General features: G+C 31.8%; 3 protein-coding genes and 1 long non-coding RNA gene across 6 annotated transcripts; 1 reads left to right on the top strand and 3 right to left on the bottom strand.

The window, feature by feature from the left end:
- Nucleotides 1–723: 723 nt before the first annotated feature.
- LOC140053952 (adhesion G-protein coupled receptor G7-like) lies at nt 724–12,935 on the bottom strand. Its single transcript, XM_072098719.1, has 15 exons — nt 12,670–12,935; nt 12,285–12,395; nt 10,104–10,355; nt 9,133–9,375; nt 8,350–8,598; nt 8,017–8,118; nt 7,589–7,716; nt 6,705–6,851; nt 5,902–6,211; nt 5,488–5,657; nt 4,997–5,149; nt 4,316–4,437; nt 3,947–4,209; nt 3,668–3,734; nt 724–3,560 (listed from the first exon to the last, which is right to left on the bottom strand). Exons 1-15 carry the CDS (start codon nt 12,878–12,880, stop codon nt 3,029–3,031), a joined length of 3,060 nt encoding a protein of 1,019 aa, XP_071954820.1. The 5' UTR covers nt 12,881–12,935; the 3' UTR covers nt 724–3,028.
- An 11,488-nt stretch (nt 12,936–24,423) lies between these two features.
- Nucleotides 24,424–26,257, bottom strand: LOC140051374 (tripartite motif-containing protein 2-like). Its single transcript, XM_072096570.1, has 3 exons — nt 25,321–26,257; nt 24,626–24,864; nt 24,424–24,486 (listed from the first exon to the last, which is right to left on the bottom strand). The coding sequence occupies exons 1-3, from the start codon at nt 26,255–26,257 to the stop codon at nt 24,424–24,426; spliced, it is 1,239 nt and encodes a 412-aa protein (XP_071952671.1).
- A 5,285-nt stretch (nt 26,258–31,542) lies between these two features.
- Nucleotides 31,543–49,785, top strand: LOC140045913 (enoyl-CoA delta isomerase 1, mitochondrial-like). Of its 3 annotated transcripts, none has more exons than XR_011844725.1 (4): nt 31,543–31,704; nt 32,014–32,265; nt 32,509–32,587; nt 40,016–40,334. XR_011844725.1 is itself a non-coding variant. In XM_072090569.1 (4 exons), exons 2-4 carry the CDS (start codon nt 32,263–32,265, stop codon nt 49,600–49,602), a joined length of 237 nt encoding a protein of 78 aa, XP_071946670.1. In that variant the 5' UTR covers nt 31,543–31,704; nt 32,014–32,262; the 3' UTR covers nt 49,603–49,785. The 3 variants fall into 3 exon arrangements, 1 of the variants encoding a protein (XP_071946670.1); XR_011844726.1 differs by lacking the exon at nt 40,016–40,334 and adding an exon at nt 36,176–36,295; XM_072090569.1 differs by lacking the exon at nt 40,016–40,334 and adding an exon at nt 49,448–49,785.
- LOC140053946 (uncharacterized) lies at nt 43,861–46,429 on the bottom strand. Its single transcript, XR_011846472.1, has 3 exons — nt 46,243–46,429; nt 44,780–45,433; nt 43,861–43,970 (listed from the first exon to the last, which is right to left on the bottom strand). It is a non-coding gene; the product is annotated as an uncharacterized lncRNA (long non-coding RNA).
- Nucleotides 49,786–61,055: the final 11,270 nt, after the last annotated feature.

Here is a 61,055-nt window from a genome sequence, read left to right as displayed (position 1 = left end):
CTGAATAAATACGCCGCTTGACTTTTTGACGTAACAGTTCTAATTATTGTTCTTTATTCATTAAAAGATGCCTTTTTTTTTATTGATATTCTATTTAATAATTTAGAAAGAAATACTTATTCATTATCAATTTTTGATTTGTAACGTAATTGTAGTCTGAAATGCTCTATTTAATTATAAAGCAGGGCCTATCGGCGGGTATTAAATACAACTGTTTAGGATGTATAGACATACTATTATTTGTTTCAGTTTTCCTTCCGAGTTATTTCAGAGCAAAGTCCGTGCCCAGAACAAAAATATAATCCTCAACTAAACTAAGTACTCTGTGCATATTCCGGGTAGTGGCGTTACTCACTTATAAGGTCGTGTAGTTACCGACATACCCCTACAATCCAGTAAACAACATTAAGTTCTCAGAAACTGCGTCGTAGAGCCGCCGACAAACGTCAATCAAACAATTCTTCATCTAGGCCTATACACACCATTCGCCAAATATTTACCATACTGTAGAGTATACAGTAGCTAGTAAATTTATTTTGGTTTGGAATATTATACAATTCTAAAGCTCCCTTCGATGACATGTGGTATCAAATTAAACGCCATAAAATATGCTATAAAGCTCTATCCAATGTTGTGACTAATATTTGAAAAACCTGCATATTTCAGTAACGTTTGACAAAATTAATATTTGATTATTATAAATATAAATACAACAAATAAATGTACACTACCTAGAAATTGATAAAGTTTCTATGACCTTTCAATTTCTTTCTTTCTTTCATTTATTTCAATAAACATGGCCTCCGGTCCATTTCACATAATAAAATCTATATAACTGGCCGGACATACAGGTTTTCTTTTTTCATAAGTTTTACATAAGTAAATTACAAAAAAAAAACTTAATTGTATTGTATAAATATATTTTTAACGTGTATACTTTAAATTAGTCTTACAATACAACCCACATATTTATATTCTTTTACTATTTCTATATCTACACCATGTATGCACCATTTATCGTCCCCGGTAGTTCCACCATTTATATCTACACCATGTATGCACCATTTATCGTCCCCGGTAGTTCCGCCATTTATATCTACACCATGTATGCACCATTTATCGTCCCCGGTAGTTCCGCCATTTATCTACACCATGTATGCACCATTTATCGTCCCCGGTAGTTCCGCCATTTATATCTACACCATGCACCATTTATCGTCCACGGTAGTTCCGCCATTTATATCTACACCATGTATGCACCATTTATCGTCCCCGGTAGTTCCGCCATTTATATCTACACCATGTATGCACCATTTATCGTCCCCGGTAGTTCCGCCATTTATATCTACACCATGCACCATTTATCGTCCACGGTAGTTCCGCCATTTCTGAACACAATGGCTTTAGTTTATAACTTATTTATTTAGAACTTATTTACATTGCAATATTTCATAATAATGTATTTGCTTTTGTAGACCAAATCGTCTGCAAATAATAAGTGTGAAATAAATTGTTATCAAATTGAACAATAATGATTATTTTCTTTCAATAAAATGTCTTTAAAATCATATAAAAAAAGAGTAAAAAGAAGTGGAGAGAGGATCATTGCTTTAATCAATGTGACATTCTATATCATCCATGCGGTGTTTTAATTGTTTTATTCAGTGTCCGTGTACATAGATTTCAATAGTTCAGCCAAGGTTTAAATTATATAATTTACAAAATAAAATTAATCTATCTACACGGTCAACAAAAGCCTGCATAAAATCTACAAATAGACTATAGTTTTCCAGTTTACTTTTACTACGTAGCTTTTCTTGAATTCCATTAGAAGTTAAATAGTAAAGATAAATTAATTTTTTTTCTTTCCAACCTCTTGTTATTTTACTTGCTTCTATTTATCTTTACTATTAAACTTCTATTGGAATTCTAGAAAAGTCACGTAGGAAAAGTAACCTAGCTCAGTGGGATATGCTCCAAAAGATTGCATAATATAATAATCATATTAAAAATAAGATACTTGTAAATATTAAATATGAGTGTATTCTCCTGACACATACACTAAAGAGCATACACTATCTTTAGTAACGACAATTTACTCCTTCTCATATTTTAGGCAAAATTTCTTTTAACACTTAAATTAAAAATTGTGATGTCATGTTTGTAAAAACAATTGATCAGATATAATGATCTACTGTATGTATGTATGTAGGTTGATAGTTGCTTTTGCCTTTTTATGTTTCTGTTAATTGTTATATTTTATATTGTTATTGTGAAGGATGCACCTTTGTGCTAAGTGTGCCACCGATCTAAATGTGTAATTTCAACAAATAAATAAATAAATAAATATAATTAACAAAATTATTTACAAAATATTTAATAAAAAAAACTATATAAGTGGAATGTGTAAGAGAATAATGAATATAACATAATATGGTGCAAAACATGTGTTTTGAAATTATAATGAATAGCACTTTATGCAAAATATACATTTTAAAGATGATTTGTCCCCGAGGCATGAACAATATTAAAATTTGAATAGGCCATTTTAGATTCAAGATTTATCAAGTATCAAGTATCAAGTATAAAAAATAAATTAATAAAATAGTATACACGTATGTACCAAAGTATTTATCTTTTTACTACTATTAAGTACAAACTCCGTCTGGAACCCTGACTGGTGTGTTTGTTATCCAAATATTTCCTACTTTTGGGATACCCGCTCTGAATATGAGGATAACAATGTGCTAACACGATGTAGAATTAACAAATACCGGTAACATTAATCTGTAATGATCATGATATTAAAGAATAATTAATTAAATTAATGGTTCACGTAAAAATAGAGGGGAATGTTTTATTTGTTGGTACTATATAATAAATTGAATTTAATCATAAATGGACCTCTTTCTACCTGTAACATAGAATCAATTTTATTTATAGAATGTTTTATTAGCCCGCTTTTAAAACTCTCTACAGATGTATAAATTTGAAAATAGCATATAAAGCTTTATTAGAAATTGTCTTTCTAGTGTTTAATGCTTTCGTTTACTCTATCTAACTCTACAATTGAAGAGCATCTGGCGGTGGATGTGGTCATGCTCGTTTGATTAACTGTGCTATATTTTCTACTCATCATTTCTTTCTGAGAGTTGAGAAATGAAGAGTTTATATATCGATCTGAACCGTAAAGACACTTCGCCTTCCATGTTTTACGAACTTCTTGATTTCTCAAACAAAAAAATATAAATATAATTAAGCCCTGGAAAGAATTAAAAATGCAGAATAAAACTTCAAAAACAACAGAAGCAGTGGAATTCATTGATATAAAGCCGAAGAGCCAAGTTAAACCCAAGAGTACGGAGACTGCAAATGCATTTTGAAGCCGTTTAATTGTTCTGTTAGTCTTTGAATGTTCAGTCTTCTGTACAGCTGGCTGAATGCGGGAAAATAATAATTCCTTCATTACCAGAGCATAAACGATAAGATTAAAAAGCAAAATAATTCCAATTATCAAAAGTAATCCGAAGTATAGTCCAGGACCAGACACCATGAAGCAACTAAATTTTAAAAAAAAGAACAATTGTTTCAAATAATCTTTTTACACCATAGGCATAATGTATCTGATGTGATTTTGTGATAAATATTAATAAACTTTTTCACTTACTAGACATCATTCATATATTGCTCTTTGTCTATGGCCACTGTTACTGCAATGACAAATACTGGTAAGCCTGTAATAAAATTGAATTTCATAATAGTAATATTAATACTGTGCCAATGTATATGATGTAAACATTCAATATGGTGGATGTCATTTTCATCATCGATGTAATTTTCATCTCTGAGATGTTGGTATACTTTCCTTACATTTATAGGCCTATATAATAGTGAAGATAAAATTAAATAAAAATATTAATGGATGTTTTTAACTGTCGGTACTCACCCCAACATAACATACTCGCTTTGAGAATAAACCTTGAAACGTGTGAGTTAAAAACTTTGATCAAGTTATAATACATCCCTACAGCTTCGGCTGCCATCCAAAGAAGACTGGACAGCACAAAGTAATGAAGTAGAGCCGCAATTAAAGTGCATACCCACTTATAATTGGTAACATACAAACTTACAATAAAGGTCAGATAAAGTAAAATTAGCGAAATGCTTAGGTTGATCAAAATCTGATGATGTCGCTTTGCTCTCAAACGTCTGTTGAAAAAAAGAAATCACAATCACAAATACTATAATATATGTATGTTTATTTTTTAAATGACTGAATGATAATAGAATAGTATTATTTCAGATTTGTACTTACTTGAAATATAACAGCGTTATTAAAGTTAAGCTTAGACAAACTATCGACACGATACATCCAATAATACTGATTATTTCTAATGCAGTATCTAGTTGTGTGTTGACACTCTGAACGTGGACATCCTACAAAATTAAATTATAACAAAATCTTTTCAGAAAAACGAGTACAATAATGCGCTGAAATTATTTGTACAATCAGGAAACAAAACGATTTATTTTAAATAAACAAACCTACTGCATTTTTCCTCAAAAAATATAGAAACCACATGTTTCATATAATTACTTTATTTAAGTTAATGAAACTTCCACCCATTTCGTTTAATAATTTGTAATAAACTAGAAGATTTTTAAACTATTAATTAGTAATCTAGTAGAACATATTTAATTAGGTACCGTAAATACTAATACTACTTCTATAAAATAATATTATTTTAAACTGCAAAATGATTTATAAATAGTCGAACAAACCATATACTTTAATAAATAAATAAGTATATTACAAAAAAAAGTTAATTTAATTGAAAGGTAACTTGAATTCAAAAACACAAATACAGTTTATCCCATCCTGGATTGTTTCCACTATCTAAGATAATATTTAGACTTTGTTCTTTATGAGATGGAGATGATAACAAATATGGCAACTAATTATTATTTGGTTCTTTTTAAGTAACAACAATCTTACCATTAGAACAGCAAAATTTGTCAAGTGATTACAGTGGCATTCAACACTACCATCTTCAAACACATTTACAAGTTCGCAGCCATCATCGGCCCAATCTCCAATTCCAAAATTCCAGTATACACAGTTTGTAATATTAGAAGTATCCCAGAAAAACTATTTAAAAATGAACAAGTATCTTTATAAGAAAATTAATGTACTGTACGTAGTAACAAACAAAAACAGTAGTACAAATAATTTATTATATTCTACTATATAAGATAGGAAAAATCGGATTTATGTTCTAATCAGGAAGGGGTGCCGATGGGTACTCTCTTTATCAAATGTCATTGTATGTGGAAGTATGTCCTCGCCCCTATCAAGACCACCGGGTAATCATACATAATATTATACAAGCGGGTAAATTTAGATTTTTTGTTGTATCGCTTTACAGTAGTAAAAAACGGAAAAGACGGGCCTTAAACTTTACATTTATTGCTAGACTTTGTACTTACCTTTGGTTGTTTAAAGGTAATTACCACCGGTTCATTGAGACCATTCACATCAACTCCAACAACTGATAGAGATGCAACAGTGCTATGTAGACTTCTTTGAGGATACTCATAGTTTGAAGCAAATAGTTTGTTATTCTGGTACACTATGTGATTCAAATATACATCATCACCTATTTAATGAAAAAAAAACACCAATGATTAAACTTATATAGAAACATTCTTTATTATTATTTTATATAAAGGAAAATGATGATACATTTGATCTTGATGTAAATAAAAGTTGGATAATGTCACAAACGACAAAAAAAAATAAAGATTATACAATAACAATTTTAAGCTCACCTAAAACAATTTACAACAAAATACAAGCATATACTGTGAACTCAAACATTTTCTTATGTAGCTATTACTCACCTAATAATGATCCAACTTCAGCAGGCATCCTGATAGTGACATCATCAGCAGATTGAGTTTTGTTTTCTCCGAACAATCCTCGACTTTCTCCTTGAACAGTTAACCCATTTATGAATTCTTCTTTTTCAACAATAAATGAATATACATCAATTTCTTCACTAGTATAAGTAAACTCGTCACCCGTAGATGATAATTGTGATTCTAACGATTGCACAATCCTTGAAGATGATGTTGGACGATTAGACGTCGAATCAAATTTTACTTTATCTCTTAGAATATTACGAACAGAACCCGATACAGACGAAGTTACCTTAAAATAAAAATATCAAAACTTCATTACTTTGTTAACTTGCCTCTTTCTGGTAAAAGTAAATTACTTATGATTGTCTTGGATAATCTACATTAGGAATTCGAAATGGCTTTCACGCTAAAGTACGTTTATTTTCTTTGAACAATCATGAAGAAATAACTTTGGATTTACATTAAACCACGACAGCAGTTATTGCAAAGTGCGACAGGTATTACAAAGTATGACAGTTTTGTTACAAAAAAAATTATTAATGTTACAAATTCAGTAAATTAATGCAATCAAATAATGCTGGAATAGCCGTTAATAATTAGGAAAATGGAATTCGATATCATTTCCAATGCTTTATAAAGTAAGCCTAGTCAAAGCAACAGGATGCTGAGCTCTGACCTGATCGTATCGCAACCACAGATGCACCTTTTGATCTACCGGAGGTCAGTGTCATGTTAGATTGCCTTGGCCTAATGTATTTTATTGCTAGAAATAACACAATTACCTCGAACGATGCTGAAGCAACAAGAACTACATTCTCCAATACATCAGCAATCGAATCCATAGCATTACCAGAAATAGTATTTAGACCTGATGTTAAGTCTTCAAGCAAATTGGATATTTCGTGAACGTTAGACTCAGTTACTACAATCTATATTAAACAAAAATGGTTTGTATATAAAAGTTACTGTAGTATTTTCAATATTTACTTAAAATGTTTTTAATGCAGTAGGGTATTGTTCTGTTTCAGACACTGACAATATTGTTTCACTCTAATATAGGCAAATCAGTAAGTAAATTATATATATATTATTTCATACACAATATATAACAACACGCTATTAAATGTGATAGAATATACATAAATATAGTAATAGTATAAATACATGATAGGCCTACGGGTGTTTCGAAACGATATACCCACAAGAGACGCGATACAATAGGAATATGGAGATCTTACACTATAGAAAAACAGACACCTTGCGTATATAGGAGACCCTACAATATGAAAAGAGGTATCTACTAAAAGGAAAACCCTAGTATTAAAAAAGAGAGACTCTAATATACAAAAAGTGTGACGTAAATATACGAAATAATTCTTTATTTCGGTATGTTGTCTTTCCCAAGATGTTTATAATGTTTACATTTTTTAAGTTTTCATTAATTGAATAAATGTGAAATGAAATGAAAATTAACAACCCCAAGTTATGGCAACCCAAATATAGTACTGTTGCATCATGTAGGTCTACAGTGTACTTTCTTTATTTTGTCTTCCATTTCGTATATTAAGGTCTCCATTTTAATAAATCTGACAACCAAAGCAATACATTTTAGAAATATATTGTTATCTTACTATTTCACCAAAATGTTATTTATTTCATTCATTACCTGACTAAGTCGATTTAGTTGATCATCAACATTTTCATTACCAAAACAATCTGTTGCAATGACTTTATTTGACCAATGCGCAATTTCATCATTTCCAATGCAAACTTTAGTAGCCATAGCAGTACCACCTAAAATAAATTTACACTTTTTTACAGTAGATATATAGCATATTGTGCTTCTATCATTTAAATTATTAATATTAACACAAATATTAGACCAATTCAATTCAACTTTTGTATCAGACAATTGTCCATATGGTATAATACATTACAAAAAAAGATGAAGGAGAGATGACCAAACATTTTATTTATTGGTATATAATGCCTCTCCCCATTTGTAGTACATGTTTAAATTCATCAACAAATATTTAAATCCTCAAATATTCATAAAAAGATGGAACACGAAGATTACTTGAATACTATACTTACTGTGTTTTGCGTATACCGGACATGTTTGCTTTGAATTTGCAGATTTTCCACTTCTTGTATTGGGAAACTGATAAAAGCCATCGTCTACGGCGGGGCAACCAACTGAAAAAAATCGCCCATTTATTTCGTATATTTATACTTAACATTAGGCTATAACATAATCTTACCAACTGAATTTTGCAGACTCTTAGCTTCATTGTTAATCAACTAGATTATTAACGTTATATCGTTTCAATTCTTAATACTTACATAAATTAATTGCTTTCTTATACATAAATATTCATATAAAACAGGTTACTATGTAGGTGTAAAATTACACACAATTCTTCTTACCGTATATTTCAACCATGAATGAGCAGACTGCCTTATTGCCAGAGTAATCTTCAACAGTGTACGAAACTTGTTCTATCCAAACAAAAAAATCCTCACCAGAAATGTGGGTTGAGTTAATAGTTTTTACTGCTATTCCATCATTATCAGTAACTTTTGGTTCTTCCCATGTCACTGGATGAACATCTTCTGAACTAGGAGTGGGGATATAGATGTCATTTGGGCAGGACGTAAATACAGGTGGCGTAAGGTCTGAAAACAAAAACTTCAATAATTCTAGATATATCTAACAAAAATGTGCTACTCCATTTTCTTCATTTTAATCATTATAGTAGGTCTAAAATATAATTTTTTAGAAAATTATTTTTTTGGAAAGCATTTTAAAAGCACAATTGAATTATATCGTTTAAAGATGTATAATTTTCCCAATGAAAAAAAATCTTATTTTTGTTGCTGATTATTCTATTTTAATGATACATAATAGTTATACACTTTGACCAAAAATTGGATCGAAAAATAAATTATTTACCTGAAAAAACTGTAATTTAAAGCAAAAATAGTCAAATTGGCTGCCTGCCAATGGTTTTTTTAATTTTATTTAACTGTTCACTGTCTTTTATAAGTGAAAACATTATTTTTAGGGGATTTTTTTTCTATGGAAGTGATTAACTTGATTAAAACTATTAATGGCCTATTCAAAGATTTTATTAATTTCATTTTTCATGTTTTTGGGGGACAATACATCTTTAATTGTTACAAAACGAATAGCATAATACGTGTTATTACCTTTCACTTCAATATTAATAATACACGTAGTAGTATGTCCATGATTATCAGTAGCATTGTAGAATACATAGTGTAAGCCAATCTTGAATACACTACCAGGAGTTGCTGTATGTTGCACGTTCACACTTCCTGAGTTATCGGAAAATGTTGGAGTCGGCCAGTAAACACGTGCTTTGTCTCTATTATTCTTGACATTTACAGTTTGAGAGTTGTTGCAATTGGTTGCTTTTGGTGGCTCAACATCTATTTTTTCCATCACATATAATCGTTGAAGTGAACATTTAGAAAAAAAACAGAGTAAGATAAATACAAAATAAAAAAAACCTGTTTTTGTTAGAGGATGCAGTTGATTCTGGAATAATGTAATGAAGCTTTGAGGAACACTCCATAGCCTCGGTCGATCACACATGTGTTTGTGATGTAAAGAATATTCTTATGTTTCTACCGAAATATTATTATTATTTCTCATTCCTACTATTAGGCTTATATAGGCCTATTCATATCAGACCTCGTTTACCGAAACTCATAAAGAACAAATCCCCATGTCAGACACCTCCTCACAAACATTACCACCACAAAATGGTTGAATATAATTCAGTAATTTATTTAAATCTACTGCGGCAGACTATCGCATCCCACCCATCATCTAGTTCCGTTTATAACACTTATAGACGACTATGATAATAATATATGAATGATAAGGTCACCGGCAATGATGTAGCATATTAGAGTGGAACAGCAGTCGGGATAATGGAATTGTTGTTTAGGGCGGAAATATAAGATTGTTAAACGTGAAGAATTTCCTGGTAACATTAACCTTTGATTAGTTTGTTGTGACCCACATTATGGGTAAAACAGCCTTTTCCTTAACATAAAAGTGTAGTAAAATCAGATAAGAGTTCAATTATTTTTTGGTTAACACAACTTCGAATATTCAATATTAAATTCAATTACCAAAAAGATAGACATACCGTCAATAAAAACATCAAATGTACATGATCCAATATTTCCTGACTGGTCAATTGCGTCATAACGTACTTGAGTTGTTCCCAGATAGAATATATTACCACGTTGATGGGTAGAAGTAATTGAAATATGTTCATCTCCATTATTATCAGAGAACAAGGGTGGTTTCCAATTTACCATCGTGCTGTAATTCAACCCTGGTTCATTTTTGCTTATAATTGTTGTCGGACAATACATAGCTATAGGCCCCTGTACATCTGTAAAAAATTGAATATTGTAAGAAATTTACGTATACACAACAATCTATATATAAATTTACGTAAGGGCAAAATTCGGTAAATCGCGCCTTACTTCTAGAATTTTTACTCGATGGTATATAAAGTTGGTTCGTACTTTCGGTACTGATTTTAACCACCTGATGTAACCCTGTTTACTAATTAAATTAAGTTAGATAATTAGTTATTGACGATTAAAACGAATTTAGGTTCAACGATTTGCCCCAAATAGGGGTGTTTTCCGATCGTGGTATACACTGTCTAATGGATGTCCATCTTGAAAAATACCCGCCACAAAAAGGAGGCTTCGCATTTTCCTATCTCTTCCTACGATAATTGTGTTTAATAGCTGAAAACCGGTTGAACAGCTATAGTACACCATCATAATGTTGAAGACAGGCCGATTTTCTTTAAAAAAAATACTATTTTGATAGATTTAATATACGATTATACAAATGTATTGATTTGCGATGAATGGAACATCCCAATCTCTCAGTCTGCCAGAGTTTGGTTTAACACAAGTAGGTAAATTTATGAGCCCTTGGTTTAACACATACGGTAGGTAAATATATGGGCCCTTTGAGAATAAACTTGCAATACTTTGACAATACTGTAAATACCTAATAACTATTTTTGGTCCTCATTTGAATCGAACATTTCTTACTGTGAATGTTCGTACTGTTAGATGTAATATAAAAATATATACAAATAAACTTTATTACTGAGATTGTGGATAGGCTCTACTGTTAGATATATAAACACATTATTATATACAAATAAACTTTATACTGACAGTTTTTTCTCAACGTTTGTATTAATAATTACCAAAAATAAACGTCGTAGTGGTGTATCGTGACATGTACTTTAATATTTCAATCGATTATGACAGTGACAGTTTTAACTAAACTAAATAAAGAATGTTCTCTAATATAATTAGGAATCTCTTGCCATACACGGGGAAAATTAGTGTACAATGAATATTTAAAAGAAATAAATAAATAAATAAAATAAACAAAGTATTAAATCGCAAATGTTTTACTGTATTTAGAGGTATATTATTTATAGGCCTATAAAACATGAAAAAAATATTTCGTTACTGAGTGGATAAAGAATATATTTGAAAATTGTTCCTCTTTGTACCTATCCGCTTTCCCATCCCTCAACCCTAATGTTACATACAAAACACAAATTGGGTTTCTTTAAATGAGTCCAAATCAAAAATTTGGACTCATTTTGTGATAAGTTTCTCCTTCGGAAGTAATTCCCAGGGTGCTAATTTTAGTTGACTACATAAATCATCGTTTCTGTAAACGACAATGTATTATAGTCCTGCGGTACGTACATTTGAAATCGCCAGTTTTATTACGCTGAAATTACTGTGTATTCGAGAACCATCTGTGGGCACGACCTAGATGGTACGCGAGCGAAGCGAGCGTACCATCTAGTACCTTAAATTTGTAATCTACAGAGTTCAAATGCATAAAAAATAGTTACAACGCTACGACGGTTTTAAAGCTTGGCTCCCACGTCGAATGACGTGGGCGCAACGCAAGTGAGTTAACTAATCATAACAGTTCAGATTGTGTAGATGAATACCCTACATATAATATTACTAGATTATAGTTTTAGTATAATCCGTAATATTAAATAATTAATATACTTAAATGAAATGTGAGTGTACATAGACCGATGCAGCACGCTGTACCGCGAGTTTCGACTATTAACAGATAGAGTAATAAAATAGTTACGTATTGTTACGTAATGGACCCCTCTCGGAATATTGACACATGAACAATACGCGTGCAAGGGTATATTGTTCTGGATGGTATTGTACTAACATTTAAAAAACATTCTATCTCTATCCTATGACTTTTTCGTTTTAGTATAGTTGTAATTGTGTACACGTCATACCTTCATTGCAGTATTGACCATCCCATCCAGGAGTACAAGCACATGTGAAGGTGTTCTCACCATTTACGCATGATACATTATGATGGCAAGTTACATCTATACAATAATCCACTGAAATAAAACAAAAATAATAAAATGTATTCATCACACTGCACTTATATATCATTAATAATGATTCTGGACCTACAATTACCTGAACAATAATGCAGAATGCGTTTTATCAGCTCATGTATCAAAATGCTGGGTTTTGTGTGGTAGTCTTAGGAGTTTGTAACCTCCAACATATTTAGCACACAATACTCACAAATAGCTTTATGAATATCATAATATTAACATTTTCATATGAATAATGAATATATGAATGTTAACATAGAAAACAGTCTACCTTCAATCGTTACAGTGAACGAACAGTTCACGCTCCTATCGCCAACATCAGTAGCTGTATATTGAACAACTGTTGACCCGATCGGAAAATGTTCACCTGGACTGTGTGTACATACTATTGCGATTTGACTGGAAGCTGTTTTTAGCCAGGGAATAGAGTCTTCCGTTTCTATCTGATACTTCGCTATAGCTTTCTCCCAACCAACCTCCATGGTATTTATATCAGCTGTAACTGTTATTCTTACATCATCCGGACAGGATAGGCTAATATCTTTAATAATAACATAATATTATTATATTTATATATATATATATTTAATTATAATATAATATTATACATAACTGACAGAAATAGGCCGATCCTCTTTCACACTTTTTAAAATACAATTGAACTAAAACAAAATCTAAATATAATGCACATTGCAATGTACAGTAAAGTTACATGCTTAGAGCCAGAAAAGACTAAATAAAGCAATTATTGTGATCTTCCTTTAAAAAAAAGTCTCATTGGAATGAAAATGGTTAAATATTTATAGGCAATGCATGCATATTATTTTGCGCATGATCAGAAGATTTTAAATAACATTTTACTAAAAGTAATCACTTCAAGATGTAATATAAAATTAGTTTGTGATTATTATAATATTAACAAATGAATATCCTTATTAGTCAGGTGGCTTAGCGACTTAATCGTTACACGGTGGACAAAAGCACCAAATTTGGCTCAGTCGTGAATATTAACAATATACAAAAAAATAATTCAAAAACAACTAACATAGTATTTCACATTAGTACACACACATTTACAGTAGGTAACTATCTACAAAATATTCAGTATAATATAAATAATGAAAGGTTAAAAAAAACTTAATATTTTGGATTGAATTTTTAAAAGTTGAAAGTGTCATAAAATGTATTACATATATCGAATTTTCAGTTTGAAGTTGAAATTTAATTTATTGCAACGTGTTGAACTCACCTAGACACAGTAGAGTATAGTCGGAGCAACAGTCTTGAACATTTGCTGATCCGCATAGATTATCACATTGACATATTTTTCCGGGATTATACTTCCCGCATCTATTTAAACAACTCTCACTTACTCCTGTAGTAACAAAACAATATACGTACTTAATTTATTATCACAAGGTTTGTTTTATAAAGCTTTAGTACTATTCTTTGGATCTATAAAAGAAATATCTATAAATATATATATTTTTAAAGACGTAGCATATACAACTTCGGACTATTCATCTTAACCAATATGCTTACAGCCTAAACGTTACGAAATAGGTTTCATTTTTATATTTTTTTTTGTGTTGTAAAATCTGTATATATGTGTTTTATGTCCGTTTTTCTGTTTCTAGCATGATTGTATGTGTGATTGCTACGAACATCTTTGTCTTCTATCAAGGAAAATGTTATAAGCAGACAGCCTTTTTGGAAACGAACTATAAACTCTATAATTATTATATGTTCCCTCCAGTAAGTGGTGAATCATGAGTTCACTGTTGGTTGGGAAATGAAATAAATACAAATAAAATAAATATTAAGAAAAGGATACTTAAAATAGTAGTAGTGGTGAAATTAGGTAGTCTACAATACAGCAAATACAAAGTAGCGTAAAAAATATCACCATGAAACACAATATTTTAGTTGCATCTTAAGCTTTGATCAGTATTTTTTTTTTAGAGATGTTGTCTCGATAAAAATAAATAGTGGTGTTTGTGAGATGGGCTTCTTTTCTAAATGAGGCACATGGGAATTTTTTCCGAGGTAAAATTGGCAGGTAATGTCAACAGTTACATTTTCTTGTTATTATTATTTTGTTATTTTAAAAGTAAAGTTAAAAAGTATCTACGAACGTTCACTAGCTCTAGAAACTATTTAATAAGCGCTTCTTCTTTTTTCGATTGTCCTTTTTTGCTGTTTTTTGTAATTTTTATATGTTGCATTGTTTGTCTTTTTTGCTGTTCTTTCAAAGGACCTCATTGGAAACAAGTCCGTAGAGGACTTTTATGAGTTATCCTTGGCATCCTTGTTTTATTTTGGTATTTTTATATTTGCCAATTTTAATTGTTTGTCTGTAATATTTTATGTACTGATGCCGAAATAAATCAAATCAAATCAATCTTTATAGGCCTCTTTTTAAGAATTAGAGTCCCATAGAGAAACACTATAAAATGAACAAAATAATAATATAGCGTGTCGATTTAATACTAAAAGTTAAAACCTATTGTTAAGACCATCGTTTTGTTTAAATACGTATAACATACATTGTATTTCAAGTTCTTTTTTTGGTCTTGCTTTAGATTTGAAGTATCTAACATGACGGATATTATAATCCGAGGATCAAAATAACACCACTTGTTGGAATCTTCATATTTTAGTCATTGTCACTTTACCTGTGATTGTGATTGTCGGATCTTTTGATTGCTATGTGAATGCCTGGTGATAATGAAGTTTGGCGTGAAAATTAATTAATTTTTATAATAGTACGTAATTATCATATTGAATAAAAAATATATATAATGCTACATACATTCCATGTTCTAAACTAATAATCATTGGGTCTATAAATAAATTATCTCTCTTATTTTGTACAGTTAATAATAGTTGTGTAATTTTATAATCTGAAAAATCCAGTATTTCTTTGATCTGAAAACACAAACATAAAGATACCAAATAATAAATATAGTAGGTAGGTAAGCCGACCAATTATTATAAACATTAATTTAATTTGATCAGACGGTGTACACACGTCTGTTTTTGTACAGTTTATGTAATTTAAGCTTAACATCGGAAAATAAATGTATGTGAACATATGTGTGTACTGAACTAAGTAACAACATTGTCGCACTTTGTAATAACTGATGTTACACGTACAGTTAAGGTACGCATTTAATGTTGTCAACAATCAAAACTTGGTAATCAACAACAAAAATCTGTTAAAAATCATCAACACAAAATATTTTTTTACGAAATATATTTAAAAACGTGTGGAGCCAAAAAACGTAAAAACCATCCACGATTATTGCTATACGGAATGACAAAGAATGTCACCAAAACTACATAACTATCATAAGACAGTTCTGTCTCTATGAAAAACAGATTAAGCGAGAAGTATGATGGTCCGCATCATCACAGATGGTAAATCTGAGAAAGATGTACTAAGAAGGACCGAAATTTTGAGCTTTCGTTAGCATAGCAATTATAATTGAAAAGATGTAGGTCAGGTCTATATTGTCTGAATTTAAATATTTTATTTATACTAGGCGACCTCTTCAGTCAAAGACTGACTATGTATTTTATCTGTATTTTAAATGATGTATTTTATTTGTATTTTACAAAATGTTAACCTCTGTAACTTATTTTTGTATTTTTATGTGAATTTTTAACTTTGAACAAACAAAAATAATTTCAAACGATGTATATATTTTACTGTGTTTGACCATGAATAATAAATGAAATGAAAGACTGATCTCCCATATCACAAATGGATGTGATGTAATAGTATACCGAGGTAACCCCCTACTCGTATCTAAAAATTTAGAATGCAGCTAGATGTGTACACTGGGCCTACGGTGTATAGTTCTAATCCGACAAGACTATTTACTATTTTTTATTTTGATGACAGTTTTTTAAACTTTTGCTTTACCTCGACAGCCCCGTTTTTTGTTTCTGATTGTCGAAAGATTGGGGAAAAAACTATAATATGGTGCAGAAACATATCCACTCTAAACAAAGTTATGATCAACAGGATATACATGATTTGAAATGTGGATAATAGACGAATAATGATTTTAAGAAGAGTAGAGTACAGGTATACTCAATTAAGAAAAGGAAGAAAAACTGTTGATGATATTGTTACGTACTAATAATGGACAAATATGAATCAAATGAAAATTAATGTTAACAAACTAAACTAATGTATATCACCAGAAAGCGAAATTTTGTTAAACCATTATACTTGCTTAAAAGCGAGAAAGAGGTCAAAAACATTTAAGAAGTTTACATAGATTATAAACTTAGAATGTTAATGGTAATGTTATTGCAATGTTAATATTATATATTCATGCCGTCGTGGGTCATAAAGCGGGCAGTTCTAGCCTGATACTGTGATCCCAACATCAGACAAACTCAACTATTATTCACGCACCAACGTCAACGTAAAGCAAGTCAGCAACCAAAAAATCACATTAAATGCGTCTATACCAACTTAGACGGCGGTGTCTCAAGTAAATCCGACCTTTTACAAACTTTAATTTTGGAGGAAAACCACATACATACATTTTTGCTGTAGAAAGAAAGCTTAAAGAGAATGATTCAAGTGACATATATTTTGATACTATAATTGTTAAAGGGATCGTGTATGAGTGGGAGGAGTTTATAACAAACAGGTCCCAATAGAGGAAATTATTAACCGCAATGACGTCACTAAAAATAGGCGAGTTGGGTACGAATTGTAAACGAAAAAAATATGTACAAAATGTGAAAAACCGTGTACACAATAGCACTAATTGTCACAACGCCTCCTTATTGTTGTATAGGTAAATCTGAACAAATGAATTAATTTGTTATTATTTGAAAAACCTACGACCACAACTTATAGCCTGCGTGTACAAGTAATACAGTAGGCCTAGTCTGAGCATAAGGTCAAAATATAACATCACCAAGGATAACAAGTAGGCCTACTGTGAATAGACTCTACACCAATTACATCCTCTCAAATTATAATCTGTCAATGTAATATATTTTGAAATATTAACAACCATTTTTAGAAGTTTTAAATGTATTATATTAGAAGGCCCTGTAGAGGGAAGTTAGAACCCAAGCAGTTTGTTCATACCCATTTAAATTGTATAGGCCTACTGAAATCCAGAGATCGTAGCAAAACGTGATTTGTAGCTGTTGTTGCTTTCACCCGATAGCCAGCAACTGAGTTTACCAGATATTAATCCATGAAATGACAATTAGTTTAATATGGTTTCATGTTGAGTGGAGTTTCAAATAGTTTTAGTAATGTGTTGACGGTAGGTTTGTTGTATGATAGGCCTACTTGGACTTCTACTATAGAAACTTACATATAGACACACTATTTAAGTGTATGGACCAATACATTGTTATTTTACCAGAGTGTAATAACACGACAAATAGGCAAAACAATTACTTTACTGTTTACTTTATTTACTACATAATAACTGAACTTACCTTGTTTAAAAGTCAACAGAAAAAATATCATTGCCAATAGCTTTTTTGATTGTATCATTTTGCCACCATGAACATGTAATTGAACAAATGCCATTAATCCTTAAAACGTAGAGTATGAGAAACGGATATACAGCTCCTTGTACTGAAATATTTCAAATGAGTGGTGGTGTGTGTTTAGTGAATAGAAACGTTCCACTCGAGCAGTGGCCATGTAAGTATTGTTCCGATGTTAAATCCAATATGCACAATTCGTCCAAACACAAATCAAATCACTTCTATTGTAAAACACATAATAGCGATTGTAATAGTAGGAAAAAGTAGATTATTGTTACTCAAAATTTTTACTTGGCAAAATACCAAGTATTTTACTTATTGTGTGTGTTTGTTACTTAACAGGACAAGTCTCTTGCGTTGTACGTTTATTTGCATGATAAAGTCAACGCTTTGTATTACCGCTACTTATTAAGGCCAATTTACACAGACGAGCGGTAACAGTAGGCCTAATACAAATATATAGTCTATGTTATTCCTTATGACCATTTACACACAACGCGGAGCGGACGGGCGGTTTAGATACAGATTCTACGTGCGACAAGCTACGCGGTTTTCCCGCTTACCGTTACAACTCGTCTGTGTAAATTACAGCTTATGGTTTCACCCAATCTGTACTCAGAAGGTTTGACTCTTTACCGGGGTTATTAGTACCACCTACAATATTCCGGAAATGTCAAGTCTACTGTCCAGACTCTCTAAAACAACCTATCAACTTATAGTACGATCGTTGTTTTTTTTTATTGATAGCGCGCACGCTATAGGGGGGGGGGGGCCTTATACGAATTTAGTTTCCTATGTAAAAAAAATTTGAAAATCAGTGTAAACATTGTATTTATAAATATTTGAAGCATGCCGGTTATAAAAACCCATGTTCTAAAATTCATCTTTTACCTCTGACCTCAATTTAAATATTTGACCCATTGAAAACGAAATGGTCATATCTTTGCAGCGTTAGATTAAATGAATTAATTTTAGGGTTAAATTATTTAGGAGATGCATAGTAATATTCGTTCTAATGGAAAACTAACAGTTGGACAAACTTTAAATCGGGCTCAAATTAATTTACTAATAAGAACTTGTCCAAGTTAAGAAAATGATTCAAAATCTTTTTATTGACCTGTATTGGAGTACACATTCCTATGTCTAAAAAACTATTGAAAAAGGGTTTTATGTGAAATTGTTCGAAAAATATATATTGATATGTTGTATAATAACAACATTTTACTTAATATACAACAAATTTAATTATCTATCAAAAATTAATTTTAAGTTTGTTCTGGTGAAAATAACATTGGATACAGTGAAAACAGTGTATTTTTACTTATGTGAACAGCGCCCTCAATCTTAATTCATCATTACGTCATAAATATCATATAAACCTTGATAAAACCACACACTTGGGAAACAATCACCATTGTAAGGCTGGTCCTGAAGACTTATATATTTCGTTTCATAATTTCCGGGGACTAAGCTTTCATTCTTAGCTCTGCCCCAACCATGGTGAGCTTAACTGGAGACTTAAAATATTTAATTTCATATTTCAATAAATATTTTTTCAAAATTGTCTTTGCTCAGCCCCAATCATGGTGGGGTAGTGAAGAATCTTATATATCATGTTTCAAAATACTATAGGTGTCATTTGTGGGGACCTTGCAGCTATTTTAAACAGTTTAGTAAGCCCTGCGTTGTTATGCAAATGAGTTTGTGCAGGTGTAATGAGGAAGATGGTATTTTTAGTCCTACTGCGGTGAACACGCCACAAAATTAAATTTAAAAGTTAAATTTTGATTTTGTTAATCTCTATTAGAAATTCAAATCATGTAAAGATACAATTTTCCTGGCGGGAATCTAGAAACTCCCCTCCTTTAGTTTACAAAAGTAATCTCGAAAAGAACCCCATGTGGAAAAGAGGCTTATCCGTTGAAAAGAAGCCACCGTACTCAAGAGTACTAAAAAATAAGGAACACATGGCCTCTTTTCGGAGTTTTATGGTGTCTATTTAATGGAAAAATGAATGCCATACACTTTTGTTTATGATTTGAGGTCCACTTGCCTAGGCCTGACATTTTCAACCCTCCAAATATCTTTCTTCCAAAAAAAACAAAACAATTCATTAAAAAAATATCCGTAGAGGTTCGAACCCCATCTGATAGCACTCAAAACTGGGCATTACCCGTTAAGCCACACAGTACATGACGAAACAGCTGATAATAGTATATTTATACGTGTATTATGTAATTCATCATCACGTCATTAATGTCCTATTAACCTTGCTATAACCAAAATGATCAGTTAGCTCAGTCGTCTGAGCGTCGTGTTAACACACGTATGTCGTGGGTTCGATTCCCACGCTGGTCGGTGGAATAGAGTTAAGGCTATGTGAGCCACTGTGTTTGGGGTTCACAGATCATACGTCCCCCTTTCCACTACACATCATGAGGCGACAACATCAATGCATCTGGTGATGTGGTGGAAACGACCCCAAAAGGCTGTGGCAGGGCCTTAGTGCTGAGGCAGGGAGAGCACATTTACCATCTTTTTTAATTTCTTTTTTCAACCTGTATTCAATCTCGTAAATTTTCTGTTTGGCGCCCTCAATTTTAAATGACATTGAATGTTTATTTCATCGCAGGTGTACGAAACATTAACCCAGCTTACTAGCTAACTACACTCCCCGCCCACTAGCTAGGTATGCACTGTGCTGCCACTAGACCTAGCCTATTTCGGGTCTCATGTCTTGCAGCATCTGGAATAACATACTAAAATACTGTACATTATTATTATTTTTTATTCGCACTGGAAGTATCTAGGCTTTCATGTTATGTTAAAATTAAATATATTATTTATTATCCTCAGCAGTGAAAAAAATTATATTTTGTTGTTGAATATGCCGTGATTTTAATTGTCAACAACATGATCGTCAGTCGATGATGGCCGGCCGGCGATTTTTTTTTCGTACATAAGTTGGGGACCCCTCATGAAACGTCACAAAATAAACATGAATAATTCATCAGTTAAATTTGTTGTTCCGTGTGCACCCAAGCGTATAGCAACAAGAAGTGATTACACAACTGCGATACGATACTTTCTACAGTAGGCCTAGTAGGATTCTAAGTCAATTCACGTGATTGCCTTCGCGCACTCTTCTTCACACAAAATGTGTCGAGTCGAGGCTAATCGACAGCTAGGCAAGACATTAAACTAAGTAGTAATTCATTGGACATAGACCAAAGAAAGCTTAGACCCACAAGAATAAAGAATGTGTATAATTTGTGTACTGTATTTTTTTAATTCTGCTATTTTATTATCAAACAATATGCATGTACTCAAAGGAACTTGCGCGTATATGAACACATGAGATGGGAAGATTTGACCCACGAGAATAAAAAATGTATTTTTGTGTAATGTTTATTGTTTAATTTTGCTGACTTATTACTCGGATTGTGTCATACCAAAGATAGTGTAACTATCTTTGGTCATACCTAACACACACACGTCACACACACCCACATGTGCTACTACTAGAATAGACATGGGTTTAGAGACTAATAATTAGGCGTTATAGTATTAATAGAAACTATAATTTTAACACGTAATTCTTTAGTAATAAATTATATTAAAAACACCATAAACTAAAGGCTGATTATTTCGACAAGAAAATTTAACTGATGAATTATTCATGTTTATTTTGTGACGTTTCATGAGGGGGTCCCCAACTTATGTACGAAAACAAAAATCGCTGGCCGGCCGGCTCGGTTTCGATAAATCTCGCGTCGCGTGTGTGGTGGTGGAAAACACTCTCGGCAAGTTTGCTTCATTAATAATTATGAGACTCTGTGACGACCCGCTTTAACGTGACGTCATTTCACTTTAGCTGCATGCGAAGAAGTAGTCACCGTTGATTTTTTCGCTACAAAAATAAAACGCGACCGATTTCAAGCGCGACCGATTTCATCTGTCCTGTCACCGGTTCATCTGTTACCGGTGGGGTGCATATACAATGGCTCAAATACCAGATTTAGATTAACTAAAGTATTAGTACTGAGGAAAATTTCCTCAAATACCAGGTTACTTGAAACTAAATTATTGTGGGAATGTTTTGCTTTATTTTCACTCGTTTGTTTCCAGCTTCTGTAATTATAAATATGCAAACCTAGAACAGTGTGAACACAAACACATTCTTCTACATTTTTGTTGGTTTATTTATTCCACCAAAAAGAACAGCATACAAAAGAAACATTACAGCTACAAATAAATCTATGTTAAAATATCTTATACTTTTAACAGGAAATAAAATAGCTGGCCAGTTCATTCTGCTTACTTTGAAGTTATAATTTAATTTATAAATTCTAAAACTATGCATTAATTAAAAAACATGTATTAATAGTTAAACTTAAGTAAATCGATTGAATCTTACAAAGTAAGTAATGAATTATTTTACTGTAATAGAGATATTATAATGACTATTCACTATCATCTCTAGGAATGTACAATGATATTAAAATGTACTGTAATGTTGAGAGAGAAAAAACATTTGATATTACTGTATGATAATGATTTTAGTTATTGACGTATTTATGAATCTATATATAAATTTACGTAAGGGCAAAATTTGGTAAATCGCGCGTCACTTCTAGAATGTTTACTCGATGGTATATAAAGTTGGCTCGTACTTTCGGTACTGATTTTAACCACCTGATGTAACCCTGTTTACTAATTAAATTGAGTCAGATAATTAGTTATTGACAATTAAAACGAATTTAGGTTCAACGATTTGCCCCAAATAGGGGTGTTTTCCGATCGTGTTATACACTGTCTAATACATGTCCATCGTGAAAAATACCCGCATACAATAATACGAGGATGCTTCGCATTTTACCTTTACCTTGATTTACCTTGACCTTTAGACTATAAACCTGTTAAGGTTCGTGAGTCCCTCTTTGAACATCTTGGTTATATGGCTCAAACTTTAGGTTGTGGGTTTTCCAGTGTGTTTCAAGATGGGTTTTAAAATTATTTATAGAGGATGCATTTACTATATGATATGGCAAACTATTCCAATCATTTACTGCAGATATTGAAAAGAATTTCTGTCTGTGTTTCGATTTACTATGAACTTTTTTAATTTTAAAATTGTGGCCTCTAGTTACAGTAGATGGTGCTAATTCAAAGAAGACACCCGGATTAACATTATCATACTTTTGTATCATTCTAAAAATCTGTAAGCAGCAAGACCTCTTTCTTCGAAATGCTAATGATGGCAGTTTCATAAATTTCATTCGGTCACTATATGGTTGAGTTTTAATTTCCACAGCAAGTTTTGTGGCTCTTTGCTGAACTTTTTCTAAGAGAATAGAATCACCAACAAACTGAGGAAGACAAGCCGTACTAGAATATTCTAAAATCCTATCTCCTCCTACAATAACTGTTTTTAATGGCTGAAAACCGGTTGAACAGCTCGAGTACAGCATCATAATGTTGAAGACAGGCCGATTTTCTTTAAAAAATACTATTTTGATAGATTTAATATACGTTTATAGAAATGTATTGATTTGCAATGAATGGAACATTCCAAATTATTGCATACCTCCATGGTTTAACACAAGTAGGTAACTTTATAGACCCTTGGAGAATAAACAGAAATAGTATTGTAATGCTATACAATACTGCAAATAGGTATTAACCACTTTTGATCGCCATTTGAATCAAAAGTGTGTTGGTACTGTTAGATATAATACTGTATAAACAAATATACTAATAAACGTTATCACTGTGAGTGTGGGTAGTCCCTACTTTTAGATTATAAACACATAATAATATATACTTTATTACTGTCAGTTGTTTCTCAACGTTTGTATTAATTAATAATTACAAAAATATAAACGTATTAGTGGTCTTTAAATGTACTTTACTATTTCAATCGACCATAATACAGTGACAGTTTTAATAAAGTATTAAATCGGTAATGTTTTACTCTATTTAGTGGTATATTATTTATAGGCCTATATAAAAAAAATATTTCGTTACTGATTGGATAATAAAGAAATATAAAGAATAATTTAACAAAATTGGGTTTGTTTAAATCAGTCCAAATAACAAATTTCGACTCATTTTGTGACAAGTTTCTAGGTGCTAATTTTGGTTGACTACATAAATCATTGTGTCTATTTATTTGTTTCTGTAAACGACAATGTTTTATAGTCCTGCCGTACGTACATTTGAAATCGCCAGTTTTTTTACGCTGAAATTACTATGTATTCGAGAACCATCTGTGGGCTTGAACTAGATGGTACGCGAGCGAAGCGAGCGTACCATCTAGTACATATTAATTCAAACTAAATTTACTTTGTATTACTATAATGAACTCACCTCGCCCCTGAACAATAAACATGGCACTTTCAAATTTTATATCCATCATCTCAGTCTAAGATACTGAGAGACAGATTAGGTTTATTTTTAAGAATAAAACAAAACAAACCCCCTCCCCCAATTAGCCAGAACGTCTTTCTGTGACGTTACCATAATCACTGTTTAATATTCCAAGATCCATAGTCTACATTTAAGAGCTCACACTCTAGTTATTATAATTGTATAACCTAATATATTTTAACAAAAATATTTATGTGCAGTTTTTATACAAGAAAAACTTAATAATTGAATATTTTAATATTGCTGTCATGGTAATTAGTTACAGCAATTCTACGTGGGTTTGATGAAATGATACACAACTGCTCTAGAATGTTTATTCCATCTCCTTCCTGATCAATTCTTTTGATAAAACATCCATCACTGCTGAATAGTTGTAGTTTGCTGTTACTTGATACAATGATGTTGTCATCGTCATCAACTACAACTCCACGTCGGTAAATCACCATACCATCTGCATCACCTTTATTGATAAGTACTCTGAATGATTTGTCTTCATCATCATCTATATATAAATTATGGTTAATTCTGACATAGGCGAGCACAATGCAAAAACTTCGGTACAAATCTCCGCCTTGGATACCTACCTTATCTATCCGAGATGTACCGCGAAACGTAGATTTGATAACATTAGTGTGCACGCCGACGCTATTGTTCCATATTTATATCTTAGGAAGATATTATAAAGAGTTTTTTAACAACATTTATGATTTCAACATTAGATTTTCCTCTCAATTTCAATTCTTCCCGGTCAAAGTAATTTCCGGGTTTAAGATAAGTTCACCTTGCAACGACCTGGTTTCAAATATTTTCTCTCTTTTAAACACAAGGGAGCAGTTAAAATAATAGATTTGACCCTAAAGGTGACTTTTCCAAAAAAAGCTAATTTTTCCGTTGACATTTTGCTTGATTTCTTCAGAATTATTCAATTGCTTTTTTAGTGTATTCAATGCAATCTCACTTGACATCATAGCAGTTGCTAACTCACTCTTTATTAACTGCTTAAGGAAACTGACATTTGTATTTAGTTCAGCAGTAATTGACCTTATGTTCTCCATTTCTACATCAATTGTTTTCCTTTCATTTTCATAAAGTGTGTCAACTTTTTTTTTCAATTCATCTCCCCTTTTCTGGATTATTTTTATCGATTCTTGAACTTGTTTATTAATATCTTTTTTACTCGATTCTTTACTTTCTTTTAGTTTTTCAGCATTCTCTGTGAGCTCCTTGAGTCCATTTTCCAGTTTAACTTTGTAGTGATGGGCTGCGGATTTCAGATGTTGTGCAGATCCTTGAAATGATTCAAATGCTTTTCCAATACCAATTGGTTTATGATCTATTGAGGGATGTGTTATTATGGCACATTGTATGCATATTGGTTCTTTACATTTTGTACAGTATAGCTCTAGTGGTTTGTTGTGAGAAGAACACAATGGTGGATTTAATGCTGCAAGTTGTTGTGGCGTCATTGATTTCACTTCCTCTGCAGCAAGTAGCGTATGACCTGAAGACAATGGTAATATTTTGTGATGTTTACTGCATGCAAAACACAAGTAATGTCTACATTCTTTACAGTAATCTGTTACCTGTTCTGTTTCTCCACAAACACATTTTATGTTATCTTTCTTCTGAAACTTGTCAATGTTTTCTAACATGTTATTTAGAAATGTATTTGGTGGAAGCTTCTTAAGCCCGCCATCTGGAATAGGATATGATTTGCAACACATTGGACATGTTAGCTTGTCATTGTTTGTTTTTATCCAGTTCTCTAAACATGACAAACAAAAGCTATGTAGACATTGAAGACTTTTAGGATCCTGAAACCTTTCCTGGCAAATGGCACATACTAAGTCCTCATCTACAACTTGAAGAAACTGATTTAATTTGCTTGTAGCCATTTTAAAACAAATTGATCCTGTAAGATAGTAAAACTTCATAACAGTCATGTGATCTTCCTCTGGTAATAAACAATACCAGATATCTGACTTATAAGGCACATATATATTGTAATAATTATTTTCTTTTTTTGAAGAATGTGTTTTTAAATATAAAACAAATTCAATTATTATAAGTACAAAGGATATAATAATAGAGATAAATTATATTAGGCCTAGTGTACATATTAACATAAAACATAAATGCATTTGTTAAAGTTTACCGATAAAATAAACGCAGATTTACGACTAGGCGTAGAGGCAGCCAGTTCCTAAAATAAAATCCTAGTTTCACGTAGGCCTATATTATGCTATTTGTGTACACGCCCAAGTTGGTTTTTCTAATCTTTTTTTTCTCTCTCTTTTTTAACATAACAAAAAACATAAATTCATTTATTAAAGTTTATCGATAAATAAAATCCTATTTTCATGCAGGCCTACTGTATTCTATTAGTGTACACGCCCAAGTTGGTTTTTCCAATGTCTACTATTTCCTGTTATAACAAATGATTTCTGCTTGCTGGGCATTGCATAGTACAACTCTATGTGTACAAATCTTAATGTAGTTAACAGTTTCAAGCAATTATTGTTATATAAATAAAATGTAAAATACATTGAACGGTTGGTATGGTTTCTGAAGTTAATATTTGTCAGCAATGAAACCTTAGTTTTCCTGATTTTCTTTGTGTGCAAGTCACTCCGTGGTTGGTGTACTCTATGTGTTAACAGATCATCTTTTAATTGATTGTATAGTAAACTGTCAAGTCATGACGATTTCAAAATCAGTGATGTGGAACACTAAACTTCAATAAAAAGCTATTTATTACTAAGTATATATTATTACACATTTGATTAATACAGTAGTTGTGGTATTTATGTAGGTACAGTATTATAATTTATAATATTTACATCAATACAGACCAGCAGGAACTGGAATGAGAATGTTATTTAGGCAGGTGTAAATAATCTATTTCATCCATGCTTCAATGCCTTTTTCAACTTGTAACATACTTTGTTAATTCTGAATTTAAAAAGAGTTTTTTCTTTTTCAAACGATGCCAGAGAAATAAGCAAAGAGATGATGAGGAAGAAACCAATTGATAAATTACGAAGCAGACAAGAGGAATATATTGGACACTTTACAAACTTTATCTAGAAAGATATCACTAGGGAAATATCTTGACAGTTTGAAAAAAGAAAAAAGGGAACTTGATCAACTTATTTTTTGACAGAAATAATTAATTTTGTTGTTCTTGTAGTATAACATACCAAATCTGTTTTAATCTGAACATATGTATATTTTAAAGATATTTTCTTAATTCTATCTTTTTAAATTTACAATTTTTTATAAAAACACATTGCTGAATTTTATATTTTTATCTAAATTTTAATAGAATCCATGTATTATTCATTTTATGTAAGTATTTCGATGTGGAGAGCCTCTCGACGGTTATTTTTATTTGTAACTTTTAGGTTATCCGGCCTCATTGACTTACTTTTGTATTGTTTTTTTGTTCTGTTCTGTATATTGGCGAAATAAATGATATGATATGATATGATATAAATACCTTGTTCAGTGTCACTTGTGGTGTTACATACAAATTATATAATACAGTGCACAATACTACATTTAAGACTTATTTTCCATGCAACATAGAGAATAAACAGTAAAATTCCAACATAAGGTTTTTAGTCGCATTTTTCGCACGCGACTGCAGCAATGTATATATGGCCTTGTTGAGATAATAACTGTTGATTTTGTTGATAGGATGTACAAATTTCCTTTGTTTAGTGTGTTACATAGCTAGATACTTATTTCATACCAGATTCCTATAAAACTATAATCAATTGCAACATTTGGTGTGAACATGAAATGTGTTGATTTACTTTAGCTGATGGCCAATTCTTGATATTATCAAGCACTGTTTTCTATTTCTTATCGTTTAAATATTAAGATGTACAGTAATATACAGTACCTTGATTTTTCTTATTGTTTATTTAAATAATTCATTAAAGCTGTGAGAGAAATTAGAAAATGTGAATTTGAATTTCTTGAGATGTATAAAAGAAGTCACATAACAAAAGTGCATTCAAGCATAACATATATATATGTGGTTGAGATTGCAGTAGGGTCACATCTTGTTATCATTGCAGGTATGTGATACTTTCTTACAATACATTCTTTATCAGCTATTTAAATAATTTGAATCTTTCAGGGACATAGTCAAGCAGACGGAGCACTTTTAGCAATGTCGTGTAACTATAGAGTCATAGCAAATAGGTAGCAACAGGCTCAACAAACATTATTGGTAAGCTTATAAAATCATACTAACTATACTATTTCTCTGTGACCTAATTAATTATTTTCTGATCTTTAATAACATTTCTGGAAAGTTCAGTCTGTTGATGTTTAAAGAATTCAACCAATCTAAACTTTTTTTCATAGTAAATACCATGTTCTGTGTACATAAAAATACTCTATATCTAAAAATGCATAAGAAATATTTGTAGAAAAATATTTGTCTTTATGTTAATGATGTTTAGGTAAAAATCCCATTATTAAATGAAAAATTCATTTAATTGTGGGCAACTTTAGTAGTTAAATATTTTAATGTTGCTATCTTCATAATTGGTTACAGCAATTCTACGTGGGTTTGATGAAATGATACACAACTGAAATGGACCATTAATTCTATCTTTTTTCTGATCAATTCTTTTGATGAAATGTCCATCACTACTGAATAGTTGTAGTTTGTGGTGACTTGCTACAATTATGTTGTCATCCTCATCAACTACAATTCCTTGTGGATACAGAACCATGCCATCTTCATCACCTTCATTGATAATTACTTTAAATGACTTGTCTGCATTATCATATAATACAATTTGACTATTTCCCCAATCTGCCACAAGCACTTTTCCAGTTTGTGTAAGTGTTGCATCAAAGTATCCATATTTTACCTTTTCTTGTGATCCTATCTTCATCAGCTCTTTACCACTATTGATGTCAAACATGAACACACATTCAGTGTTTATTTGTGCTACATAAATAACATTTGTTGCCTCATCTATGTGAATACCACAAGGATCTGTCAATACATCTTTACCAATGGATTTGATCACATGACCTTTCATATCACATACTTGAATGCAGTTAACATCACTGAATGCTATGTTGTTGTTATTCATTTTGTACATTCTGTAAACGTTCACACCTTCTGGTAGTGTAATCTTGCTGATGCGTTCTCCTGATTGTTTGTACTTGTGAATTTCATTTGTGCAAAATGAAACCAGCAAGCAATCATCACACTTTACTACTCCTGTAGGTTTTTTATCAAATTTGAAATCATTTACCAGTCCTTTCTTTTCCATTTTGATAGTAAATGGTGATTGTTTGATTGGGCTTCCATTTAAATACACATTTAATATACAAAACCCTGGAGTTTCACATACTCCCCTTACAAGATACTCATTATCTTCTTTAACAAGATCAATGTTGGTTTCTCCTGTTGCATGTGTCCATGTTGCTGTAAGTTGATTTGGACCAATTTGATGTTTTTGTTTTATTTTTGCAACAAGTGTTTCACCTTGGATGACACATTCAGGAACCTTTACATTCATTTGAGTTACAATTCCAATGCCATGTTGGTCTAACAAATCAATTTGATTGTTTCCAAAGAAGTTAATTTGTCCATTGCCATTTTGTTTGATTTCTTCAGAATTATTCATTTGATCCTTCAATGTATTCAATGCAATCTCACTTGACATCATAGCAGTTGCTGGTTCACTTTTTATTAACTGATTAAGAAAACTCACATTTGCATTTAGTTCAGTGGTGATTGACCTTAATTTCTTCATTTCTACATCATTAATTTTCTTTTCATTTTCATAAATTGTGTCAACTTTTTTGATCATTTCATCTCCTTTTTTCTGGATTATTTGTATTGTTTCTTGAACTTGATTTTTAATATCTTTGATACTTGTTTCTTTACTTTCTTTTAGTTTTTCAGCATTCTCTGTGAGGTCCTTGAGTCCATTTTCTAGTTTAGCTTTGTAGTGATGGGCTGCGGATTTCAGTTGTTGTGCAGATTCTTTAAAAGATGTAAATGCTTTCTCAAGGTCTATTGTTTTATGATGGTCCACTGATTGATGTTCTTTTACTGCACAGTGGATGCATATTGGATCTTTACATTTTGTACAGTATAGCTCTAGTGATTTGTTGTGAGAAGAACACAACGGCGGGTTTAATGCTGCAAGTTGTTGTGGCGTCATTGATTCCACTTCCTCTGCAGCAAGTAGCGTATGACTTGCTGTTATTGGAAACATTTTGTGATGTTTACTACATGCAAAACACAAGTAATGTCTGCATTCTTTACAGTAATGTGTTGCTTGTTCTTTTGTTCCACAAACACATTTTATGTTACCTTTCTTCTGAAACTTTTCAATGTTTTCTAACATGTTATTTAGAAATGTATTTGGTGGAAGCTTCTTAAGCCCGCCATCTGGAATAGGATATGATTGGCAACAAATTGGACATGTTAGTTTGCCATTATTTGTTTTTACCCAGTTCTCTAAACATGACAAACAAAAGCTATGTAGGCATTGAAGACTTTTAGGATGTTGAAATCTTTCCTGGCAAATGGCACATACTAAGTCCTCATCTACATCTTGAAAAAACTGATTTAATTTGCTTGTAGCCATTTTAAAGCAGTTAACCTGCAAGATATTAAAACTCCATGTTATCCTTCTCTGGTGTATTAAACAGTGACTAAGAAGTCACATATAACAGAATTGCTCTGTAATAATGGTTGTCTATCATTGAATACTGTTATGAATATGAAAGCAAATTATGATGCCAAAGAGTCCTTCAATTAGTTACAAAGTGGAAACAGTGCAACACATGATATGGAGGACACATACTGGCAATACTGTAGTTTGCCATCAAAATGAATATTGGCATTATAATAGACATTATTGCATTATTGAAATTTATGGTGTATTAAACAATGACTAAGAAGTCACATATAATTTAAGTTTTTTTTTCTATCATTGAATACTGTTTTTATGAATATGAAAGCAAATTAAAATGCCAAAGTGTCACATGATATGGAGGACACATTATATGCTGGTATTAGTTTAAACTAATTACCATCAAAATGAATATTGACATATACTGCATTATTGAAATTTATTGATTTAAAAAAACGTATAACTGTACACACCCATATGGGGTTTTCCGATCACTTGTCATGGAGTATACAATATTTATGTAACATTCCTATTTTAAAGAGAATATTTTTAAGCAATCATTTAATAAATAAAATGTAAATACCATTGGTGTTGGCGAGCTTTTAGAAGTTAGTATGTTTTCCAGTAATGAAACAAAAGCTGGTTTTCCTCGTTGTTTGTGTGTACGTACGTGTGATCATTATTCAGCTGTTTGTATTCCAAATCGTCACGTCATTACGATTTCAAAATCAGTGATGTAGAACATCAAACTTCAATACAAACTATTCGTTACTTTAGTATTGGATATTTTATGTTTTGGTAAACAGTATTGTACTTCATAATGTTTAGAGAACAAAAGCCAGTGCAGGAACTAAAATACAGAATATTATGTAGATGTGTGTAAATATTTTATTAATTTATGCTTCAATGCTTTTTGAAATTGTAATAATTATACTTTTAACGCTGAATTAATTTTTTTTTTTCCCTTTCAGACGATGCTAGAGAAATAAGAAAATAGATGATGAGGAAGAAACCCATTGATAAATTACGAAGCAGACAAGAGGAAGATAACGTTAATTTTAAAATCTAAGCCTTTCCATATTTCATCACATTGTCTTGAACTTTCTTTAATTACATTACATTCCATTATCAGTTTAATCGTTTGAATCTTTCAGAGACATAGTCCAGCAGCAGAGCACTTATTGCAATGTCATGGCAATTGGATTCAACAAAACATTACAATGGTAAACTAATTCATTTATTTTCTATTGAACTATTATATTGCATTGTATTATATTCACACTATGATATTATTACAATGTGCCATTGTGGAGTTCTGTAGCGTTGACAATATCATGACCTGAGCTGTTTGTAAAGCACATCTTGTTGTATTTTTGTCTTGCGGAAAAAGCGTCACTTTCTGGGACCATATTTGAATTTGTTATAAGCCACCAATGTTTTATAAATAATATGCATTTGTCTTGCAGGGTATTGCTGCACCATTCTGGTTTATGGATGTAATGACCATGATTGGACACAGACAGATGGAAATTTCTTTACAGTTAGGTTAGTGTTGTTCTATTTACAAAACAATGGCATAGTATTTTTAAGTCGTCTTAAGAACAATACTTGTTGAATGACAGTTATGTGTTCAAGTTTTCGCTTTGCTCAAATACTTAGCCCTCAACAAATGGAATATATTCAAGTGCCTGTTCTTATTATGTATAATATATATCATATACAATATTCATTAATATTCATACGACAAATAGTCATATTCATAGATATACATAGCAATTCTTAAACAGTTACAGTTCTAATACTCTACTTTCTGGAACACTAAGCAAAAGTGTCTCATTTTAAAGACTTCCTTGTGTCAGAGCCATATATATAAAGAGTTACGTAATTGAAATTTAGAAGCCATTTTTGTGTCAAAGAATTTGTACACTGAGTGCGCGCGCGTTTAGTTTGTATAGCGTTTTCCTGTAGTTCATGCATTATTATTAGATTTTGTTGTCTATGAAATAATATTATAACATTATATTATAATGACTAAAAGAATAAATGCTCGGGCCTACATGCAAGTCAGGATACATCAAAGCAAAAAAACATACAAATTCACCCCTCTTTTTATGCAGTATATGGCTCTCTGTGTGTTTTTGACATAAACTGCGCCGCCAACGTTATTAAATTTCAGAGACTCGTTCATCATTTCATTTGTAATAATTTGCCTTTATTATTGTAATGTTGTTCATACCCTTCTCAATATATTAACACATATATCCACGACACTTTATTATTTTATTTAGTCATCAAAACATGCATTATGAATTGAAAATATTACATAATTGTTATTAATAGGACGTAGTTATGAGATGTTTCGTTCCAAAATCAATCAATCGAACTTTATAATGTACTAGCGCACGCGCGCGCTATTATTCTTTGCCGCAAGTACTTCTGTGCACGTCGATATTTCACCATAAAATGTTCAAAAAAATGTTTTTTTTTTAATATAAGAAAAAGTTGTATTTTGTTGCTCCTATACCCTATACTCTGCATTAACGGAGACAAGTTTGACAAAAATTGATTTGCATATCACGTGACTTTAATCCAATGTCGTAACTCTTTATATATATATGGCTCTGCCTTGTGTCAGAGCCATATATAGAGAGAGTTACGACTTTGCGTTCACGGATTTTAGAAAGTCACGTGGTGCACGCGGGCCATGTTTGTGTCCAACTATGCCTATGTAGCGTTATGGAGTCGAGTCATTTGATTAAAAAATGTATAACATTCACAAGGCTTTAAATATCGAATTTAATATCAAAACAATCAATTTCAATGCCAGAAATCATACTTCCAGCCATGCATCTCCCAAATAATTTGACACTAAAATTATTTCATTTAATCTAAGCGTTGCAAAGATATGATCATTTTGTTTTCAATGGGTCAAAACATTCAAATTGAGGTCAGAGGTCAAAGATGAATTTTAGAAATTTGACAACATGGGTTTTTATAACCAGTATGATTCAAATATTCATAAAAAAAATGTTTACACTTTCCCCATGATCTGGACACGAAAATACATAAGGATCATGTTCGCAGTAACTTTATAATTTTTTTTTATTTTAACAAAAACCTTTAATCAAATTGATTGTTTTGATATTAAATTCGATAATTAAAGCCTTTTGAACGTTATATATTTTCAAAACAAAAGACTCAACTCTATACCCTACATAGGAATAGTTGGACACAAACACGGCTTCTAATCCATTCAATGCCGTAACTCTCTCTATATGGCTCTGCCTTGTGTCAGAGCCATATATATAAGGAGTTACGACATTGGATTATAGTCACGTGATATGCAGATCAAAATGTGTCAAACTTGTCTGCATATTAATGCATGTAAAGTATAGGAGCAACAAAATACTTTCAATTTTTTCTTATATTAAAAAAAATGTAATTGCACATTTTACGATGAAATATCGATGTGCACAGCGTACAGAAGTACTTGCGCGCGCGTGCGCTAGTACATTATAACGTTCGATTGATTGATTTTGGAACAAAACATCCCATAACTACGTCCTATTAATAACAATTATGTAATATTTTCAATTCATAATGCATGCGTTGATGACTAAATAAAATAATAAAGTGTCGTGGATATATTTGTTAATATACTGAAAAGGGTATGAACAATATTTAAATAATAAAGGCAAATTATTACAAATGAAATGATGAACGAGTCTCTGAATGGTAATAACGTTGGCGGCGCAGTTTGTGTAAAAAACACACAGAGAGCCATATACTGTATAAAAAGAGGGGTGAATGTGTATGTTTTTTGTATTGGTTCATTCTTTGATGTATCCTAACTTCCATGTAGGCCCTAGCATTTATTTTTTTGTTATTATAAAAAATATATATTTATTTTAACAAATCAATACCATTAATAAAATTAATTACTAAAATAAAAACGGAATCTAAGCGTTATTTCATAGACAACAAAATCTAAAAATAGTGCATGAACTATAGGAAAACGCTATACAAAAGAGACGCGCGCGCCCTCAGTGTGCGAATTCGTTGACACAAAAATGGCTTCTAATTTTCAATGTCGTAACTCTTTATATATATGGCTCTGCCTTGTGTATAAAAAGTGCTCCCTCTATATAATATGGAATTTCAACTAACATCTTTGCGGGTATGAAGCGTCTCACATACGCAAAAAGCCAAAATCGCATCTTGGACTTGCACAGTGTATGGACTCTAACCTTACGGTTTTCATTAAATATATCATTGCATGCTATCATTCTATATATCTAACTTTAAAACTTTTGCATTCCTCTTTTTTCATTTCATCCTTTTTATCTTGGTGAAAAGGGAGGATACTACATTTTCCTCCCCTGAGTTTATAGTTTCTCTACTCTACAAATAAGATAGTTTAACAAGAAAATTTTAATCATGAATTTTACTGCCATTTTTCATCTTTACATTTTAATTACCATCGTATCTAAAATTTTAAATGAAAACAAATATGGTTAATACTGAATTCAAGCATCTTAATCTTATTATGTAAATTAACTACTTTAAACACTTACTTTTAATTGTCACAAATGTACTTATATGTATATAATATATTCACAAATGAGAATTTAAATAAACGTGAGATGAACTCACACAAGACAAAAAAAAACATCTTTGCTTTTTTCACATTTATTTAAAAGTTTTATTTAATTTTATTTCAACAATATTTTACGACGGTGGTCCATCCAGCCGAAGCTGATTTGTTTAGTTAATATCTAAAGCTCTTGTATTAACGGCAGTATGCGTAAACTAGGAAACAATTAGGTAATCAGGTAATTGTTGTATCTGGGTTGATTTGCATAAATGCCAGACCAGGCGACGAATAAGACTGGAGGTCTTAGTTAAAATATATCGATTGTTGCATGATACAAGCCTTCCGTGTTCTTTCTTGCGTATTATCTCAACTCAAATAAGTGGCCAGTGAGGCCGCAGTTACAGCTCTGTCTTAGCACTATCAATCTGCCCAAAAATATTAAAATGTTTCTGTATTTCCTACACCAAATTATATAATAGAATTGTTTTCTTTTAAATTGTTATTGATACATTTTTTAAACTAAATATTGTTTACTCTAGGCAAGTTACACTCATCGGATGAAGAATTGAAAATAGATTTTGTAGATACATTAGCCGAAGGAAATGCGGTGTTGGCTGTGGCTAAGGTGCATATGGAACAATGGCTCAAAATACACAGATGATAAAAATAATTAGAAACTAATGTTATTAAGTTTTTACATTTAAAAAGAAAGACAGTCTTAAAGATCTAAAATGCAATAACAACTTGTTCTCATATACCATTCATTATTGCTGGGCATCTGTATGTCATTACCTTTGAAGTTAAATAATTCAATTAAATTCTAAATATATTTTCATTGTAAATACCATTGTATGTCTAAATCCTAAAGGTAAAATACTACAATGATTATGAATAATAGTTTATATAATGTTAGCATATTATATTTCACTATAATATCTCTATAATTTCATCACTGAATTAACTCAATTTACTTTGTAATTATTATTTGTATAATTATTTATTTATTATTATTATTACTTTTATAAGTATTAATATTTTATTTTCAATCAATGACTGACTTTGTACAACGGTTATTTATTTGAGGAAAACGTTAATAATTAAATATTTTGGTGTTGCTGCCAGTGTAATTAGCTACAGCAATTCTACGTGGGTGATATGAAATGATACATAACTGCTGTGGATTAATAAGTCCATCTTTTTCCTGATCTATTCTTTTGATAAAATTTCCATCACTGCTAAATAGTTGTAGTTTGTGTTTACTTGATACAATGATGTTATCATCCTCATCAACTACAACTCCTTTTGGCCACATCACCATACCATCTTCATCACCTTTATTGATAAGTACTTTAAATGACTTGTTTTTATTATCATATATTACAATTTGATCATTCTCCAAATCCGCTACAAGCACTTTCCCAGTTTGTGTAAGTGTTACATCATAGTATCCATATTCTACTTTTTTCTTTGCTCCTATCTGCAAAAGTTCTTTACCACTATTGTTGTCAAACATGAACACACATTCAGTGTTCCATTCTGCTACATACATAACATCTGTTGCCTCATCTATGTAAAAACCACGTGGATCTTTCAGTACACCTTTACCAATTGATTTGATTACATGGCCATTCATATCACATACTTGAATGCAGTTTACATCACTGAATGCTATGTGATTATTCTTCATTTTGTACATTCTGTAAACTGTCACACCTTCTGGTAGTGTAATCTTGCTGATGCATTCTGATTGTTTGTACTTGTAAATTTCATTTGTGTCAAATGAAACCAGCAAGCAGTCATCATCACACTTCACTACTCCTGTAGGCACCATGTCAACTTTAAAATCATTTACCAGTCCTTTCTTCTCTATATTGATAGTAAATGGTGATTGTTTAATTTTTTTTCCATTGAAATACACATTTAATGTACAGTATCCTGTAGTACTAAATACTCCTCTTACAACATACTCATTATCTTCTTTAACAAGATCAATGTTGATTTCTCCTGTTGAATGTGTCCATGTTGCTGTAAGTTGATTAGGACCAACGTGATGTTTTTGTCTTATTTTTGCAACAAGTGTTTCACCTTCGATAACATATTCCGGTACCTTTACATTAATTTGAGTTACAATCCCAATATCATGTTGGTTTAACAAATCAATTTGATGTTTGTTTCCAAAGAAGTTAATTTGTCCATTGTTATTTTGTTTGATTTCTTTAGAATTGTTCATCTGATCCTTCAGTGTATTCAATGCAGTCTCACTTGACATCATAGCAGTTGCTGGTTCACTCTGTAGGGACTGATTAAGGAAACTCACATTTGTGTTTAGTTTAGAGGTGATTGACCTTATTTTCTCCATTTCTATGTCATTTATTTTCTTTTCATTTTCATAAATTATGTCAACTTTTTTTATCATTTCATCTCCTTTTTTCTGGATTATTTGTATTGTTTCTTGAACTTGATTTTTAATATCTTTGATACTTGTTTCTTTACTTTCTTTTAGTTTTTCAGCATTCTCTGTGAGGTCCTTGAGTCCATTTTCTAGTTTAGCTTTGTAATGATGGGCTGCGGATTTCAATTGTTGTGCAGATTCTTTAAAAGATGTAAATGCTTTCTCAATTTCAATTGGTTTGTGATCTACTGCAGGATGTGTTATTATGGCACATTGCATGCATATTGGTTCTTTACATTTTGTACAGTATAGCTCTAGTGGTTTGTTGTGAGAAGAACACAATGGTGGATTTAATGCTGCAAGTTGTTGTGGCGTCATTGATTGCACTTCCTCTGCAGCAAGTAGCGTATGAGTTGCTGACATTGGCAACATTTTGTGATACTTACTACATGTGGAACACAAGTAATGTCTGCATTCTTTACAGTAGTGTATTGCCTGTTCTGTTGTTCCACAAATGCACTTTATATTATCCTTCTTCTGAAATTGTTCAATGTTTTCTAACATGTTATTTAGAAATGTATTTGGTGGAAGCTTCTTAAGCCCGCCATCTGGAATAGGACATGATTTGCAACAAATTGGACATGTTAGTTTGCCGTTGTTTGTTTTTACCCAGTTCTCTATACATGACAAACAAAAGCTATGTAGGCATGGGAGACTTTTAGGATCCTGAAACCTTTCCTGGCAAATGGCACATACTAAGTCCTCATCTACAACTTGAATAAACTGATTTAATTTGCTTGTAGCCATTTTGAAAGAAGTTGATCCTGTAAGATAATAACACCCCATAAGAGTTATAATCCTCCTCTCTATGGTGAAACAATATTTGATATATTTATATCACATATACAGAGTAATGTAACTTGCTCTGTAATATTGTTGGCCATCATTGAGTATACTGTTTCTTGAAAAAATGTCCCTGGAAAATATGTATATTTTTTAAAAAGTGTAAATAGGCACACTACAAAGTTGTGGATGAGAGTTTGGTGTAATGGTTATGTATCGAGCCTCTCGCAGTTGAGATTGCTGGTTCAATTCCGCTGACGGTTTTTATTTGTTATTATTTTTTTATTTCTTTTTTTTGTGGACCTTGATCTTTGACCCTAACCCTTAAAAATGTCAATACAATTATATGATGAGTCATTGATCATTGTGGCTAAGTTTGGTGAGAATCGGAAAAAAACTGTGGTCTCTAGGCAGTGAAATATTTTTTTGTTAGTTGTGACCTTGACCTATGACCTTTTCCTCTCAAAATCGACCTCGTCCGAGCTTTTGGGGCATATAGATCATTGTGGCCAAATTTGGTCAGATTCGGATGAAAACTTGGCGGAGGTAATAAAGAACAAATTATATTGCACTGAAATTAATGTATAGACATGTCTGCATTTTATTGAAATTTAAAAAATAAAATCTTATTCCTGTACACGCCCAGATGGGTTTTTCCAATATCTACTACTTCGTGTCATGTGATCTCTGCTTGTTAGTTGTAGTCTAGTAAAACTTTATGTAAAAATGGGTAAAAATCCTATTTTAAAGACTAGAGAATTTTATTTAATAAATTATAGTAAATACCTTGAACTTTTGATGTTTGTGTGTTTTCAGAAGTTAATGATGTGTGTCCATAATGAAAGCTGTTTTCCTGCTTGTTTGTGGCTGTGTGACCAGATCATTATTGAGTTGTTTCTATGTCAACTGCCACGTCACACTATGTTCAGCGATGCACAACACTGAAATTCAATAAAAGCAATTGCATTATTATATTATTTTATTATAGGATATGTAATGTTTTGATGCAGTATTGTACTTTTCATTGTTTAGATAACAAAGGCCAGCGCAGGAACTAGAATATTAATTATGTAGATTTTATGCTCCAATGCCTTTTTGAACATGTAACATACAGGTACTTTAATTCTTAATTATCTTTTTTTAGACCATGCGAGAGAAATAAGCATGATGAGGAAGAAAACAATTGATAAATTACGAAGCAGACAAGAAGAAGATCGTGCATACTTTACAAACTTTATCCAGAAAAATTCAATCCAACTATCACTTAGAAAAATATCTTGAAAGTTTGAACAAGAAAAAGTGAACTGAGTCGATCAACTTGTTGAGGTTGTGATTACTGAATAATAACAATAAATAAATATACTGTATACAATACTACATTTAAGACCTATTCTTCATGCAAAATAGAGAATAAATAGTAAAATTCCAACATAAAGTTTTAGAGTTAATACTGGTGATTTTTTTGGTACGTACTTACAAATAATTCATTTGTTTATTCTTTGCATAGCTAGATATTAAATATTATTTCATTCCAGATTCCTATAAAAAATATAATCAGTTACAACCATGATGCAAACATGGTATGTTTTTATTTACTTTTTTATGGCCCATTCTTGATGTTATCAAGCACTGTTTACTATTTGTTATTATAATAGATATAATATACACTATCTTGAATTGTCCTTATTGTTAATTTGAATAATTCCCATTGCAATCAAGTTGGACTATTGTAGCTGTGAGAAGAATTATCTGTGTGATAACAATGTGAATTTGATTTCCTTGCCACTTTCTAGCATAACATTTATATATGGTAGTTGCGATTGCAGTGGGGTAATGTCTTATTACCATTGCAGTTGTAATGTAAGTATGTAGTTGAGATAATGTTAATTTTTAAATTGAATTCTTTCCATGTTTCATCATATTGCTTTGTACTTTCTTTATTACATTTCATTATCAGCTTTAATCATTTGAATCCTTCATAGACATAGTCCAGCAGCAGAGCACTTATTGCAATGTCATGGCAATCGGGTTCAACAAAACATTGGTAAACTAATAAAACTATTTATTTTCTATTGAACTATTCTATTGCATTGTATTATATTTACACCTCTTTTATACAGTATATGGCTCTTTGTGTGTTTTTGACATAAACTGCGCCACCAACGTTATTAAATTTCAGAGACTCGTTCATCATTTCATTTGTAATAATTTGCATTTATTATTGTAATGTTGTTCATACCCTTCTCAATATATTAACACATATATCCACGACACTTTATTATTTTATTTAGTCATCAAAACATGCATTATGAATTGAAAATATTACATAATTGTTATTAATAGGACGTAGTTATGGGATGTTTCGTTCCAAAATAAATCTGAATTGAACTTTTTAATGTACTAGCGCACGCGTGCGCTATTATCATTTGTCGCAAGTACTTCTGTGCACGTCGATATTTCACCGTAAAATGTCCAAATACATTTTTTTAAATATAAGAAAAAGTTGTATTTTGTTGCTCCTATACCCTATACTCTGCATTAACGGAGACAAGTTTGACACAAATTGATCGGCATATCACGTGACTTTAATACAATGTCCTAACTCTTTATATAATATATATGGCTCTGCCTTGTGTATAAAAAGTGCTCCCTCTATATAATATGGAATTTCAACTAACATCTTTGAGGGTATGAAGCGTCTCACATACGCACAGAGCCAAAATCGCATCTTGGACTTGCACAGTGTATGGACTCTAACCTTACGGTTTTCATTAAATATATCATTGCATGCTATCATTCTATACATCTAACTTTCAAACTTTTGCATTCCTATTTTTTCATTTCATCCTTTTTATCTTGGTGAAAAGGGAGGATACTACATTTTCCTCCCCTGAGTTTATAGCCTCTCTACTCGAACACAAATAAGATCACAAATAAGATAGTTTAACAAGAAAATTTTAATCTTTTATTTTACTGCCATTCTTCATTTTTACATTTTAATTACCATCGTATCTAAAATTTTAAATGAAAACAAATATGGTTAATACTGAATTCAAGCATCTTATGTAAATATACCTGTATTTTAACTACTTTAAACACTTACTTTTAATTGTCACAAATGTACTTATATGTATATAATATATTCACAAATGAGAATTTAAATAAACGTGAGATGAACTCACACAAGACAAAAAAAAACATCTTTGCTTTTTTCACATTTATTTCAAAGTTTTATTTAATTTTATTTCAACAATATTTTACGAGGGTGGTCCATCCAGCCGAAGCTGATTTGTTTAGTTAATATCTAAAGCTCTTGTAACGGCAGTATGAGTAAACTAGCAAACAATTAGGTAATTAGGTAATTGTTGTATCTGGGTTGATTTGCATAAATGCCAGACCAGGCGGCGTATAATAGAAGTGTCACTGCTAGTGCGGCTAGTTGAGATGATGCAAGCGTATAGACTGGAGGTCTTAGTTAGTAGTAAGAACTTACCGTGCACTATATGGAGAATTTACCAATAAAATATATCGATTGTTGCATGATACAAGCCTTCCGTGTTCTTGCTTGCGTATTATCTCAACGCAAAGAAGTTGCCAGTGAGGCCGCAGTTAAAGCCCTGTCTTAGTACTATCAATCTGCCCAAAAATATTAAAATGTTTCTGTATTTCCTACACCAAATTATATAATAGAATTGTTTTCTTTTAAATTGTTATTGATACATTTATAGTCTATAGTTCACTATGTCGGTCGGTCGGTCGGTCGGTCTGTCTGTCGGTCTGTCTGTCGGTCCGGTATCACTATGCGTTTTATCGCTTTCTGACCTTATCTTGATATCAGTTTAATCTAGCTAAGTCAATTTTTCACAGTATATTCCTTATGGCCAGGAATCGTTGTGGTTATGTTTTCACGGTGCGCAATAAAAAATTACGCTGTGTACGCACGATTTAACGAAATCACGTTTGTAATCATATCTTCACAACCATGAATCACAATTAAATAAAATTTGGTACCAATACATTTCAGGGCATAAATCATCATATGGCAATACAATTACGTGCGTAGCGCATGTAACGCATGCGTATGCGCGCTTAAAATTTCAAAATTTATTTTCGATGAAATAAGAGTACGTTTCAGGCAATTTTAAGCGTTTACAAAATTGCCTTGAGTGCGAAGATGTTTGCGCGCGCACTGCGCGTTAAATGTTGTTGCGCATTCTTTTTGCCCGATTTCTGTTTTCTTGACTTACTTTTCAACTCGAAATTACGTTATACGAGCACGTCAAAAATGACAGGCTACGCACGTGTAAATTAAAAAAATATAAATGTTTTTAAACATTTCAACATTTTTAAACATGTTCAGTAATTTCGGTCAGTTGGTTGGTAGGTTGGTCGGTCGGTCGGTAAACACTAATGAGCACGCGACTGCAGCCATCTATATGGCCTTGTTTAAACTAAGTATTGTTTACTCTAGGCAAGTTACACTCATCAGATGAAGCATTGAAAATAGATCTTGTAGATACATTAGCTGAAGGAAATGCGGTGTTGGTTGTGGCTAAGGTGCATATGGAACAATGGCTCAAAATAAACAGATGATAAAAATAATTAGAAACTAATGTTATTAAGTTTTTACATTAAAAAAAAAGACAGTCTTAAAGGTTGTATCTAAAATGACAACTTGTTCTCATGTACCATTCATTATTGCTGGGCATCTGTATGTCATTACCTTTAAAGTTACATAATTCAATTAAATTCTAAATAAAAATTTCATTGTAAATATCATTGTATGTCTAAATCCTAAAGGTAAAATACTACAATGATTTATGAAAAATAGTTTATATAATGTTAGCATGATATTATATTTCATAGAGATATTATTGTGAACTATAATATCTCTATAATTTCATCACTGAATTAACTGAATTTACTTTGTAATTATTATTTTTATAATTATTTATTTGTTATTATTATTACTTTTATAAGTGTAAGGATGTGGACGACAACACAAAAGGAAAAACACGCCTTTTCTCACTTTTACCACGGTCCGGTGGTGTATTTGGTTTTAATTTGTTTTTAGCATAACAATAGAGATCAGTATGGTCCTGAAAACCACATAATAAATACAATGAGAAACAAAAGTAAATAATATTCTAAAATACAAGCCAATTCTTAGTAACGACCTCAACTTAACAGGCGACTCTAATAAAAAGGATTCTCTCTGAGGACTGCGACTATTACATCAAACGGCACGTCTACCTAAACAGCCTCTGTATACTTTGTTAGAGTATACAAATACCTAATTAATTACCTACACAATTGCATCATAAGTGCCTGAATATTACTATTATATTACTAGAATAAATGCATGTTGGAATTTACTCACACTATTTGAATACTAAACTTAGTCTATTCATTGAATCAAGGAGTTATAATCTTAGGTTTGTGTAAAATATATAAACAATAACAAATCCATGGGCGCAGCCATTTTGTATGATAAATAGAGGGCGCACTACATGACGATCTATCACGAGCATGGTAGCCTCGTGTGTACAAATTAATCAAGTGTGAACTGTAGGATGAACTATTTTATACAAACTGTTAACTAGAAACTATCTTCTATAAACTAAACATTACTAAATCTATCTAAACATATTTTGTTAATACAAAGAAGGTTTATCACAAAAGTATATATTATAACATTATATGGCATAAAATCCTAGTTCAAAGATTGTAACACAATACTATTCAATAGGCTTCCTAACTGCACATTCCATGAGTCAAGGTTAACCCAAAACAAATGTCTAGGCCTATGAATGCAATCATCTTAAAATACAACATTAATGTTTCTTAAACATAACAGAATCTTATAAATGTATAACAAAGTAATATGTGTATAAAGTAGAGTAATTACCTTTTAATCAGATCTTTAATTAAGTAAGAGACAAAACTATCTGCTTCCTTGACCGGTTCATGAATACAAAAGAAAGCAAATCATTTGAAAAAGACTGTTACAATTATAGGGGGCAGCAACACCTATAGGGGGCAGTATTTAATTATCACATGATTAGATTAATCCCCACACTCCCCTGTTTAAGCTGAGTTTGTCCTCAAACTTAATATTATTCACAACAAGAAGAATCTTTTCAGTATTTTCAGAGTCAATGCCAGCATCATCAGGCCAGTCAGGGTAAACGTCCCCAGTACCATCGTCTTCAACAAAGGACTCTACACATTCCCCTTCGGCTCCCACAAAGTGTCTCATCTTCTTCTCTGGGAGAACATATACTGTGTTTCCATTCCCATGGGCAGCACGCCTAGTTGCTTCTAGTTCGGCTCTTAGCTCATCAACCGTCCTCTGCACATCTCGCAACGATGCCTTGCTTGCCATCACTGATCTCTAATGTTAAAGCCAAATACGATCCACGATCCCACTTCTGACACCAAATTGTAAGGATGTGGACGACAACACAAAAGGAAAAACACGCCTTTTCTCACTTTTACCACGGTCCGGTGGTGTATTTGGTTTTAATTTGTTTTTAGCATAACAATAGAGATCAGTATGGTCCTGAAAACCACATAATAAATACAATGAGAAACAAAAGTAAATAATATTCTAAAATACAAGCCAATTCTTAGTAACGACCTCAACTTAACAGGCGACTCTAATAAAAAGGATTCTCTCTGAGGACTGCGACTATTACATCAAACGGCACGTCTACCTAAACAGCCTCTGTATACTTTGTTAGAGTATACAAATACCTAATTAATTACCTACACAATTGCATCATAAGTGCCTGAATATTACTATTATATTACTAGAATAAATGCATGTTGGAATTTACTCACACTATTTGAATACTAAACTTAGTCTATTCATTGAATCAAGGAGTTATAATCTTAGGTTTGTGTAAAATATATAAACAATAACAAATCCATGGGCGCAGCCATTTTGTATGATAAATAGAGGGCGCACTACATGACGATCTATCACGAGCATGGTAGCCTCGTGTGTACAAATTAATCAAGTGTGAACTGTAGGATGAACTATTTTATACAAACTGTTAACTAGAAACTATCTTCTATAAACTAAACATTACTAAATCTATCTAAACATATTTTGTTAATACAAAGAAGGTTTATCACAAAAGTATATATTATAACATTATATGGCATAAAATCCTAGTTCAAAGATTGTAACACAATACTATTCAATAGGCTTCCTAACTGCACATTCCATGAGTCAAGGTTAACCCAAAACAAATGTCTAGGCCTATGAATGCAATCATCTTAAAATACAACATTAATGTTTCTTAAACATAACAGAATCTTATAAATGTATAACAAAGTAATATGTGTATAAAGTAGAGTAATTACCTTTTAATCAGATCTTTAATTAAGTAAGAGACAAAACTATCTGCTTCCTTGACCGGTTCATGAATACAAAAGAAAGCAAATCATTTGAAAAAGACTGTTACAATTATAGGGGGCAGCAACACCTATAGGGGGCAGTATTTAATTATCACATGATTAGATTAATCCCCACATAAGTATTAATATTTTATTTTCAATCAATGACTGACTTTATACAACGGTTATTTATTTAAGGTAAACTTTAATAATTAAATATTTTGATGTTGCTGCCACTGTAATTAGCTACAGCAATTCTACGTGGGTGATATGAAATGATGCATAACTGACTTGGATGGTTAAGTCCATCTTCTTCCTGATCTATTCTTTTGATAAAATTTCCATCACTGCTAAATAGTTGTAGTTTGTGTTTACTTGATACAATGATGTTATCATCCTCATCAACTACAACTCTTTTTGGACACATCACCATACCATCTTCATCACCTTTATTGATAAGTACTTTAAATGACTTGTCTTTATTATCATATATTACAATTTGATCATTCTCCAAATCCGCTACAAGAACTTTCCCAGTTTGTGTAAGTGTTACATCATAGTATCCATATTCTACTTTTTTCTTTGCTCCTATCTGCAAAAGTTCTTTACCACTATTGTTGTCAAACATAAACACACATTCAGTGTTCCATTCTGCTACATAAATAACATCTGTTGCCTCATCTATGTAAAAACCACGTGGATCTTTCAGTACACCTTTACCAATTGATTTGATTACATGGCCATTCATATCACATACTTGAATGCAGTTTACATCACTGAATGCTATGTGATTATTCTTCATTTTGTACATTCTGTAAACTGTCACACCTTCTGGTAGTGTAATCTTGCTGATGCATTCTGATTGTTTGTACTTGCAAATTTCATTTGTGTCAAATGAAACCAGCAAGCAATCATCATCACACTTCACTATTCCTGTAGGCACCATGTCAACTTTAAAATCATTTAACAGTCCTTTCTTCTCTATATTGATAGTAAATGGTGATTGTTTAATTTTTTTTCCATTGAAATACACATTTAATGTACAGAATCCTGAATCCACAAATACTGCTCTTTTAACATACTCATTATCTTCTTTAACAAGATCAATGTTGATTTCTCCAGTTGATACTGTCCATGTTGCTGTAAGTTGATTAGGACCAACGTGATGTTTTTGTCTTATTTTTGCAACAAGTGTTTCACCTTCATTAACATATTCCGGTACCTTTACATTAATGTGAGTTACAATCCCAATATCATGTTGGTTTAACAAATCAATTTGATGTTTGTTTCCAAAGAAGTTAATTTGTCCATTGTTATTTTGTTTGATTTCTTCAGAATTGTTCATCTGATCCTTCAGTGTATTCAATGCAGTCTCACTTGACATCATAGCAGTTGCTGGTTCACTCTGTAGGGACTGATTAAGGAATCTTACATTTGTGTTTAGTTTAGAGGTGATTGACCTTAATTTCTTCATTTCTACATCATTAATTTTCTTTTCATTTTCATAGATTGTGTCAACTTTTTTTATCATTTCATCTCCTTTTTTCTGGATTATTTGTATTGTTTCTTGAACTTGATTTTTAATATCTTTGATACTTGTTTCTTTACTTTCTTTTAGTTTTTCAGCATTCTCTGTGAGCTCCTTGAGTCCATTTTTTAGTTTAGCATTGTAATGATGGGCTGCGGATTTCAGTTGTTGTGCAGATTCTTTAAAAGATGTAAATGCTTTCTCAAGGTCTATTGTTTTATGATGGTCCACTGCACTGATTGATGTTCTGTTACTGCACAGTGGATGCATATTGGATCTTTACATTTTGTACAGTATAGCTCTAGTGGTTTGTTATGAGTAGAACACCACGGCGGGTTTAATGCTACAAGTTGTTGTGGCGTCATTGATTGCATTTCCTCTGCAGCAAGTAGCGTATAACTTGCAGTTATTGGCAACATTTTGTGATGTTTACTACATGTGGAACACAAGTAATGTCTGCATTCTTTACAGTGATGTGTTGCATGTTCTTTTGTTCCACAAATACATGTTATGTTACCTTTCTTCTGAAACTTTTCAATGTTTTCTAACATGTTATTTAGAAATGTACTTTGTGGAAGCTTCTTAAGCCCGCCATCTGGAATAGGATATGATTGGCAACAAATTGGACATGTTAGTTTGCCATTATTTGTTTTTACCCAGTTCTCTAAACATGACAAACAAAAGCTATGTAGGCATTGAAGACTTTTGGGATGTTGAAACCTCTCCTGGCAAATGGCACATACTAAGTTCTCATCTACATCTTGAAAAAATTGATTTAATTTGCTTGTAGCCATTTTAAAGCAGTTAACCTGCAAGATATTAAAGCTCCATGTTATCCTTCTCTGGTGTATTAAACAATGACTAAGAAGTCACATATAATAGAATTGCTCTGTATAATTGTTTTCTATCATTGAATACTGTTATGAATATGAAAGCAAATTAAAATGCCAAAGAGTCCTTCAGTTAGTTACAAATTATTGAAGTTTATGGTGTATCAAACAATGACTAAGAAGTCACATATAATTTAAGTTAATGTTTTCTATCATTGAATACTGTTTTTATGAATATGAAAGCAAATTAAAATGCCAAAGAGTCACATGATATGGACGACACATTATATGCTGGTATTAGTTTAAACTAATTACCATCAAAATGAATATTGGCATATATAGCCATATGCTGCATTATTGAAATTTATTGATTTTTAAAAATCCTATACCTGTACACACCCATATGGGGTTTTCCGATCACTTGTCATGGAGTATACAATATTTATGTAACAATCCTACTTTAAAGAGAATATTTTTAAGCAATTATTTAATAAATAAAATGTAAATACCATTGGTGTTGGCGAGCTTTTAGAAGTTAATATGTTTTCCAGTAATGAAACAAAAGCTGGTTTTCCTCGTTGTTTATGTGTGTATGTGTGATCATTATTGAGCTGTTTATATTCCAAATCGTCACGTCATTACGATTTCAAAATCAGTGATGTAGAACACCAAGCTACAATAAAAACTATTCATTACTTTAGGCCAGTGCAGGAACTAATACAGAATATTATGTAGATGTGTGCTTCAATGCTTTTTGAAATTGTAATAAATTATACTTTTAACGCTGAATTAATTTACTTTTTTTCTCTTTCAGACGATGCTAGAGAAATAAGCAAACAGATGATGAGGAAGAAAACAATTGATAAATTACGAAGCCGACAAGAAGAAGATATTGCACACTTTACAAACTTTTTCCAGAAAGATTCAATCCAAAATATCTTTAAGTTTGAAGAAGAAAAATTGAACTGAGTTGATCGACTTGTTGCAAGTTTTTGTTTTGACATCAAGTTATAGAAATAGTTAATATTGTTGCATAGCAAATGCCTTATTCAGTCACTGGTATTGTGATTACTATGGCACTTATGGCATTCCATACAAATTATTTTGTCTAATGACAATAAATAAATATACTGTGCACAATACTACATTTAAGAATTATCCTTCATGCAAAATAGAGAATAAACAGTAAAATTTCTTCATAAAGTTTTAGAGTTAGAATACTGGTGATTTTTTTGGTACGTACTTACAAATAATTAATTTGTTTATTCTTTGCATAGCTAGATATTAAATATTATTTCATACCAGATTCCTATCAAAAATATAATCAATTACAACATTGATGCAACCATGATACAAGGATACAAGGAAACTTGGGAAATTGTGTTGCTGTCTTATAACAATGCCATAAAGAAAAGAGAAATGATAGGCCTAATACATAAGTGTGATAATAATAATAACAAAAATAGTGTATTCGTAATAAATTCCCCTATCTTTGAAATCTTTCATTATAGTCTCGTATGCCCCTTGGGAGGAAGGAGAGACGATGGCGTTCAGTGGATCCCCATGGCGGCCTCAGTCTACCACTACGTTCCATAAGGCAGTCGGCAATGTCCGAGTTAAGGGGATGACTAACATCATTCCATATCACTCTAAACATATTGTGTTGATTTACTTTTTGTTGGCCCATCCTTGATGTTATCATGCACTGTTTACTATTTGTTATTATAATAGATATAATATACACTATCTTGAATTGTCCTTATTGTTTATTTGAATAATTCCCATTGCAATCTAGTTGGACTTCTGTAGCTGTGAGAAAAATTATTTGTGTGATAACAATGTGAATTTGATTTCCTTGAGATGTATCGATTATTACACAAAGGCCATTTTCTAGCATAACATTTATTATAGTTGCGATTGCAGTTAGGTAGGATAATGTTTTATTACCATTGCAGTCATAATGTATATATGTAGTTGAGATAATGTTAATTTTAAAATTGAATCCTTTCCATGTTTCATCGTCATTGTCTTGTACTTTCTTTAATTACAATACATTTCATTATCAGCTTTAATCATTTGAATCTTTCAGAGACATAGTCCAGCAGCAGAGCACTTATTGCAATGTCATGGCAATCGGGTTCAACAAAACGTAGGTAAACTAATAAAACCATTTATTTTCTATTGAACTATTATATTACATTGTATTATATTTACACTATGATATGATTACAATGTGCCATTGTGGAGTTCTGCAGCGTTGACCAGATCATGACATGAGCTGTTTGTACAGAACATCATTACATATCTTTGTCTTGCGAAGAAAGTGTCACTTTCTGGGACTGTGCTTGAATTTGTTATAAGCAATTGCTAAGTATGTTATAAATAACAAATAATATACATTTATCTTGCAGGGTATTGTTTCACCGTTCTGGTTTATGGATGTAATGATCAATACAATTGAACATAAATTTCTTTACAGTTAGATTAGTGTTGTTAAATTTACAATGGCATAGTAATACCAACTCGTCTTAAGAATAATTATAATTCTGGAGTGTAAATTTTTTTACTAATAACAATCCCCCCACAAATGGAATACATTTAAGTGCCTGTTTTTATTATATAATATAAATAGTCATACTCATTAATATTCATACGACAAATAGTCATATTCATAGTAGATAAACTCTTTGTTACTTTTTTGATGCATTTTTTCAAAAACCGAAAGGTGGTTTAAAGTCTTCCTTTTCTTTGCCTCAGCCGATTTTCGGTACTGTAATATCTATATCTGAAGTATCTTAGGAATATTTGGTAATACAACATCACATGTGTTTCACATGTACAGTATCTAGAGTAACCTAACCCTTAACCCACCTTACATGATAAAAGGCACCACATGTGATGCTTTTTTACCAAATATTCCTATAATAGATATTATGTGGAGATACAGCACTGGGAACTGCCTTTTAGTTACTTTTGAATGTTTATGTTTCTGTGTTCAAATTACTACAAACAATTTATAGAATCAATCAAAAAAATGCCGCAAACTGTGATTGCGTTCTATCGGACGCTTTCAGAACGGAAGTGCTGATTGGATAATTACTTACTACACAATTCGGCGCGCGCTCACTTATTATAATAAATTAGAATATACATGTGTTGTTGATTTTTTATTGAGCTGTTAGCTCATGTTCGGCGCACACTTTGAAGAAAATGACACCCGTGACAAAAAATATTAAACACGATAGATATTTTCCTCACTGCCACGCGTGACCGATTCCGCACGTTAAATCTTTGCATTTCATGTTCGTAAAATTGCTGGGCAGAAGTGTTTTAATTTTAAGTTCTAATTTAATTTATAACTCTAAACAATGCATTAATTTAACAACATGCATTATTAATTAAACTTACTGCATATTTTACGGCAATAGAGATATTATAATGACTATCTATTACAATTGCTATTCACTATCATCTATATGCTGTGATATAAAATGTACTGTAATGTTAGATTTAGAAATAATTTGAGAAAAACATTGTTATTACTGTATGTTAATGATTTTAATTATTGAAATGCCTTTTAGGTAAAAGTTCTACAATACTTTATGAATACATATTAATTCAGTATAGTATTCAGTATATTGAAATTATTTCAAATAATCACTGAATTAACTAAATTTACTTTGTATTACTGTAATGAACCCACCTCACCCCCGAAAAATAAACATGGTACTCAAATGTTATTTTATTTATTTTATTCATTTCGGCAATAAACATAACATAATAATTACAACAACAAAAAAACAAAAAACATAGAAATATATATATAGGCCTATATATGAAATACAAGACACGAAGCCGAGGAGAGACAAAAGCATTAAACAAAACGCTGTCACCGGTAAGGTGTGTCTCTCCAACACAAAAATTACAAATAACAAGAATATATACTAAAATAACATAGACATATCATTTCATTTAAAAAGTTAAAAAGTTTCACTCCGACATTTAAAATATAGCTTTAGAGATAATTTAAAATTAATAAATGAACCATTAACACAAATATCGCGAATCTCATTGGGTATGGAATTCCAAGTTCTAGTGAATCTGGTCGGGATGCAAAATCTTGAAATATCATTACTGGAGCGAAGATGCTTGAAAGTGAGAGTATCATGACGATTATTAACTATGAGTAAATTATAAATAATAGATCTTTGATGATAAAGTAAAACATTGCAATTATGCAATTATGATCATCATCTTAGTCTAAGATTCTGAGAAACAGATTAGGTTTATTTTAAAAAATAAAACATTAACACTCACCCACATCTCCCTCGATAGACCAGACTGTCTTCCTGTGACGTGTACCCAAATCATTATTTAACATTCCAAGATCCATAGTGTCACCCTCTAGTTATTATAATTTCATAACCTTTTACTTTTTTTACAAATTATTTATGTGCAGTTTTTAAATGAGAAAAAATTTAATAATTGAATATTTTAATGTTGCTGCTACTGTAATTAGCTACAGCAATTCTACGTGGGTGATATGAAATGATGCATAACTGCTCTGGATTATTAATTCTATCTTTCTTCTGATCAATCCTTTTGATAAAATGTCCATCACTGCTGAATAGTTGTAGTTTGTTAAAACTTGATACAATGATGTTACCATCCTCATCAACTACAACCCCACGTAGCCCTAACACCATACCATCTTCATCACCTTCATTGATAAGTACTTTAAATGATTTGTCTTCATCATCATATAATACAATTTGATTATTTTCCAAATCTGCTACAACTACTTTCCCCGTTTGTGTAAGTGTTACATCATAGTATCCATATTTTACTTTTTCTTGTGATCCTATCTTCATCAGTTCCTTACCACTATTGATGTCAAACATGAACACATATTTAGTGTTCCATTCTGCTACATAAATAACGTTTGTTGCCTCATCTATGTGAATACCCCATGGATATTTCAATACAACCTTACCAATAGATTTGATCACATGACCTTTCATATCACATACTTTAATGAAGTTTACATCACTGAATGCTATGTTGTTATTCTTCATTTTGTACATTTTGTAAACTCTCGAACCTTCTGGTAGTGTAATCTTGCTGATGCATTCTCCTGATTGTTTGTACTTGTGAATTTCATTTGTGTTAAATGAAACCAGCAGGCAATCATCATCACACTTTACTACTCCTATAGGCTTTCCATCAACTTTGAAATCATTTACCAGTCCCTTTTTCTCTATGTTGATGTTAAATGGTGATTGTTTGACTGGACTTCCATTTAAATACACATTTAATATACAAACTCCTGGAGTTTCACATACTCCTCTTACAACATACTCATTATCTTCTTTAACAAGATCAATTTTGGTTTCTCCTGTTGAATGTGTCCATGTTGCTGTAAGTTGATTAGGACCAACCCGATGTTTTTGTCTTAATTTGGCAACAAGAGTTTCACCTTGGATGACATATTCCGGTACCTTTACATTAATTTGAGTTACAATCCCAATATCATCCATTTGATGTTTGTTTCCAAAGAAGTTAATTTTTCCATTGTCGTTTTGCTTGATTTCTTCAGAATTGTTAATGTGATCCTTCAGTGTATTCAATGCAATCTCACTTGACATCATAGCAGTTGTTGGCTCACTCTTTAGTGACTGATTAAGGAAACTCACATTTGTATTTAGTTCAGCAGTAATTAACCTTATTTTCTCCATTTCTACATCATTTGTTTTCTTTTCATTTTCATAAATTGTGTCAACTTTCTTTTTCATTTCATCTCCTTTTCTCTGGATTATTTTCATCGCTTCTTGAACTTGATTATCAATATCTTTGTTACTCGATTCTTTACTTTCTTTTAGTTGTTTAGCATTCTCTGTGAGCTCCTTGAGTCTATTACCAAGTTTAGCTTTGTAATGATGGGCTGTTGATTTCAGATGTTGTGCAGATTCTTTAAATGATTCAAAAGCTTTTAAAATTTCAATTGGTTTATGATCTATTGAGGGATGTGTTATTATGCATATTGGTTCTTTACATTTTGTGCAGTATAACTCTAGTGGTTTATTGTGAGAGGAACACAATGGTGGGTTTAATGCTGCAAGTTGTTGTGGCGTCATTGATTGCAATTCTTCTGCAGCAAGTAGCGTATCACTTGCAGACATCGGCAACATTTTGTGATACTTACTACATACAAAACACAAGTAATGTCTGCATTCTTTACAGTAATGTGTTGCCTGTTCTGTTTCTCCACAAATACATTTTATGTTATCTTTCTTTTGAAATTTGTCAATGTTTTCTAACATGTTGTTTAGAAATGTATTAGGTGGAAGCTTCTTAAGCCCGCCATCTGGAATAGGATATGATTTACAACACATTGGACATGTTAGTTTGCCATGGTTTGTTTTTACCCAGTTCTCTAAACATGACAAGCAAAAGCTATGTAGACATTGAAGACTCTTTGGATCTTGAAATCTTTTCTGGCAAATGGCACATACTAAGTCCTCATCTAAATCTCGAAGAAACTGATTTAATTTGCTTGTAGCCATTTTAAAACAAATCTATCCTGCAAGAGAGTAAAACCTCATAAGTTATGTTATCTTCCTCTGGTGTAATAAATAATATTTAATATCTCACTTCACATTTACAATTTGCTTTGTAATAATTGTTTTCCTTTGTTGAAAATGTTTTTAAATATGAAAACAAATTCAAATGCCAAAGTAGACTTTCAATTATTATATAGTACAGATGATAATAATAGATAACAATTTATTTTACCGTACATATTAACATCGAAATGACATAAACGCATTTATTAAAATTTATTGATAATATAAAATCCTATTTTCACGTAGGCCTATATTATGCTATTTGTGTACACGCCCAAGTTGGTTTTTCCAATCTCTACTATTTCCTGTTATAACAAATGACTGGGCATTGCATAGTACAACTATGTGTACAAATCTTAATGTAGTTAATAGTTTCAAGCAATTATTGAATAAATAAAATGCAAAATACCTTGAACTGTCAGAAGTTAATATTTGTCAACAAGAAAACAAGCATTAATTTTTTTGTACAGACCTTGTTGGTGTACTGTATGTGCATCATTAGATCAGTTTTTAACTGATATGCATAGTAAACTTTCACGTCATTACGATTTCAAATTCAGTGATGCAGAACACTAAACTTCAATAAAGGCTCTTGATCATTACTTTATTTATGTATTATCACACACTTTATTAATACAGCAGTTGTGGTATTTATTTATGTAGGTACAGTATTGTACTTTATATTGTTTACATCAATAGAGATCAACAGGAACTGGAATACAGAATATTATGTAGGCAGGTGTAAATATTTTATTCTATTTATGCTCATGCCTTTTTAAACTTGTATCGTAAAGTTAAATCTTTCAGACCATGCCAGAGAAATAAGCAAACAGATGATGAGGAAGAAAACAATTGATATATTACAAAGCAGACAAGAGGAGTTGAACTACTGTAGCTGTGAGAAAAATGATCTGTGTGATAACAATGTGAATTTGATTTCCTTGAGATGTATCGATTATTACACAAATGCCACTTTCTAGCATAACATTGATATGTAGTTGCGATTGCAGTAGGGTAATGTCTTATTACCATTGCAGTTAAAATGCAAGTATGTAGTTGAGATAATGTTCATTTTAAATTGAATTCTTTCCATGTTTCATCACATTGTCTTGTACGTTCTTTAATTACAATACATTCCATTATTAGCTTTAATCATTTGAATCTTTCAGAGACATAGTTCAGCAGCAGAGCACTTACTGCAATGTCATGGCAATCTGGTTCAACAAAACATTGGTAAACTAATAAAACTATTTATTTTCTATTGAACTCTATTCTATTGCATTGTATTATATTCACACTATGATATGATTACAATGTGCCATTGTGGAGTTCTGCAGCGTTGGCCAGATCATGACATGAGCTGTTTGTAAAGAACATCTTGTGCGTATCTTTGTCTTGCGGAAAAAGTGTCACTTTCTGGGACCGTGTTTGAATTTGTTATAAGAAATTGCTAACTATGTTATAAATAACAAATACTATACATTTATTTTGCAGGGTATTGTTGCACCGTTCTGGTTTATGGATGTAATGACCATGATTGGACACAGACAGACGGAAATTTTTTTACAGTTAGGTTAGTGCTCGATTTACAAAACAATGGCATAGTATTTTCAACTCATCTTAAGAACACAATACTTGTTGAATGACAGTTAGGTGTTCAAGTTTTCGCTTTGCTCAAATACCTAGCACTCCACAAATGAATAAATTAAATGCCTGTTTTATTATGCATGAAAATATAGACAATGGTCATTAATATTCATACGAAAAATAGTCATATTCATAGATAAACATAGCCATTCATAAACATTTACAGTTCAAATACTCTACTTTCTGGAACACTAAGCAAAAGTGTCTCGTTTTAAAGACTTCCTTGTGTATAAAAGTGCTCCCTCTATATAATATGGAATTGTAGCCTTTCCTTTTTCACATTATTTCAAAGTTTTTAGTTAATGGTAGTGTAGACAGAGCTAATGTTTCTGTGTTTCCTACACCAAATAATAGATTGTTTTCTTTTAAAATTTTCATGATACATTTTATGGAAATTTTCTAAAAATTAAATATTGTTTACTCTAGGAAAGTTTCACTCATCGGCTGAAGCATTGAAAATAGATCTTGTAGATACTTTAGGTGCAGAAAATGCGGTGTTGGATGGGTGTGGCTAAGGTGTATATGAAACAATGTCTCAAAATACCAGGTAAGTTGAATAGGTTTTGTAGATACATTGAGGAGAATGAGGTGCTGGATGTGGCTAAGGTGCATATGAAACAATGGCTCAAAATACCAGGTAAGTTGAATAGGTTTTGTAGATACAATAAAGAGAATGAAGTTCTGGATGTGGCTAAGGTGCATATGAAACAATGGCTCAACATACCAGGTAAGTTGAATAGGTGATTTTAATGTGGACTGGTGATTTTAATGTGGATATTTTAAAATTTGATTCAAATAATAATGTAAATGATTTTGTCCATTTTCTATTTAACAATTCTTTTTATCCTCTTATCCACAGACCCACAAAAATAACTCCCAGTTCTGCCACTCTTCTTTATGTGATATAAAGATATACTTTTATATTTAAGAAATTGACCTTTGTATCGGAATTCAAATAGGTTCACAAACTTGACCCAGAAAGGCCGAAGGAGAGTTTGTCCAGATGTTTTAATGACCATTTAGTTTATAATAGAGTCCCTAAAGAAAACACTTAGCTTAATTTTGTGACTTTCCCATCGTTAAACCACAGGAGTGATTGACACTATTTAAGTACAGATTTGACAGTGTCATCCATCACAGAAATACCTTATTATACCGTTAATCACTCCCACTTAAACACCCCTGGATCAACTTAGGACCAATCGTTACCCTCACAGATGATGTAATGACATTATGCAAATGAACTGAGCCAATATACTCCCAAGTTTCAGAAGGGCCCAGACACATCTTACAGCCACCTCACGGAGCACACATCTTACAGCCACCTCACGGAGCACACACCATACAGCCACTTCTCCAGAAGCAGACCTACACACTTCACACCTCACCGACAGCATCATTGATCCTCCGCGTTCCTTATGTATACTTATAGTTGTATATTGTACTGAAGTATTATACTGAATTAATAATATATGTGTTACGACAGTCAAGCGAGTTAGAGTCTTTCATTAGTACCTCAACAACCCAAACATTATATTACATGGTGGAAGACCCAAATTTCATAAGGAACGGAGTGAGAAAACAAGAAATAAACACTTAACAAGACACGAAGACGAAGACGAAGACAAAAATAACCATATTTGTTTGAAAGGAGAGAAATTTACTTTGACTCAAAAGACAAGCTGAAATTATATTTGAATGAGATCGAGACAAGCAGAAATTTGATCAAATTATTACCATTGGATGAAGACAAAAAAGATAATCGAGGAAGACACAAAAGACAAGCTGAAATTATATTTGAATGAAATCGAGACAAGCAGAAATTTTATAAAATTATAACCATTGGATAAAGACAAAGAAGATAATCGAGGAAGACCCAAGAAGAATCAAAACAGAAGCAAGCGGACAAGAACTGTTTCGTTTAGAGACTTTCAACTTCACGCCGTTTTTTTTCGATCGTTTTTTTAACATTTACTTTTTTGAACATTGATGAACACCTTTCGCATTTTTTTTAATTCGTTGTTTGAAAATTTGAACATTGATGAGCACCTTTAACATTTCTTTAATTCGTTGTTTGAACATTTAGACATTTTTGAACACTTTTTGCATTCCTTTAATTCATTTTTAATTGGATCCGAAGCATTTGGGGTAAGTCAAAACCATTTTGATTTTGATTTGTAACCTTGATTGAAAAAGTGAGAGTTTACATATACACTAAATTGTTTTTGATATTTGATTAATAATTAATATTATAAAGTATGGTCGACGTTGTTGATAACGAAGTAATTTTAAATGAGCCCGTCAATCCTCACCCCGTGCCCCACCTAAGACAAACCGATTTCCTTCCCAAAAGATATGACGGTTCCATAACCGATCACGACCAATGTAGTGCACACTACTTATCGTTTACCGACTACCTTGAGGCCCACACGTTAGAAAACCCTGTAAACAATGCCCAATTAATTAATGTAATAAGTATTTTTAAACGTAGCCTTCAGGGCCAAGCTAGACTCTGGATTGAGGGAAAGCAGTTCGATTCACTAGAATCCTTAAAAACCCAATTCATCAACAGGTTTAGTAAAAACAAATCAATCTATGCGCACATAAGAGAATACGATTCAATTACATACACCACTGGCGACAACGCCGAAAAGCACTTAACCAAAATCAAACAAGCCGCAGACAGAATTGGATACGCTGACCAGCAGATAAAGAATAAATTTATTTCGACCCTTCCACCAAAATGTAGAGCAGCTGTAGCCATGTCCACCCCAATCGATGCCACTATTGAAAATATTGTAAATAGCACACAAAATTACCTTGACCTTTCCGTAGATGATGCCACACGGGAAGTTTCATTCAATATCAATAAGGAAACAGATAGGCCTAATAGTCTCGAATCGCTCCAACATGAGATAAATTCTCTCAAGTTAGACATGGCCACAACAAAACGATCCCTTAATGATGATACTCGACGCTCACGTTCCCCCACCCGAAATTATATCCCAAGACGAAACCGAAGCCCAAGCCCATACAAACCCCGATTCCAGACCCCACCGACCCCAAGATATAGACAACCTCCCCCAACCTGTTATTACTGCGGGAAACCAGGCCACATAGCAAGGCACTGCCGACAACAAAACCGCTCTTACGGAAACTATCCCCCGCCATACCCATACCAACAGTCAAACAATTACTACCCTAGCCACCAGCAGGATTTTTAAAAAGGGGACTAGATGCCGCCTATAATCTGGCCCCCCATACTAAATACGACAATTTTAAGGCAAAATACTTAGGAAATTCAGATAATATTGATTTGTTACTTAACGACAGAAATTACGTTAAAGGAAATTTACCAGATGGTAGAAATGTTTTAACTTTATTTGACAGTGGTTCAACTAGAACTATAATCTCACAATCGTACGTTAATTCCTCACTTTATTTATCGCGTCTAAAGCCAATTAAAGTGAACACAACTAAATTTCGATTAGGCAACGGTGACTTCTTATACGCCAACCACTTAGTGCAATTCAAATTATTTATCCAAGGACACAAATTCAAAATTTCAGCGTTAATCGTTAAAAATTTGGTATTGACCTGATACTTGGAACCGAAACATTGTCTGAACTCGACGGTACTTTAAATTTTAAGGAAAACACATTTCGCATTAGACCAAAGATTTTTAGCTTTCGTCCTGTCTACAAGATTTTTCTTAAACCCGGTGATACTAAAACAGTTAAATTAAAAGGAAGGGTTCCCGCCTTCGTACGCAATTCTGATGTTGTTCTACATGCAACCACCCATATTTCAAAACTTTGTCCATCAGATATGTTAGTAAAATTACATAGAGGAGAAACCAACATTGATATCACTAACAACACAAACAGAAACGTATCTCTAAATACACATCAACCTATCGCGAGCCTTCACTTAACCAACCTTGTAACAGTTACTAACGACCTACCAATAGATAGAATAAAGTTGACCAATGACAACGCAAACAAGTACCCACATTTAGAACGTACAGACCCATTGCTATCTTTAACCGAGGAAGAAATAATTAGAAAACAAGTTGATTTAACAGACAGCGTTTTAACACATAGAGAAAAAGAAGATTTGTATAAAACCTTACAACAAAACAGAAACGCATTT

This window comes from Antedon mediterranea, chromosome 1, assembly GCF_964355755.1.
Source record: "Antedon mediterranea chromosome 1, ecAntMedi1.1, whole genome shotgun sequence".
In the NCBI taxonomy this organism is placed as follows: domain Eukaryota; kingdom Metazoa; phylum Echinodermata; class Crinoidea; order Comatulida; family Antedonidae; genus Antedon; species Antedon mediterranea.
The sequence above is the reverse complement of the archived record's forward strand: the minus strand, read 5'-3'. Positions and strand labels throughout refer to the sequence as shown.

Bases quoted from the DNA above. Each gene is read 5' to 3' on its own strand.
- LOC140053952 (XM_072098719.1), bottom strand. From the start codon at position 12,880: ATGGAGGTTGGTTGGGAGAAAGCTATAGCGAAGTATCAGATAGAAACG. The intron at 9,376-10,103 runs GTATGTCTATCT...TGGAAAAAATAG, and splicing joins ATTTGATGTTTTTATTGACG to ATGTTGAGCCACCAAAAGCA. The intron at 8,119-8,349 runs GTAAGAAGAATT...GATTTTTTTCAG, and splicing joins ATTCATGGTTGAAATATACG to TTGGTTGCCCCGCCGTAGAC.
- LOC140051374 (XM_072096570.1), bottom strand. From the start codon at position 26,257: ATGGCTACAAGCAAATTAAATCAGTTTCTTCAAGTTGTAGATGAGGAC. The intron at 24,865-25,320 runs GTGAGATTGCAT...ATTTATATATAG, and splicing joins AGCAACTGCTATGATGTCAA to ATGATGATGAAGACAAATCA. The intron at 24,487-24,625 runs GTAACTAATTAC...TCTTAAATGTAG, and splicing joins CAAACCCACGTAGAATTGCT to ACTATGGATCTTGGAATATT.
- LOC140045913 (XM_072090569.1), top strand. The intron at 32,588-49,447 runs GTTAGTGTTGTT...TTTCTCTTTCAG, and splicing joins GGAAATTTCTTTACAGTTAG to ACGATGCTAGAGAAATAAGC.